At 48.1% G+C, this 70554-nt stretch overlaps 4 protein-coding genes and 1 long non-coding RNA gene across 10 annotated transcripts in view; 1 reads left to right on the top strand and 4 right to left on the bottom strand.

Moving 5' to 3' along the window:
• The window catches only part of cckbra (cholecystokinin B receptor a), an 18057-nt gene extending 17359 nt beyond the window's left edge, over nt 1-698 (top strand). For all 3 annotated transcript variants that reach the window (XM_069712722.1, XM_069712720.1, XM_069712721.1), the window contains one exon: nt 1-698. This exon is cut by the window's left edge and continues 714 nt beyond it. The gene's annotated coding sequence lies outside the window, so the exon portion shown is untranslated.
• Nucleotides 699-22475: 21777 nt separating this feature from the next.
• Nucleotides 22476-44185, bottom strand: nalf1a (NALCN channel auxiliary factor 1a). The gene is made up of 3 exons (XM_069712868.1): nt 42648-44185; nt 25695-25866; nt 22476-22782 (listed from the first exon to the last, which is right to left on the bottom strand). The coding sequence occupies exons 1-3, from the start codon at nt 43332-43334 to the stop codon at nt 22484-22486; spliced, it is 1158 nt and encodes a 385-aa protein (XP_069568969.1). The 5' UTR covers nt 43335-44185; the 3' UTR covers nt 22476-22483.
• Nucleotides 44186-46653: 2468 nt separating this feature from the next.
• lig4 (ligase IV, DNA, ATP-dependent) lies at nt 46654-50862 on the bottom strand. Of its 3 annotated transcripts, none has more exons than XM_069712867.1 (3): nt 48429-50862; nt 47523-48111; nt 46654-46725 (listed from the first exon to the last, which is right to left on the bottom strand). In XM_069712867.1, exons 1-3 carry the CDS (start codon nt 50489-50491, stop codon nt 46717-46719), a joined length of 2661 nt encoding a protein of 886 aa, XP_069568968.1. In that variant the 5' UTR covers nt 50492-50862; the 3' UTR covers nt 46654-46716. The 3 variants fall into 3 exon arrangements, 2 of the variants coding, with proteins under 2 accessions (XP_069568968.1, XP_069568967.1); XR_011311532.1 differs by having other exon boundaries at nt 46708-46725; nt 46824-48111; nt 48429-50860; XM_069712866.1 differs by lacking the exon at nt 46654-46725 and having other exon boundaries at nt 46732-48111; nt 48429-50860.
• Nucleotides 50863-52416: 1554 nt separating this feature from the next.
• LOC138629215 (uncharacterized) lies at nt 52417-52909 on the bottom strand. The gene is made up of 2 exons (XR_011311525.1): nt 52868-52909; nt 52417-52507 (listed from the first exon to the last, which is right to left on the bottom strand). It is a non-coding gene; the product is annotated as an uncharacterized lncRNA (long non-coding RNA).
• A 16877-nt stretch (nt 52910-69786) lies between these two features.
• The window catches only part of LOC138629197 (insulin receptor substrate 2-like), an 11047-nt gene continuing 10279 nt past the window's right edge, over nt 69787-70554 (bottom strand). For both annotated transcript variants that reach the window (XM_069712717.1, XM_069712716.1), the window contains exon 3: nt 69787-70554. This exon is cut by the window's right edge and continues 319 nt beyond it. The gene's annotated coding sequence lies outside the window, so the exon portion shown is untranslated.

Raw genomic sequence — 70554 nt, forward strand, 5'->3', positions numbered from 1 at the left:
GCCCTCGTTTACGAGGCCTTCTTTGAAAGGTCTCTTTCAAATTCTGTGTGCACGGTTGCAGAATGCGAGGCGGAGTTTAAAAAAAAAACAAAAAACAAAAAAAAACTTTGGCAGCGTTTTTGCTTTGTCGCATTCCTGACGAAAAACATCAAGTGCCTGTGCTCTTCGTGTGGCTTTGTTTGTTATTAAAGTTTGCTCACTGGCTGGGGTGGACGTTTTAGTGAAAAACTAGGTTGGGATTATGAATCCCGTGTACGTATAAATAACTGTCCTTTTCTTCTCGGTGTGCCGAAGGTCAATGTTTTGAGAAATACACGGCTCATAAATAAGGGCTCATCGACTGGATGGGTATTACCTCGAGTTTGAGTTGAATTTGGCGCCCCGAACTTTACTGGAGCTGCACTGGACTTAAAAGCCTCACTGGGAAAATGTCAAACCCGGTAATAGCAAGCGAGAAAGCTGCAAGACAACGGTTTAATGCTAATTGTCTGGTTTGTCCGGGATATGTATTTGAATGGAGAAGGAGGGAGGTGACTCTGAGGATATGAAACACTCGGGAAATGTGTGTACGTGTCAGAATTGCTCTAGACGACTGTTTGTTCAGTGTTGTATTGTACGTGTGCTCGCGCTGTTGTGTCCACAGCTGGAAATTCAATAAAAATTGAATTAAAAAACAAACCAAAAAAAAAGAAAACAAATGCCCACAACCTCAAGAGTCCGGCATATTTCTTTCTTACCGTTCGAACCCTTTTTCACTGCTGCAACGAGACTAGAAAAAAAACGGTGACGTCCGATTAGCGATGTCGCGATTCTAGAAATTTGCCGGTCGGTACGAAAATCGAGGAAATTGCACATTTTGATGAATCCATCAGATCCACGGCGGGTACGTGCCGCGACCGGATTCATTTGGGGGAGGGATGGGGGGGGGGGGGGGGGGCACCTCTCCCAACTCGGTCCAATCAGGGTATTTCTCTCCGCTCTTGTCTGGATGAAAACAGAAGTAACCTTTAAATAAAACAAACGCTGGTACGTCACGTGACGTCGTGCCGCCCTGGGAGCTTTAGCCTCCGATTGGCCGAACGCGGCGGCCCGCCCGGCGTCGCCGCGGAGACGATCCTCGAATTCGTCCGTTCGTTCCGTCGATTGCGCCAAAAGAGCGGACACGAGGGTTAAAAGTGGAGAATTCGTCGCCGCGCCGGGATGATGAGTCGTTTCCGAACGGTATCGGTCGGCCTCGACGGCACAGAAAACACTGGATTTGTGTCGAGCGGTGATGTAATACTTTTGTCCTACGTGCGGCGCGCGTTGACAGCTTGGCGCTGTCACATCCTGTCACTTTCAAGTTTGCTCTTTTCCTCCTCCTCCTCCTCCGTGTCCTCCGTGTCCTCCCATTGCTCAGCACTCCTTGTCCCCTCCACCCGGTTTCTTTTCTTTTTTTTTTTTTATCCCTCTCGGTGCAGAGGCGTATGAATACATGAATGACAATAGCTCGTGGGCGACAGCTGAGATTTGCATGGGGCGAGCGCTTGTCCATAAGCAGTATACAGGCGGTGGCGGCGGGTTCGGCTGGCAGACCGACAACTGGCAACCCCCCCCCCCCACCCCCCCGACGGGGTGTAGTGGTAAACACTCTGTCTGGCGGGTCTCTCCTCTCTGTGTGCCTTTGTAATTAAGGCAGGAGCCGATGAGTGATTTCCATATACACTCGAAAAACCTGGTGGATTTACTTCACCGTCTGCACACTCTTTCACCTGCCAGTGAATTTATATTCATCTGGCTGTTTTACGGGGCGACGGTTTGAGCCCGCGGTATAAATCCAAAGAGTGATGTATTTTAAATGGCCGTAGATAATATGGAGAGCGGGGAAAAAAAAAAAAAAAAAGGCCTCTGCATTGAGGCGTGACTTTTTTTTTGGTACTCTACGGCCTTTACTATTTACGACACGGTGAAATGAATCTCAAGTCTCTGGTCATCTCAATAATGAACGAACACTGAAAAAGCTCCTGGTTTCCCTTTATCCCTAGACCGTTACGGTAAAAGCCTCCCGGAGAGAGTTTCTCTCACGGGATCGGCTCTTGAAAATGGACCACTTTTTTTTTTTTAAATAAATTACATTTTTAACAATTTGCTATTTACCGCGGCAGGCCAGACATACAGTCTGGTGGGAAAAAAAAACAAGCACAAGTCGAACACCAGCGCAAGAAAAAGTTGCTTTTTTTTTCTCTCCGATCGTATATTCAACAAAAATATCGACAGATGCAATATTGGTCTGTGAAAAAAGAAACTACACCGTTGGCCTTAGAAGCTCTCATTGCCAACTGTGTTTCGCCTCGCAGTCCAGCAGCCACGTGCACTGGCTTGTCCAAATCTTTAAGAACCCTCCCGTGCAAAAATTCCTTCTCTCGCGAGACGTTCGAGGGGTTTCTTGCCCGTTCTGGTAATCTAGATAACCCGTCATGACTTAATTCCTAGAATATCCAACCGACCGTTCCTTGAAAGCCTCCGCTCCGCAAGTGTGAATGTCTGGGCAGTGGGACCCCACGACACGGACCCCTTTGGTGAAACAAGGTAAAAAAACGCCCCTGCGGGGGTGAGAAATCCAATTCTGACTTTGTCCCCGGAACGATGCCCGATGCAAATTGAAACCGAAATGAGACCGAGGCGCGGGACGGCGCGGCGCGGTCGGTTTCTCTCTCATCCCCACGTCCCTCAGCAAGAATCCCATTAGGTGCTCCGGGATGGAAAGGAACGACGACAACAACAACAACAACAAAAAAAGCAGGAAAAAGCTCATCCGCGTCTTTTAATTCCGCCCGCAACCCGCGGAGGATATACTGAAACGGTGTCGGGACACGAAAGGAGCGACGGCGAAAAACGCACACGGCGGTGTCATCTTCCGTCAATGTCCCTCGGCCCGGCGGTTTTACAGGAACCTCCTCTCATAATTAGTGACGAGTCATTTGTGCTTTCTTTCAAAACAAAACAAAAAACGCAGACGTGTCACTTGTGTCACAAACCATTTAGTACTTTCTAAAAGCACCGCAAACAAATGAAGTCGACTGATAATTCGGTTTTTGTTTAAGCCGCTCTAAATGATTTTGCCCTCGGTTAACTTTGAATTTCAAGTTTAATTTTCCAGTTGTTTTTTTGTTTTGTTTTTTACTGTAAATTGCGGGATTACTTCCTCGGAGGAAACTCGGCACACCTTGACGCTCGCTTCGACGCGCCGCAAAGAGAGCGGAAAGATTACAGGATTCTCAGCCAGCAGCAAACACTGGCAAAGCAGCCTTAAGTCAATCAGAAGAAGTGGTTTCTCTTATTATTTATAATGGCTTCCTGGAGTAAAATGTGCCTGTGCCAGATTTTTGTTTTTTTTTGTTCCTTTTCCAGAATAATTCACAATTCCAAAGACGGATTTGTGCGTTTTTCCGCCTCCGGCAAAGGATGAGATATTTTGTTTTGGCCTACGTGTCCTGCAGCCGAGTGTTAATGCGAGTTGTCAAAGAATCTGCTCTGGTCTGTTTCGTTTCACGTTTCGCAATCTGTTTCTGCTCAGCCTCCTACTTTTTATGAGACTGCAGTTCCTTCTCAAAGGCCGAGTTGTTCACTCTTGGCGTGAACGTCCTTCCCCTGGTTTTTTTTTCGGCTCACGAGTGGTCAGCTCCGAGTACAGCTGGACGCACCCGGGACACTTTGAGAGGACACACTGGGATCCAATCTGCTCAGAACACATTCAGGGGTGGTCCCGGACACGTTTGACCCCATTTCATTTTCTTTTTTCTTTTTTTTTTTTTAGCAGCAAATGCATCCTGGACCACATTTAAGGACTTTCAACCCAACTGAAGTCCTCTGAATAAAAATTACAAATACTAAATGCAACTCTCAGTGCCACGTCACTTTTCAGCAAGTCGGTTCGTTTTGGCTGTTTTCTTTTCCTTAAGATGTCTGCCCGCTCTTCATTTATTTATTTTTGCAACCGCAAAACATCTCCTGTATGATTCTGCTGTACTGAACAGGAAGCAGGAGAGATTCTGCTGTTTCGCGATTCTAAAACGAGCTGCTGCGTGACGCTCGTTTCTCCGAAGCCTCCTCCGGGTTTACATTTTTTTTCCCCTCCCTTTTTTTTAGTTCAGCTCGTCTCGTTTTTGACACGCGTCGGACGCGCGGACCCCTCGAGCGGGCTGGTTCATGTACCGCGGCGCGGAGCCGGGCCCTCTCGAACCCGCTGGAATAACGAAACGATCTGAACCCGAAGACGGGGTCCAGTCCCGAAATTGACGGCGCAGGTTAACAATAACAAACTTTAGAGGCCGGACGTTGGAAAAACAGTCATAAATATATAATCGACACCGGGGAGCGGGGATGTCACTGCGTTCAATGCCTGTTGCGTCAATCCTGATTTCATTTTAATTGTCCCGTGGTCACTGGAGGCGCATGAAATGCCAGGTGGGAGCCGTCGTACTCGTTAGAGCTGTCCGTTTGTGATCGGCTCCCCCGGGACGAGTCGCGCCGGGTGGGAACGACGAGATGCTTCTTGACACCTTCTTTAGAAATCACTTCTTAAATAAGCTTCGGCGGAAGGTACAAAAAAACAACAACAACCCCGCAAGTAAACAGACAGAAATGGAATAGGACCACGCTCCCGTTTGTGAGATGTGCTTTAACTTTAACTGCTGGTGATCGCCGTATCTCCAGTATGATTTTATTTATAATGCTGCCGTCTTCGTTTTCAAGCCCGATTTTCACAACGTGCGTAAATATGACGGATGATTGGTACGTCTTCCTGGTTTTAAATCCACTCAGCAAATGCTTTCGAATCAGTCACTCCACGCCCGAGTTCGACACACTTTTGTCATCTCGGGCACGGGAGAGCCGGGCTGCGAAGAAATATTCAGCGCTCCAAACATGAAAACAAGTACGATCAATGATAAAACGCCAACGAGCAGCGGTCCCCCGGCGAACACACTCGGGGATGAGTCAAAGTCTGCAGGGGATGAGAAGCCCTCAGGAAGATCAAACTCGCATTTCACGGAGCGGGATGAAGGAAGAGGCTGAATGCTCTGGAGTCATCGCCGTGGCAACGCGCCCGGCCACTACTTTAATCTGTCGTCGGAGCGGAAAACCGAGAAAAATACACTTTCCTTTTCCCCCCCCGAGTTATTCTTCAGAGAGGTGGCTCTTGCCCTGCGCAAAAACAGAAACGCATTTGTGTTTTTCTCAGGCAGAGCAGAGGTCCGTGTAGGCTTTTTAAATATTTTACACAGTCGGAGCGCGCGGCAAAATATTCACATTTTTCTGAATATTAACGAGAGCCGTGGTGTTGACTAGTGTAATCTGTTAAAGGCTGTAATATGTATGAGGAATTATAAACCTTACATTAAAGCAGAGACTATTCATTTGTGTCTTCTTTCCTTCACATGTTAGTTTCTGCTATTTTTAAGAATGTCGTTTTATTAAAGACGGAAATATTCAAACGTGAAACCGGGAGACCCGCGAATATTGCCGAGACGCATTTGCTAAACTATGTCACGCTCGGGTTAAGGTTTTACAAGAAGCGGAATTACTGACCGATTCTGGTGCTCCACGGTGCACCGTAGTGTCTTTCAGCTCGTTGTTTTGGATTTGTGGCCTCAAACTTTACTGGTTCACTCTCGTCACTCTGGTTTTACAGAAGGCCCAGGACCGTTAAGTGTCGTTTTCTGGGAAAATAATGCGAATAAACCAACCGTAATGCACCTGCCCAGCGTCGACCAACCTGAAGAGCGTGTTAGCGGCTAGTCGGTGAACATACTGCCGTATTTAACAGTTAAAGAGGCAGATTTTTACCTCGGGAGTTGGTGGACGCCGTCGACTGCGTAAGAGAATGGATGGAGTCTCCGGGTCTGAAAAGAGAAGCGGATTCAAACGTGATTTAAAGTGCAATCCCACCGAGGGCCACTAGGGGCTGGCTACTAAAAAAAAACAAAAAAAAAACACCTGGCTCCAATAGACTTGTTCCCGCAGTCCTCATTCCTTTGTCCCCCTTCAGCAAAGCCACAAGCTAGACGGTTTGGACTCCTCATAGTGACTTTTTTTGGTCCGTCTAAAACAGCGTCCTGACTACAAAGTGGGGTTCGCGCTCTTATTGATCGCGGGCCAGCGACGGTGCACGGACGACGCATCCTAATAGGCTTCGTGCTTCCCGGAGTTGCTCGGCCGTGCGACACCTGTCAGGCTGCGCGGCTCCGCGCCGCCGGGGACTCGTCTGTAATTCCGGCCCGGCGACGTGTTGGAGGACCCGCGAGCCGCAGGCGCCCACGCCTTGTTCCATTAGCCAGTCCATTTCACACTATTTGTCATGGCTGTCTTCCGCCACGGGGTTCAGTAATGGAGGTCACCGGCGGCGCGTCGAGCGAACGGACGCGGCTTCTCTTATGCACCCCCCCCCTCCACCGCCAACCGAGCGAGCAGACGGCTCATTTATCTTGTTTCCACCCCTCTGCCAGGTATTCCTAATGACCTGTACGCACCTCTGGCGTTTTCTCCATCTCCCATAATCCTCCTCTTCCTTCATCTTAGCGTGTTGACTCACGACGCGGGCTACGGAAATGACGGCGCGACGGCTTTTGTCATAAAGTCGGCCTGACCGGCTTGTTAAAGCCACGATGTGCCTTTTATCTATCATTCATTCGGCGCCTAAAGGAACTACCGCGTAGCGCTATCGGAGCGGCAGGATCACTGCAAAGCCTGCAGATATATATATAAAAAACATTTCCCTATGCATTGTACAATACAACAAGGTGTTGCTATGGGCATTTATTCATTGCTGCCTCAATACAGTCTTGTTCGAGTCCATACAGGTATTCTAAGTCCAACACTTCGCGCTCTTTCGTAACAAAAGCCAGCGTGAGCGATAAAAGCTTTCAAGCTACGAGTTATTATTGTTTTTTTTCTTTTGTTTCTTTTCAATTCACACATCCTCCGCTGTGGGCAAGGAAGTGCACTCCAAAAGGGCGCTGTGCAACTCACCGTGTCACGGGAAGCTAATTTAGAAGTAACGAGAGCCTTTCGGTTCAGCTGCAGAGAAAGAGCCGAAAGGTGTGGAGGCATTGTGAAAGGTCAAATTCAGAGAGGGAAAGTGTCGAACCTCCAAACCGAGCTGGTAACTATCTACCGCAAGAACACACCTTTTCCCTTTTTCCGGGCTATTGCGTCATTATCGCAGGCCGTATATAAAAGTGTTCGTAGCTTCCGGCTCTGAAAAATGAGGCCGATGCGGAAGCGCCTCGAGCTGCGATGCCACCGAGTGCCGCTAGAGGTCGGATGCAAAAAGCCCCCCCCCCCCCGTAGACTCCCGTTCAACTAACCTCCTGAAATTCTCAGTCGGAAAAAAACAGTCTCCGTGTTGTCAGCTAAAGTCGTTAGCTGTAAGAGATCTTAAAACTTAGTCCGCGGGGGGGAAAGGAAAGACCTCGTCAAACTACTTTCCTTCACCTTGGCTGACTGAAGGAGCTTCCCCATAAAGATGGTGGTGAGGCGACACGCGTCCCGATGAACGGATGTTCGAAGATGCCTAAATTAAGTTCCGACGACCCAGCTGTCATTCCCGTCCCGCGACTCGAAGCTCGGGTGGCTTTAACGACCGATCGGCGAGGAAGGATGCGCCGACGGCGCTTACTGGGCCCGTCGTGGGAGGAAAACCTCGAGGTCGCCACTCCCACCCTGACTGCGTGTCGGCCCGACGGAGACAGATTGATCGCGACAATCGCTGTGATGTCCCTCTCTGTCTTTTGAGATTTTTCTCAGTGCTGAGGGCTCAGGCTTTCTCATTTAGTTGCTAAGTAACCGAAGTGAAAAGAGAACAGTGGCGACGGTAGAAGATCTGACATATTACTTATAAAAACACATGCTGGCTCGGTTTGAGATGTGCGAGGGACGGAGAGGGGGCGGCTGCTTTTCAAGTTTGAAGCACATGGCTCGGAGCGCACGGGAACGAATGCGACGATGCATGTCATTTTTTATACATATATATATATATATATATATATATATATATAGAGCGACGAGCTATTTCATTTCCCATGTCGCCGCTTCAGGACAAGACACAATCTCCAAATACGACAAGCTGTGGGAATCTCCTCGTCCAGATCATTTTCAGTTTGCCGATGGCGTTGGCACGTCGTTGTCAGACGGTGATCGTTTGGCCTGGTTTACGGGAGCCGACGGTGACAGGATTGGACTTCACCGTTTTTCATTCGGCGTTTGTGTTGTGCGTCCAGGCCGTCCCCGAAGCCAGGACCAACAGCTTGCCGCCGCTTGGCAAGTGCTGCGCATTCATTTCCCACACCGGAGGGAAGCGAGAAGAAGTGTCAGTATGACGGGTTTACGCTCTCGGCGTCGGCGCGGCGCCGCTCGTCTCCTCTCCGTCGGTTCAAGATGTCGCGCGTCAAAGAGTCGATTCGAGCCAACCGCGAAAAGACAGTTCGACCTTCGACTGTTTCTCGGGGAAATCGCCCTCTCCGCCGCGTTCGTCGTTAAGACCGTGGCGAGCAGATGGGGAGTGTCCTCCGGAGAAGATCCGAGCGTTTGTTTTTCCTCGCGTGGATATTTTTGCCGTTTCGTAAAAGAAGGACTCGCATGTGTCGCGTCAGTCCGATAGCTGTGGGACAGAAGAAAAGAGCGAGATAAAAAAGAAAATAGTTAACGCGACGAGCTCGTAGGGCGTCTGATGTCCCCCCGCTGTCAGTCTGACTGCCATTAGAAATATCATCACTTTGCTGTCTAATTAAAATTGCACTTTATAGCTAAGCTAAGTGTCTCTCGGCTGATTTTTGGCACATTTATAATCTTTATGAGCAATTAAGAAAAAGCATAGCTTGTTATGGTAATCGGGCGACAATGGAGCCAAAGACGAGGCTGTGTGGTTGATTATGAATGCCTCCAAAATGTTCTGATTATGTTAAGCAGCTGCGCGGCATTAAAACGAGGGCACTAGAAAATGAACAGCAAACACGGAGACGAGCGCGGAAACAATCCGAGGTCGGGTCCTGACGGCGTTTGCATTTGTTTGAATGTCAAAATGTGCCAAAGTCCAAGAAAAATTCCGACCGTTTGACCTCGGGGGGAATCGAAGAAACTATTTGTGCTTCCTGACTTTGCTGCACCTTCTACATTTATTTAACCCCCATTTGTTGGGAGCGTGAACTGCTTCACGTGGGTTTTTAGATAATATAATAGTAAATGCTCGATTGACAGTTACCGAGGTAGCCAGCGACCGAGACCTTTTTTCACTTGAGTTTTTTTAAGAAAGAAACGAAGCCCACTTGTTAGAATAAAATGACAGGATGTCGTAAACGGTTCAAAGAGGCATTTTAGGCTTAAGCTCTAATTTGTTATTGAATTATTAGAAAAGGACAGCGTAGAGATCCATATATATTTGAACATTTGGGAGGGAAAGAGTGAGAGGAAAGAAGCTCGGTGGGTCACTGGAGGTCCTCCGGCGGCCTCGGCCTACAACGGCGTAACCGCGGGATGGTTCGGAGCCACCGGAGCTCATAGGCGTTATGAAAAAGGAAGGTTTTGAGTCTAACCTTGCAGCTAGAGAGGGCTTTCTGCTGGTTCCGCGGCAGAGGAGCCCTGATATGAAATCAGAATACACTACAAAGTCATGTGGCGTATCTCAAACCCTGCTGAAACTGGCTGATGAGAAATCTATCTTGGAGCTCAGATCCAATTTATTTTTCATGTGCGCCACGCTCACCGGGGACGAAGTAAAGCTCAGGCCGTACAGATGAAGTAACGGTGAGAAACCTCTCGCCGTAAACAAGCCGTTAGCAAAAATTCACAAGCGGCAATTAGACGAATCGATGCGTGCGACGGACTGTTGGAAGTATCTAAAAGTAGCACGCGACGCGTTAAGGGATTATTTTCTCCATCGCTGGTAATGAGTGTGATAATCAGGACCTTCGTTAACTTCATCATTACAGCGGCAGTCATTATTGCAGTGACAACAAGGAGCCCGTCAGGGGCCTCGTTTATATCGCAATCTCCTTTTTGATTTGCTCACACGGGTGCACGAGTTTCATGTACGCGGCTCGCGACGTAAAACGTAAGCTTGTCGGCGCCAATCGTGAAATCGGGATTATCCTCCGACGAGGAAAACGCCACTCGATATAACAATTACCGAACAGAGCGAGTTGATTCAATCTGGCCTTATTTTGACGATCGTAATATAAGTAAAGTCATTATTTGGTATCGGGGGCGCAGCTGGATTCTTATCGGCATTTGTCTTAATGCAGTTTTAAAGAACTACATTTCGCATTTTTTTATACGGCGTGTAAAAATGGACGTAGCTTCTGGGTCTGAAAAGTGAAGCCAACGCAGAGTGCAATACCGCAGAGGGCCACTAGGAGCTGGCTCCAACAAACCTCCGGCTCGAATACGATCCCGTTCAAACAGCTTCGACTTCTCTCGTTAGAATACAAAATCATTCTGGTGTCATTAAGATTGTGATGATGTCATTCAAAAAACAAAACAAAACAACAACAAAAATCACTTTTGTAGTGGGCGGTGCTCTCTAAATACATCTGTGATAATCACGCTTCAAAAAATATGCGGTCCTTTGTTAAAAAAAAAACAACAAGTTGAAGGTCCAAGCTTGTGTTCCTACCATTAGGTGCAGTTCCTCTTACTGGTCTTCTAATCCAGAGCAACGACACCCGAGGCTCCTGGGTAGCGTAGTATTTGGACGTGCCTAAATGGAAACGAAATTGAAATAAATTTCACGTATAACAGTCCAGCTAACTACAACAGATGACTTTTTGCACCTTCACAAATGGTCACAACTACTATCAGTATTCTCACACGCGCCTGCTGTCTCCGCGGGAACCGAACGGCGACTCCCCGGCGCCGCATTCATCAACCTAATTCTGTACGTGCAGCACGCGCCTGTGGCTGAAACCCTACGCGGTGACGTTGAGAGACCTCGAAGTGATGAAGAGCGGGCGCACCGGCGCAAACACTTAACGCGGCAACGAGTACAGATTTTTACTGGCCCGCAGCACAAAATTAAACCGTGGTCGAATTTCAGGATGTTGATCAGCGCCGATGAGTCAGTGGGAATCCAATTATTAAGATGTGAGAAATCAGCAGCTCGGGCGGATCCTGGCAGTAATATCCGGGACCGTGGCACTTCCCGCGTCACCGCCGATGTCTCTATTAAACGCGCGACCTCGGAGTCCGGGACCGAGGAGGAGAGCGCTGACGTCATCCGTCCTCCTCGTTGGCACCTCGTTTTGAAAGACGGCGATCCGCGAGGCCGCGCCACATGGCCTCGGCGACGTGACACAGCGCGTCTGTGTGTGTGTGTGTGTGTGTGTGTGTGTGTGTGTGTGTGTGTGTGCGGTGAACAGCCAAACGTAGGAAAAGAAGATCTTACTTTTGTGCTGTAAATCGGGCTGAAATCACATTTATTTTGGCTTCTACCTCACGGCACAAACACATACACGCAGAGGCTGAAAATACCAACTGCAGTGTGACTCGCGCTGCGCCCCCTCTCCCCCCCCCCCCCAAAAAAAAAAAAGATGAACGTGCCCTTCAGTGTGACATCAAAGCAGCAGGATTAGGTGTTGATTAAGCTCGACATGCGCAGAGAAAGAAGCTCGACGCAGCTCAGACTTCAAAGATGAAAACACGGACAACAACGTGTTCATTCATTTTGCACTGCTTGTTATTTTTATAAAATGGTGACGGGTGGGGATCAATAATGTTGAGAAGGGTAGTGAGACCACATCTTCGTTTTTTTTTTTTTTTTTTTTTATCAAAGCAGGCCTACTTTTAAATGAAAAGAAATACACAAAATTAAATCAATAAAAAAAAAAAACCAAACAACACTCTTAAATATTAGCGGCAGCTCAAGCAGCATCCAACCATGACATCACTCGTTTGGTTCAGCATCACACCCATCTACTAATGTCTTAAAAGTGAAAGGAGTGAGGATGAAGTCGGAGGACACCTTGAAAACTTCTTCACTGAAATGTTCCAAAACCGCATTTTATTTTGTTTTAATGATAAATGAATTTTAGACGTACGTACGGGCACGTTGCGGCGCGTTTTTCCGCAAAGAACTTCCACTCCGGTGATCGTTCCCTTTCGCTGTGTCTGCACGAGGAAAATGAAGCCGCATCTTGTTCTGTATTTTTACTCATTGCTCGCTGCTATCAGTAAAATGCACCGTTTCCAACCGAGCAAGTTTGACACTTCTGTCGGAGTGGCACATGAAATACGAAACGTAATTCAACTCCTCTGGGAGAAGCGTTATTCCATTATTCGGTGACAGATCCAGTGGAGAGCTTTTGACTTGAGTTGCCTGGCGGTTGGCGGGGGCGGGGGGGTGGTCCTGTCAATCATCTCGACAGGCATGAGCGGTGGGGTGGGGGGAGGACTCAACATCTTCTCCTTTAGTCTTTTCGGCCCGCCGGTCTCATCCGGTTTCTCTACCGAGCAGCTGGAAAGCGTCGAACGCCCGACCGGTCACATGCCGGAGCTCCTGTTTCACTGTGCAAATGTTTTTAAAGCCGTTTACCTCCGAGGACTCTCACGCCGAAAGGCGAGCCGGGATCGAACAAACATTTGACTTCCGTCACCGCTCAGCGAGCCGCACGCTATCCGTCTTGAGTCAACAGGGCCGGTTTGCTTTGAAGCTTTGCTCTGCACGCCGACGCTCCCGTGCGATCCTTCTTGTTGGCTTTGGCGGAACGTACATCGAGTTCCTTCCTCGCGGACGAAAGCACTTTTAGTGATTGTCGGAGGGGGGATGGGGGGGGGGGGCAAAGCGAGAGCTTTGGAATTGCTTAATTTTCATTCTGTTACCCACTCGGGTCTCGTGCAAACACCGACCTCTCGAACTGCACTTTTTTTCCTCCCCCGCCCGAAGTTGCAGAGTCCAAAACAAGCGCCGAGACCAAAACTCCCGGCGGGGGGGGGGGGGGGGGGGCGCCGCCGCGATCGCCAGCCGCCGCGGCGGCCTCTCCAGTCGAAACTCGAGAGCGCGAGACGACGTCCCAATTTCGCTTCCCGAAACACGAGTCGTTCCTTTCAAGTTTCAAAGGCGATAATTGCCTGAAATTTTCAAAGGGAAGATAATGGTTCCGGATGTTCGCGGAGAAAAAAAAAAAAAAGACATAAACGGGCCGCGCGGGGCTTTTTCGGCGCCTCATCAATGAGCATCCTCAGACGGTCTCGGGATGAGTAGCCTCGGCGCGATTTAAAGCTTTCTGATGCTTTCCGTCTCCATTTGTCTTCCGCCGCTTTATTGTTGGTTCTCCCTCCTTCCCCTCGCGTCTCCGTCGAGCCGCCCCCCCCCCCCCCCCCGACGAGTGTCCTGCAGGATTACTTGAAGTGACACCGTATCCATGGCAACGTTACACTTCCCGTCTCTCGCAAGGACGGACTTTTTCGCACGTCTTTTAAAGACTCTATACTTCACACACACGTTCCCAAAGAGCTGCCAGCTCATGTAATGGCTGTTTTGTGAGGCACCATTTCACCCGATAGTCGTATTTTTTCCGGGGTTTTTTTTTTGGCGAGGCGGGACTTTTCGCCGAAGTAATGAGTCGCGCCGATGTTCTCGGCCGTCCCGTGTCTCGCTCGCGCGGCTCTGACCCCGCTGATAGCCGTTTGTGTTTTCGCGCGTGCCGTCGCAGGTGAGGCATCTTTTGGAAATCGCTGCCGCCGCGGCACGCTCCCGACGAAAGTCCCCGAGGCCTCGGGGAAGGAAGTGGCCCTTCAAAAGAGGGGCTCCCCCCCCCCCCCCCGAACGTGTTTGCGCCGCTCCAACAAGAAAATGAGCTCTTTCCCTCCGTCGCTCCACCCAACCGTGAAATACTGCGGTCGGAGAGCCGAATGAATTATACTCCCGCTCGGAGAAAATACCTTCAACTGAAAGTTTCTTAAGCCTTTGCGACTCTATAAGCTGCGTCCGCCTGTCTAACCGTCCGCCTGTCTAACCGTCCGCCTGTCTAACCGTCCGCCTGCCGGCCTGCGTACGTTCCTGTCGACGGCGGGCGAATAATATTCCATTATTTTCGCGAAACGCGTCCGTTTCGCTGACGCGGGGCGTCGTCCCGTCGTCATCTGGCTCACGCGAGGAGGCTAATTACAATTTATTCATCCTGTAAATTGCCTTTCCGCATTCTCGTTAATCTGTTTTTATGGCCTCGTGTCTCACGTGGCTCTCTGTTTACCAGGAAATGAGGGTCCCTTCCCCTCCGAGGGTTTTTTTTCGTTTTTTTTTCATTCCGTTATTCACAGACGGCTTCAGAAAAAGAGTCGACTCCCAGATGTGCGACTGTTGACTGATGGTTTAATCTCCTTCCTTTTCGTGTCTTTACCCGCTGACTTATTTATGAGAGCTTCTCCGGAGGGACTTCAGATGACACCGGAGTTTTACTGAGCCCGCAGCACCGCCGATGCACCGCCGATCGCCTCCGACCGACCGCCTCCGACCGACCGCCTCCGACCGACCGCCGCGCGGGCAGCGAAGTCGGTCTGGCGTGCTCGTGAGATACAATTAATCCCGAGGTCAACGAGTGCGGCGGGACGGACGGACGGACGGACGGACGGACGCCGCAGAGGCCTTTCGCCCTCAGTCGCATCAAGAGCTTTTGGACCCGAGAGGGCCGGCGGGTTCGTTAAAGAGATGTTTTGAACAACGGGCGCTTGAGCTTTAATTATTGACGGAGGTGATTACCTCGGTTTATCAGGGAGATTAGGAGGGCCGGGAACATCCCGCGCGGTAAAACCACAACCTTTTTTTTTTTTTTACATTCTTTTTGATATCGATCAAACAGGATGCGATCAGTTAATTACGAAGGGCAATTAAAATCAGAAACTCACTCTGCTGGAGTGGGGAAGTCACACAAAACCACGTTCAACTCGGGTGCTGATGTGCGTTTTTTTGTTGTTGTTGTTTTTGCTCGACCGGTCCGAACACCAAAGTTCAGACTGAACCACTTCAGCTACGACGGTTAAATACTCTTAATGCACACTCGACAGTATTGCCGTTATCAAAGCCAATATACAAGCCATTTAACAGGGCCACAAAAAAAGGGTGCAGCGGTTATTAAGTAGTTTAAATCCAATCTCCTCCATCTGCCTCGGGGCCGAAAGGGTTCGTGACCGATTCAGATCTGAATCCATTTTCGCCGCGGGAATGAAAGTTCAAATTACTTCACGATTTATTGGTTCTTCGCCACGAGCAGTTATCTGGAGAAGATGTCAGGGTCGCGGAGAGAGCGGCTGAAGGATTAAAGTAAATGCGTACGCACACTCTTAGTTAAACTCCCACTACACACCACACACACACACACACACACACACACACACACACACACACACACCGAGGCTGTGATTCACAAGAGCTATTTGACTCACAGATCCGCAGAGATGCTTTGTTTCTACATGCAGTCTGGGGCTTTTGTTCTCGTCTCTCCACAACAAACACTTCCCTCCGCGCTCCGGCGCCTCCCTGATTATAATCAAATGTGCGGGTGTCCGTCCGTCTGTCCGTCCGTCCCCCGTCCCAGGTAATCAAGCAGCTGCCCGGCGCGTCTCGACGCCGTCACGCTCGCCGTGTGGGAGGAACGTATTGATTTTTGGGGAAAGTGTGTGTTTGCGTTGATGCCGTTCTGTGCCGCAATCACAGAAAAGCCCTCAATCACGTACCGCGAGCAAATTGCGGGAGACAATTAATACACCGCCCTTAAGCTCCCGCTGAGGATCCTGCGCGAAGATAATTGATCCCGAATGCGAACGCTTCAACCTGAAGCCGTCACCCTCGATTTCCCCTCCCGCCTGAAATCGATGCGGGTCACGGAGGCCGAGGACGTGCGGTTTCGAACCATTTAACACCGGTCGCCGCCGCCGCGCGCGCTACGGATAAAAGCAAACGTCGCGCTTGAAAGTCTTCACCAGAACGAGTGAAGAGCAGCTTGTCATTTCCGACTCACACCTGGTTCTGCTTCTCTAACCTCCGGTCCAATTATAAACAGCCACACCGACGATCAACCCGTTCCCTCTTGGGAATGGTCCAGGCCGACACTTCATTCTTCACCGGAGCATAAATTCACCCGTCCCTTCCAGACAAAAATGACTTCAAGCACGAGCCTGAAACACGACGGGCGATCTGGTTTTCGATCTGAAGTCAATCCAGGCCGCGAGACTCAAACCTAAAAATGAAGGAAGCCAAAAGGTGCCATATTTAAAAACCCCCATAATGTTTTGTTGCATTTAAAAATCTCCTCTTCGATTAGAAATGTACGTCTAACGTGGCTGTTGTTTTTTTTTCTTCCCGACATTCATTTACCCCGTTCAAAATGAACATTTGACCTGCTCCTATACTACGACTACCACTTTTAGCATCTTTCAGCTCGTTGTTTCTGTTTTCTCTTAGTTTGGTGGACGAACTTGACGGGAAACTCGGCTGCTGAAGAGCGAGATATTGTTCTTGGGAAACCTGTTGCGGAACAATTCAAACGTCCGTCTTGTTTGCGTTTCATAATGAACTTCCTCACAAGATTATTTGGCTTTTATTTGCTTCCGTACTGTTTCTCCCTTTCGGATACACGAGCACGTGGTCTCTCCGTACGAGTGAAAAGGAAGAATCGCGTATTTGGATTTACTCGTTGGTGTTTTTGTTTTTGTTTTTGAACCTCATATCCGTGCGAGCGTTCAACTTTAGTGCATCCGGGGAGTCGAGATGACATTTCAAAGTGCGCCAGCTCCAAGTGGTTGTTAATAGAAATTCGAAATTGAAATGTCACTTCAATTGTACAAAAAAAATATATATATATTGTTGTAACAACTCTTCCGTCCGCGTACATCACCGCTGAATAATATCCTGTTTTAAAAGCGGCCGAGCTGCTCGGCTGGCCATCAATAATACAGGAAGGAAAGATGAAGACAAAATAAATAAATGCATCGACACAACTTCATCCATCACCTATTTCAAAACGGGGAAAAACACTAAAGGGAACCACGAGCACAGATACTGCTGCTAATACTTCTGTATGATAGAGAGAGAGTCCAGACGAACGTGGTATACAGTATAGCTGCAGTAATTATATGACTTCAGGCTCGCAGCCCGTTGAATCGCATACAAAAAGAAATAAAGAAGAAGCGCACAATCTGGACTTTCCTGGTTTTCTAACAAGACTTCAGAGTTCAAGTCTCTCCTCCTTCTATCACTTCCTGCACAAACGTCTAACAGCAGGGGCAGTGAAAAAAAATAAAAAAGAAATAAATAAAATAAATAGAAAGGACCCCTGAGAAGGCGAAATGTCAGTTCTGTTGATATGCGGTTCAGAGAGGGAGAGAGAGGAAAGGAAGTGGGAGTTGTTTGAGCTGTGCTGTGGGAGACTGCGTGAAATGGCAAAGGAACAGAGAGGAAAGCTGCCAGACCCTCCAATGATACTAAATTTATCCCATTTACAGTCATTCAATTTGTTTTTAGAGCACATGCACCATGTAAACACCGTCTGTGGGCCTTTCGATGCTTCTAATTTGACAGTCTCACACTCCTCTTTGCAAAATTGAGATACTGTATAAACAGATATATATATATATATATATTTTAAACCTATTATATATTTTGCGTCAGTAAAGTCGCCAGTAAATTTAAATTCTCCTATCCAGCGTAATTGCCTCCAGAGTGGGCGAAAATCCACGTGGCGGGCGCAGCTGCACGTTGTTGGGCTCCAATCTGGTCCTACTGCGCCCCCTGGTGTCCAAAAACGAGACCACGCATGCGTCGTGTAAAGAGCCACAGCAGTTTTCCTCGCAGAACCAAATTGTAGTCGTGCATGAAATGCGCAATACATTTTTCTTTTCTTTTTTTTTTTAAAATAGACTTTACCTTTTTTCCACCGGTGGCGACGGGAGGCGACCGTCTTCTTCCTGCCGGTGCCGGTAGCCGCCGGTAGCCATTTTCGACTCTCTTCCGCGCTTGTTTTGTGCGGAAGTCACCTGTGACCTTTGACCTGGCTTGAACTTTTTTTTTATTTTATTATTTTTATTTTTATTTATAGTTGTGGACATGCAGGTCATTTGTCACCCGCCTACTGCCCTTTTATATACAGTTTATTTCTTTGGACAGAAGTGGTAGAGATCTTCACATCTATAATAAGAAAGAGAATAAGCTTCTTTTTTTTTTTTTTTTTCCTGAAAGTCAATTCAAATTAATTGAATCTATAATAATACATGTCGATGTTTTAATCACGTTGTTTCCCGTGCGGAAGACCGAAAATGATCCGTTCAAATTGAAAGCTCATTTTCATCGAGGCAAGTGGAGATGAAGCGTGACGTGACGGGGGGGGGGGGGGGGGGGGGGGGTGAGCTCTCACAAATGACGCGATACTGCACCCTGCTGGTCAACACGAGGAACTACACTGGATATTTGCTCGACGAAGCCTCCCGAGTGTTGCGTCTTTATGATCACATGAATTCGTTGTGCACACGTAAATGCAAACAAAAAGTTGAATATAATAATAAGTCATGTTACTTTAAATATTTGTATTACATAATGCCACTTTTTTTTTTTTTTTTGCAACAGCTTTGTTATCACTGCCTCCCCGCCCCCTCATTCATATACACTCCTTGCTGCTTAAACAAACAGACGTGTATTTGAAATGATAAATATTTATACTGCGATAAATATCCAATAAAACTCTGTTATTATTATTATAAAATTGAACTATTCTTCGTAATAATTTCTGTCACATATATTGGCATTGTGTGACAGAAGTAAATTCATATGATTCCTTATTGATTCGAATATTGAACACTTCGGGGCTTCACAATTCTCAATGTTCAAGACACTGAATGAATCACAAACACCAGTAATGTTTAACATAATTTATATTTATTTTCTTTTGAACAAAATGTTAATAAATGTATTTGTTTTACGTCCAAAAAAGATCATGACTCGTGGGACGTATTTTATAAATAATTTCATCCAAGTCCTTTGTAGAAAAAAAAGAAAGTAAATTAGCAAACTAAAGCATCTCTAGTATGACAATATGACAACTTTATCATAATTTTTTTTTTCTCTATATTTGAACCCTTTCTTCAATTCAAGCTTCATATTATGGTTGGTTTTTTTTGTCGATTTTTCTTAAGACCTCTTTATCTCGTCTTTTTAACATCCAACTTAGTCCTACTCATCAACTCACACCACTGCTTTTAGACAACAGAAAAATGCGGCAAAAATCTCCAAAAACAGACGAAAACCAAGGAGGCGAACAGAAAACACAGTGACATTCCAACAGTGGGGGGGTAAAGGTGGAGGGGGGGCGGGGGTGGTGGTGGTGGTGGTGGTGGTGGGGCGGGGGAGCAGCACTTTTGGGATCCCACATCCTCAGGACATATTTACAACAGAAAGGACAAAGGGGGCGCACGGGAGGGGGTGTCTGTGTTGATGGGTGGGGTGGGTGGGGTGGGTGGGGTTTGTTTGGGGTTCATCTGCATAGATCCACAGGACTCATATCGCGAAAGAGCTGGAGGGAGCGCGAGGTTGTGGGCCTGTTACATCCGCTGCTGTCTTCGGGGGAATGTCGTTCTCGTCAACAGAGTTAGTCGAGGAAATTAAAAAAAAATTAAAAAAATGTTTCGATTTTATTTTATTTTTTTCAAAATTTAAAAAAAAAAAAATAACACGTCACACGAGAATAATCAAGCAAAAAAAACGGGGGATCCGAGAGCAAACCGGGCGGGTTTGGGGGGGGGCGAGGGGAGTGGTGGTGGGGCGGGGTGGGGGGGGGGGGGCTAAAGTCTACGCACTGCATCTTGAAAATCCGGAGTCAAATGTGGACCTTTAATGTGACACCCCCACTCATGATGTTGTTGTGTGAGTGATGGTCGTTGCGTGAGGTTAGGACAGGTAAGGTCAGGCTGTTAACGGGGGGGGGGGGGGAGGGAGGGGGGGGGGCTGGTACCATGTTTTCACCGCCAAGCCAATTTGGAGGCAAAGTTGAAACTTCAATCCGTCTTTCAGCTGATCGTTAGAGGCGACCGGGACGGGCGGACAAATAAGCTGCTTCGTTAGTGAGATTCATCGTCCTACATTTCTTTTTGTTGTTGTTGTTGTTGTTTTTTTTTTTTTGGTATGCTCAAGTTTTGGCTTTGGACAAATCTCTTCTTCTGTCCAACCTCTGGCTAAAAGTTACGCGAAGTTAAACCTCTCCTTCATCCCTGCGTGACCCGTCCTCGCCGCGTCAATGTGCGCTTTCCCGGGCAGCGGCCGTGCGAAAAGAAATAAAGGGTAAACAAAACAAAACACAGCGCAAAGAAGAAAAATGCGATGAGATCAGCCCTTAAAAACTCCTCACACTCCTCGCACGCTGACACCAACACAGCCCTTTGCTAGTCTGCGAAAGATAGCGGTTGATCAGCTCGTCTAAGGGTGATTTAAGAGTCAACGTTTTGATTGATTGATTGGTTGATTGATTGATTGGCGACTGGGATACCGAGCCATCGGTACTGAAGATGCCACTTTTGTGTGTGTGTGTGTGTGTGTGTGTGTGTGTGTGTGTGTGTGTGTGTGTATTGCTCCGTTGACGGCGTCTGCCTCAGCGGGTTTACGCAGCAGAGAGGCACTCAAAGATCCGGGGCCTCATTTATCCAGCGAGAAGGTGCGTTCGAGAACGTCCGCGGGAAGCCGCTGCGCGGCGAGACGGGTCCTCTGAGGTCGTAGCGGTTGGTTGGCTGGACGCCTCGGGTCGGTGTCGCCGTCACCCGATCGGCGGCGACCGGTGGAAACCTTTCATGAGGGGCGGGGTCTCCGGAACGTCACCGCGGCAAAGCCGACTCGTGAGGACGCTGCCGATTGGTCGGGTTCGCTCCATTTCATTTTAAAAGCTGCAACTGCAAACGTTTTTTTTGTTTTTGTTTTGTCTCGGCCGACGGTAATCAGGATGGAGCGGTTCAGGAGATCTTACGAGCGGCAGACTCGCCATAACGGCTTCGATGTCCTTTTTCTTTTTTCTTTCGCAGACGACATCGAGCAGGAACCTGAGACCGTTGAAGGGTTCGCCGACTCGCGCTTCAATTTTCCCGAATTACGCGCCAATTTGAACACGTCGGCATTATCACACTTCGCTCAAATGAAACTGCGCACTTGCGGTAGCCGCGACGACGCGAGGGAAATGCGGCCCGGCGACCCCCTCCGGCAAAATTGCGTCGAGGGGTCGGTCGAGCCGCGGACGCGCGTCTTACAAGACCGAACGCGGTGAATCCGATTGGGTCTGCGAGAACTCGGCGGATAAACGAGGCCCCCGGCGTTTTGGCTTCACGCGACGGTCCTCTCGTGTCCCTGGGTTGACCCCCGCACTCCCACGTACGAACAAGTCTGAATACTGGCCGCGGCGCTAAAGGCGAGCCGCCGAGCTCCGCCGCCGCCGTCGTGAGGTAAACTGAACGCTCCGGAAAACCGGAGAACGCCGCGAGCCGAACCGTCACCACCCTTCGCCGCCTCGCGCCCCCTCCTTAACTCGCTTTCAATTGGCCTCGACGAGTCAGAAGAGCCAAGCGAGCCGGTCTCAGAGCACTTGAGGTCCTAAAACGTGTAGGCATGTACCGTCGTTAGGGGGGGGAGGGGGGGGTCGAGAGGGGGAAAAAAATAAAAAATAAAAAAAGGTCCGGTGGGATAAAATTACGAGCTTGAAACATCAGAAGAGTCACGTACGTTTTTTTTGTTGTTTTGCAGAGAAACAAAAGAGCGACGTGAGTGATGGATGAGCTGGTCCTGGCGGGGCCCTCGGGCAACATCTCGGACGAGGGAGCAGGAGACGAGGCCTCCGAGGTGGCGGAGAGTAGGAAGTGGAACACAGTTGATATGTCAAAAAAAAAAACAACGAAAACATTCTGGCACCTGAACAAAAAGTGCAGCGAAAAAAAAAAAACAACCCCAAAAAAAACAATCTAAAGGTAACGATGAGCGAGAGCGCACACTTCATCGATGTCCGTTTTTGTTCCTCCGACGTGCCATACACACACACACACACACACACACACACACACACACACACACACTGAGAGGGAAGGAAGGAAGGAAGGAAGGAAGGAAGGAAGGGAAGGAGAGAAGGAGGAGGGACAATATGCTTAGAAAACATTTGGATGGAATAGAAACAATGAGCAGGTTTCAAGTGGCAAGAGGTCAGTTCATTCCAGGGGAGGCGGTTCGGTCCGATGTCCAATCCCAGCAGCCTCGGCTCCAGTTACACCCCCCCTCTTCTCTCCCCCCTCCCTCCCTCCCTGTGGTTGACGGTTCATCGGCGGGCGGATTTCGTAGAGGCATTTCCAGCACGTCTCGCCAGTCGTGTCCCTGGCAGCCATGACACTGTAAAAAGCCGTAACCCCTCCCCCAATATCCCACCCCACCCCCCCACCCCTCCCATCGCCCCATTGCAGGCTCCAGCCTTGATTCAACCCCCCCCCCCCCCCTCCCCGAGGTTCACTCCTCACTCGACGCGCTCTCCTCCGGTGAGAAAATGGCAGCCGCGCCCACCGACGTGGAGTTGTGGGAGGCTGAAATGATGATGACAGTGTGTAGGAGGACGAGGGCCAGCAGGCAGATCTTCAGCCGCCCGCTGCACAGTCTCGGGGTGGCGGCGGAGGTGACCGAGGCCCCCTCGGGCTGGCACGAAGAAGCCGTCCTTTTTAGCGTGCCGCCCGAAGGGCTGTCCATTTTGGCGTCCCACCGGACGTCGCAGCACACCGCCTCCCCGTCTGACGGATGATCTCCCAGGAGCCCTGCGGAGAGACGCCACACACCACGTGAGAAGGCGGACTCCGGCCCGCCCCGGTGCCCGTTCGGCGATTTGGCGTTTCGGACGGCGGACGCCGGTCAAAAATGAATTTGCTCCGCGTTTATAACGATCGGGTAATAAATGGGCACTCGTATTCTGCAGCTTTCGTTCTCTTCAAATACAGATTCGATTTGACTTTCTGTTGAGCCCAAAAGCCTTTGAGCCAGCAGAATTTCAATCTTTAAGATCTCCAACGACAGGATGAACGGTATATTTATTTTTTTTGTCACTTTTTGAGAAGTTTTTCCCGAATAAAACTTAACTCTGACCCACTTTTAACAGGTTCAGGGGTTTTGCCGCTCCAGCCCTTTTTTTTTAATCTGACAGCACCAGCGGTTTACGTCACCTAACATCAGCAAACTTTAGCTTACAGTTCGGATACAGTTTGCTCACCTTTGCTTGTGTTACTTTTTTACACGTCTTGTTTTTTTTTTTTTTTTTTTCTCCAAAACATTGTTGAAATTGTTTGTTAAGTCTTTAGCTGGAAAAAAAACCGGGGAAAGTCACATTTGATTTTGTCATTCCGTTCAGATGGTGCTAATATCTGATTGGTCCTCAGGAGTACGTGACATCACCTTTTGTCCAATAAGAAACCAGCAAAATCTCTGGCGTGAAATCACTGAATATTTTCGGTGCACGTGGGACCCTGAGAAAAAAAAAAAAAAAAATGTTTTCATTGAAGTACCAAGAAGCAAAACATCTTTTTGAGTGGGAAGGAGTTCATAATAAAAGATTAGCTCAACAGATTCTTTTCTAATTGCAGAGAGAGACCTTGGCGTGTTTGGCAAGAAATGTCCTCCAGACGTGTCCTAGATTCTTCTTCGGAATTTACCTGAACAGGACAGCAGCGATTTAAAGCAGCTCGTCTGCGGCGATTGAAAGGAAGAAGGGCATCTGATTGAAGCCTCGGTTCAGTTTTAAAAACAACAAAAAACAAAAAACAACAACAAAAAACATCTGTTAATGACAACAACCTCATTTGCGTCGAGGGCTTTTATCTGGAGCTACTTCATTCAGCTACTTAGATGCAACCCGAGCCCAGCCTACGTTTGTTTACATTTTTGGCAATTGGTGCAATCAAAGCGTGGCCGAATTAGCCATTCGATGCACAGGATTGTGGATGATTCTCATTATCATCATAATTATCGTTTCATTCTGGGAAAAACAAAAAAAAAACAACAACAACAACAACAACAAAAAAACGTACAAATCCATTTATTTTCAGGCAACTTCTGCTCCGTACTGTCGCACGTACTTCAGAGATAATGGCATGCTCGGAAAGTGCAAGTCACGGCCAATGTAAAAAAAAATAAATAAATATGCGTATCGCGTCCGTGCGCTCAGATTTGATTGAGCTGTGGCTCAGAGAAGGAGGGCTAATTCTGACGCCCAATGGGGCTTTCAGGCAGTGAGGACTTAAAGTAGCTTAACTGCAGATAGTGCTGCTGCTGCTGGAACTGCTGACCGCGTTCGGGGGGGGGGGGGGGGGGGGGGGGGGGGGGGAGTGGGCCAAAAAACCAGCGGCCAAACTTTTCCTGTTGATCTGAGAACAGCTGCGTGCACCTGCCCCCCCCACCCCTCCACCCCCTTCCACCTCACGCCTGTAGCCTGGTCTCACGTCTCCGGTGTCGTCCGTTTCAAACATCATTAACGTCCCCCGTTCAACATCAAATTACACTGCGAAAAATACTCCAGTGCAGCCAAATAATCCCGGTTGTTCTAAATTTTAACTGCTTCAGATGCCTATTTTAGGTTTCATCTACGGCCACCGTGTGTTTACAGCGTCCCGTGGGGAAACCCGGTGTCACTAAAGTGTCAACAAGCTCAGAAAAACAATCCCGTGTTCCGCTTTGAGACGTCTTCCAGTGAATCCTAGAGGTTTTTTGTTTGTTTGTTTGTTTGTTTGTTTTAAAACGTTGTTTACCGGATGAAGAAGGAGAACTTTCTGAACACGTGATGGGACGTTCAATTCTTCAGTTTATTAGAGAAGAATTGGAACTTAAAGTCACTGTGTCTGCAAAGTGCAACATTTCCCTCTGAGACGCGGTGAACTCGAAGCGTAAAGTCAAGTCAAATGGACATTTTGGACTCAAGTTAAACGTTCTTAGTTTCGTTCCACCGCCTTGATATATTAGCGGGACAGTTTTCACTTCCGCCGCAAACATTTGGAGAGAAATGTCCAAATGTCCAACATTAAATATTCCAAAAGATACTAAATACGACAATATCCACTTAGCTGATCTTTTGCGGCTGTTAAATCCTACTTTTTTCCTTTGTCTTATTATTTATCTTGCAAGGAAGGGCTGACATTTAAATTAGAGGGTGAGTAAAAATCGTCCCAGTATCAACCTGCGCCGAGGTCACGTCAGCCGCGACAACAAACGGCACAAACGGGTCTTTAGGTCGCTTGCCGTTACGCGTCTCATTCCCCCCCCCCCCCCGCCTTCCCCGGATCACTTGTGCTTTGGCGTCCCGCCAGCGTCCGGTCCTCTGAGGCTGAGTCCTTGGTGATTACTACTGAATAAACTGCAGTAAATATTGAGAGACAGGCCAAATTCAATTTATCAATGCATTGTTAAAACGTCCTTGTGTGAAGCGCCGCGGCGCCCGCGCCCGCCACTAGATGTCATCAGAAAGCCTTCAGAAAGAAAGCTCTCTTTGTTTTCCTGGAGGGGCAACCATCCAGTCCATACGGAGGCGCACGTTCGGGACGAAAAGACGCTATTGACGAGAATAGACCGGGAGTTGTTGCCCCCCCCCCATCCTCACCCCCTTCCCCCGCCCTCCGAGGAGCGTGCGAGGCCGCTCGAACGTCCGGGGGAGGGATACGGGAAGAGTCGGCGAGAAGATGCTCACCTGTGCAGATGAAGCTGGGGCTGCCGCCGTGGATCAGGTCGTCGTTGTCGGGCAGGATGAACGGGCAGCTCTGCTGGACCTCCAGGCAGTACTGGTGGCACGGGACCTTCTTCTGACAGGACTGCTGGGTGGTGGGGAAATACTGCGCACACAGCCAGGGCTTGTAGGCCGTCTGAGGAGGAAGGAGAAAAGACGACGAAGAGAAAACGACGTTAACTGGATGTTATTTGGCTCTGCAATTACCTGGATAGTTAAACCGCTGAGCATCAGATACAGATGTTTTCACGACCAGGATTCGAGGCATGAATGGAAAGCGAAGCCGCTGGATCAATCTTGATGCAGAGCAGCCAACCAGAAGTAAACTGTTCCAAATGCACTGCACTGATTTGCTTATTTATGGCATATAAATTATGAGGCTGCAGCAGCAGTTAGATCCCCCCCCGCCCCCTAAAGAAATCACGTTAAAGGCACTTTTAACGTCACACTAGGGCAGCACCTAATAATTCTTTTTTTTTAAATTATCAATCAATCTGCCAATTATATTCTTGAGTAATCCATTTTTGTCTGTTCTATAAGCTGTCACAAAATAGCGATAACCGTTTTAAATTGCTTTATTTTGTCCCACCGGCAAGCCCGAAGCCAAATATATTTAATTTACCATCATAAAAGACAAAAAGAAATGCAAATGTGCTTGAAAAACTACTAAACAATTCAGCTCTACTCCACACAGCGAGGGAGCGTTGTGTTGTTGTTGTTGTTGTTGTTGTTGTTATTTTAATCTGGTGTCCAACGCAATTGAAAACCAAACGGCACCGAATAAGCTCACCGAATTAAAGCCCGCGTCTTCTTCCAAGTTCGGTTCGCCGCAGTTCGCCGTGAGGCGGCGTGTAATACAAAATGCACAGACTTATGTGTATAAGGAGACAGATGGTGACATGTAATAGCCAAAGCCTGAGGCTTGGAAAGCTTTGCAAAACAAAATGAACCAAGGGCAAACCACAGTCTGGATTCTTTCTCTCTCTCTCTCTCTGTCTCTCTTATTTATTTAATTTTTTTTTCTTTGCTATTTATTCACGTGCTTTTTACTTTGATTAAGACGGGAGGGGACAAATTACAGCAAAGAGCACAGAGCACTGTCACGTAGCGACTGCGACCGGGTTCGGACCGGCCCAAACAAGACAGCGGCGGTTCAGTCGCTGCGTTTTAAACAGCCGCGAACAACTTTCACGCGCCGCTAAACCACAACGCAGGACACTGTTTAGTACTGTGGCACTGACACGCGTTTTGTTTTGGTTGATATTGTTGCTCGATTTACAGTTACAAAAAAAAGGCTCTTATTTATCTAAAACTGGCCACTCGCGCGGTCTCACGCGCGTCCACGCGTTTTTCAGGTCCGAATCTGACGCCGAAGACGCAAGTGGACAAATGTAAACAACCCACCGGCGACGTTAGCAACACGAAAAGGGCTTAGATAAGTATTTCTTGGTAAATGAATTGTAAATCAGTTAAGATTGTGGGAAGAAGAAGAAGAAGAAAAAGAAGTTTATTTGCACTCAAAACCAAACCGGCAACCTCGGCTAACAAAAATGTCGATTTCGGACACGCGCGCCATCACCTGTTTTCAACTGAGCTCCGCCCATTTTAAAATAAATAAATAAAAGCAAGAACAACAGCACAAACGCTGATATCTTGCGAGCGAAGCGTTCAAACGTCGTCTAAAAACGTTGTAATCACGCAGAGCCTCCATGTTAATATTTGAAAGAACATTTAACGCAAAAAAAAAAAAAAAAAAAGCGACATTTCAGGGCCCTTTAAAGTGATTGTACGAGAATTTATCACGCGAGTGGGGTTTTTTTTTTTGTGGTTGTTTTTTTTTTTTTTTGGTCTTTGAAAAATATTAGTTGGAATATTTCCCGTTTGCTGCTCGAATACTGCAGAGACGTCGTCACAAACCCAAAACCCAAGGAGAAACGCTGCCGCACGCCGTTAATTACCCCCCCCCCCCCCCCCCCCGTGTGATTTAACCACAGAGGAGCGCGGGGAGCTCGTAGGTGGGACCGTCATTGCGGGGTTTTAAGTAGACTCCTCGTGGCTTGGATGTTTGGTTAAATTACACCCAGGTAAATCATCAGCCCTTCCACACACCCCGCCCACGTGGGAGTCTGATTTGTTTCCTGTTTATGCCAACATACTAAGATAACAAACGCTGCACAGGCAATTATAATAATTATAATAATCTGATTATGGTGACGGGAATGATAATGACGAGAGCGGCGCGCTTTGCGAAATCGAATATATTCCAGACGCGTACGACTTCATCCTTAATGCATCTGGAATGCGCCGGACCGTCGAGGTTAAAAATCCCCCCCCCCACCCTCCTACCCCGACCACATTTTGCAGGAAACGACGCTCGTCCTTCAAAATAAAAGAGGGAGAGAGAGAAAAAAAAAAAAAAGGTCAACAGTGCAGTTTTAGCACCTTGACGTCAAGATCTGCCTTCACGCCGGAGGGAGCAGCGGTGACAAATGCTCTGCTTGCGGATGTTCGGCCACGATAAACATGTTCATTCAAACCGAAGCCGCTGCACCTCTTTGTATGTGCGAGGGTAATTTGGAGAGATCACACCGACAGTTTAATTCCCGTGATCCTCTGCTTTTGGCAGCCGTGGAGGGGTTCGACAGCTGAATGCACAGAGGAGAAACGGGCTCGGGGCCAAGATGAAATCACTCAGATCAATGATTGCTGTTTGCCTTTTGAGATTTTGGGGTGTTTTCTTTTTTTTTGGTCCGCGACAGAATTTTTTTTTATTGTTTTTTTTTTGTTTGTTTGTTTTTTTTTGTCTAAGCGCGGCGGCTTCCCGTCTGCGCAAACGGCTGCCGTTTGATTTGCGATGATTTTGCATAAATTCTTGCAGCGGTGAGATAATCCGTCCTAGGGATGCCGCGTCTGTCGAGAGGACCAAAACAATGCGGCCGCAGCGAGACAGGAGATCTGGGTCCTCCTGAAGAGATGTACGCCGGCAGTTGCCAAGGTAACGGCTCGTTCTGCTTTTCATCAAGAGCTCGACGGGTGCTGCCCCGGCCTCTCCGTCGGGTTTCTGTTTCGCGTGCACGTTGTTTGCGCGTGCGCTCGGCGTGAAAAGGGAAGCGTACGAGAGCAAATCGAGTTAGTCGGGAAGCAGGCCCGGGGTCTGATTCGATCAGTCTAATGTGTGATCAGTGTGAATGGGAACCTGGCGCTCGAAAAAGCCTCCGTGGCCACGCGGCTTTAGTCTGCTTCCGGCAACGCACCGGAGCCCGGAGGCGCGGACGGCGGAAGACGCCGGGCGTCTCGGCGTCTTCCGCGCGTCAAATCTTCACCTCCGGGACGACGTCGAGGAAAACGTCGCCTTCGCCTTTCGCGCATTTAAAACGTCAACAAAGATGTGAAATGTGCCAGCGAGATGTTTTCTCCCAGTGCTTACAAGCAAATCTCTCTCAAGCCTAAAAATAACATCTCAGAATTAAGATTCAAAACGCTGACGCTCTGGCAGATAAGTGTCAGCGGCGCTGGCATTTGAATTTCACCATAGTGATTACGATTATATAAGAAGCAGACTGTAGCAACAAGTCATGCTTCTTATTTTCTCTGGTACATATTCCTCTTCGGGGGGGGGGGGGGGGGGGGGGGGGCGAATTGGGACACAGCTTCGGTCTGCTGTCCAGGGCTTCGCTAACTACCAGGTAGTCAGCTGCACTAGTCATGAAATTTTGAGTTGATAAAACTGTCATAAATATCGCTGCCATCGACGTCGGGGTGACTTTTGCGGATAAATCCGTCGTGTTTAAGTCGCTAGTCGCGCGCTGAAACGTTGTCGGTTGAAGATCGTCGATTCTCCGCTCGCGCGCGCCTTAAAGCAACAGAAGAAGAAGAAGAAAAAAAAAAAAAGGCTGCGAAATGAGATGACGTCATAAAAAAACGATGACGACTGCGCTCAAATAATTGCAATCGGGTCGATTATGTAACGCGACGGGCCTGGGTGGCCGACTTCCTGTTAAATTGAGGTCGTGGCGCCGTGAGACTTTTTTTTTTTTTTTTTTTTTTTTTTTGTACATCTCGGTGCGATGCACACGCCCGGCGAATTTCGTGGACGCGGGTGATGAAACCGGGCGTAGGGGGGCGGCGCCGGCGAACCGTTTGGCCACGCCCACTCGCGAAACCACTTCCAAATACGGCACTTTTTTTTTTTTTTTTTTTTTTAGGTGTTGGCCTGTAAAGTACTGTTAAATGTCAAACGAGCTTGTCATTTCAAACCAAAAATGTGCCTTTTGCGTTGCACTCTTCAAGGGGACGCAACAGTGTGCGGGTCTGGATTTTGAGTACAGGTTTATGCGCCTGCATGTATACGAATACATATTTTAGTACGCGATCAATTAGGGGTTAGAAAACCCCAAAATACATTGAGCGCAGTTCCCAAAATGTCAATCAAATTCAGTCTGAAGACCAAGTGTGCGGATTTTGTGTCCCCTCCCCCCCTTTTCCCCCCGAGAGCGTCTGTATTATTAATTTATCGTATCATAAACAGGAGCCATAAAACTGTCATTTGAGCCAATAGGAGTGCATCCCTGAGCTCTACCTCACAAATCAAGCGCCAAGTCAACCGTACTGATGTTGGCGTAAGCTCCCGGGTGTAGAAAAAACTTTTAAGTCTGTGAAGTATCAACACTCTGTTTCTTCCCCGGCAGGACGGTGTTGTCGCGCGCACACGCACACGCACACGCACACACACACACACACACAGAGGTACAGACACACGCGGCGGCGGCTATAAAGTGGAATGACAGAGGCGGCTATAAAAAGCATATGAGTCAGCTGCAGAGTGAGATCCCAGTTAGAAGCTGAATGACACAGATCATTACCACTCACACAAATCACGGCGGCGGCGGAGCAGCTACCTGCGCTATTTCCAGTTTCTTTCGTTTGATGGGAGGCTTTTTTTTTTTCTTTTTTTTCCCTGAGTGTGCAAAAAAATATCAATCCCGAGACACGAGATGTTTTTTGAAGTGGAAATCAAGAGGGGAGGGGGGGGGGGTCACGGGAATTCGTACGAGACTAGGTGGTCCCAAAGAAAGAAAAACAACTGGAGTAATATTTTCACATCACATCCCACCACAACATCAAAGACACGCAGTCGATCCGGACAAAATGTTGTCGACGGGACTTTGATGCACTCGCAACTCAAATCTCAGCGGCCGCCTCGGGTCGCTGACGCAACCCTCGGATAATCCGGCAGGACAGGGGGAACATACGGGTGTCTGTCTCCCCCGCATTGGTGTCCGCGCTTCTTACGTCCCGCTCCCCGGTGATGTAACGAACCGTGTGCGCTCCTGCAAAATGACACGTCGGAGGCAGAGCGTTCTCCTCCAATGAGATGGCTCGCAATTTCGGTGCAACCTTTGTCGCTTATAAAAAAAAAAAAAAAAAAAAGGTGAAGGGGGGGGGGGCAAAAAGAAGAGGGTCCACTTTTGAGTTTAAAAACGGAGTATCGGTCATTTAAGCCAAATAGAATAGCAATTAAGTGCGGGGGAAGGGGAGGGGGAGGTCAGAAGATTAAAACACCCCCCCCAAAAAAAAGCCCGACACATACAAACGGCATAAAGCCTCAGGATCAATACGCATTTTTACAAACCCGTCAATTAAGCGACACTTTAGTTTATAAACCGCCGGTTTATCTGAACTGCTTTGTTGTGCGAAGCGTAAACGCCGACCAAGTGCAAACGAGGTCATTTTCTGAGAAGCAAACAAGTCTGAAAGAGAAGTGTTTCAAAAAAAAAAAGGCGAAAGCGGTAAACGGGGGCCTTGATTAACGACCCGTCATCGATCGTATGGACGGGTTTCCCAGAAAGCCCGGACCCTTTTCGCCGGAAATGCCCCGCGGAGCGCACGGCGTCGTGGGACGTCGGAGCCCTCGGCGTCTGACTGACACGGTCCGGGGACATTTCTCTGATCTGGGTGGGCCGTGTCAGCTCCTGATTGGTGGATCCGCTCCTGCGCGACTGGGTCCGCCAATCGGGACGCGGAGCCAAACGGCGGCGCCCGTCCTCCCCCCCCCCCCCCCCGAAGCGTCTTCTGTGGATTAACGACGGGACTATTTTCAGATGGACCGCCAAGAAAACCGATAAGAAGGAGCGACTTTAGCGAACGACGCCGACACCGGCTTCAGAATTTCACGGGACTGGTTGAATGGGAGTCTGCGGAGCCGACCTCTAGTGGCGCTCGGTGGTATTGCACGCTACAGACCCGGCAAGCTACGTCCGCTTTTAAATGCAGCCGAGCAACACGCTCCCAACGGACTGCTCCACCGGGCCGACGGAGTCAACTTCCATCGCGGGGCGGGGGGACACCCGGTCCTGCCCGACCAATCACAACCCTCGCCTCGAAGTTTGGACTAAAACACGCGCGCTCGCTCCGTAGTCCTCCAGTAGCTCGTACCCGCCACTGAAGCTGCATGTGTCTGATTAATCGGGCCTCGAAGAACAAAATGGAAATTAGACAGCCAAGAGGCCTCCAGCCCGCCCACACCGGGATCCCGACACCCCCTCCTCCCGCCGTCTCCGCAGTCAACACCGCGGCCTTGACAACCAAACCGCCGGCGTCGCCGCGCGGGCAAATTCTTCGCCGATATCTCCGGGACGTATTACAATCGCGGCGGGGGGGTGAATCTATTAGAAAATGAGACAGAGCCGAGGAGCGAGAGTTCCCCTTCGGCAGCTGTTGTCCCTCGCGAGCCGAGCGCCCGGCCGCGGGAGCCGGGAGAGGCGGCTCTCCACTCAGGTGGCCACTTGGCAGAATCGGACGAGGCGAGGATTTGGAGGGGAGGTCAACGCGGGAACCGTGGGTGTACCGGGCGGCTCCGGTAACGGTTCGACATTCTGTCAGCAAACATATTGGAACATTTCTCCAAAAAAAAAAAAAAATCTGGAACACCTTAAAAAAAAACACACAAAAAACACCGTTTTTACAGCCTTTTGCCAACGTTTTAACTTTCATTAATATCAGCGCGTGGCCACTGTGGTAAAGTTAGAAGTGGAAAAATGATCAGATATGATTACTGAAAGATAGTAGATCCAATTAATAAAGATGCTCTCATTTATGACTATTTTCCATCCTATTATTGCTTCTTTTTTTTTTCTCTCTACAAAAAAACGACTCAAACTAAACAACAAGTCACATTTAAGAGCTACAAAATATGATGAAAGGTATTCAATTTTTTTTTTTAAATTGTATATTATCTATAATACGAAGCATCTTCCTTTGCAGAAAAAAAAAAAAAACAACCCACGAGTTTCCCCGTGTTTTCCACATATACGACATGCACGTGTTCGCACATTACTGCACGGGAATGTTTCCAATGAGCCAAATGCCGGTTTCGCGTGAGTTTTGGCACATGTGAAATACGTGTGTTAGATACTTCCTCTGACTTACTGTGCAGCAGCGTTCGCGCAAAAAAAAAAAAAAAAGCACCGACAGCGACATTTATTCTGGTTTGAAACGGTTTCTCTACTTCCAGTCTCACATTGAAGCCTCAGTTCCCTTCGAGCAGAAGGAAAGAACAACAAGCGTTACATCACAATGTTATTGACTGACTAGAATGAATCTGATCTCGACATGTTTCTTTGAGATATACTTCGATGCCCTCGGTTTTTTTGGGGGTTTTTTTTTTGTTGCTTTTTCCGTTTTCTACGTTCGGCGATGGAAAATGAAGCTGAACTGAAACGCCGTGTCGCTGTCCGACTGGCTGATGAGTTTATTACTGTATTTAATTAAGAAGAAGAAGAAGAAGAAGAAGAAAGACCCCAGTTATTAGTGGGAAAGTCACACGGTTAATTGCTTTAGTGTCAGCCAGGATACGCAGCAGGTCAAAGGTCAGCGTACTTCTGAAACACCAACAAGAGGCTTCTGCTTTCATCACTGACGTGGCGCCAACATGTTCTCGAGCTGACGGTCAAAAAAAAAAAAAAAAAACGCTTCGAATGAGCCGCACCGTTGCTTTGGCTGACGTGTGTCGTAAGATTAGTCGTCAGAGCGTCAAAGTACAAAAGGACAGCAAACAACCAAGAACTCACGAGTATCACAAACAGTCCAAACTGTGTTTATTTACCTTTTTGCCAGATCGACTCGTTTTTACGAGTTTACCTTCAGAAAGTGCTGGTCGTAATGCCACAATAAAAATAATGATTAATTCCTTTTTTTTCTCCACTCAAATGAAAAAGTGCAGCAGCTGAACACGACAGCACGGCGACGCCGGACGCACGCCGTCGACAAACCGGCCGTCGTCAAGGACGGAAGTGCGTCACGCAGGGCCCGTTTCAAATTACAACGTGAATGCCAAAATCAAACCGGATCAAACGTGTGCCGAAAAGAAAAAAAAAAAAAAGTGAAACCTGGGTTCAACTGCTTCCTCTCCTCTCCTCTCCTCTCCTCTCCTCTCCTCTCCTCTCCTCTCCTCTCCTCTCCTCTCCTCTCCTCTCCTCTCCTCTCCTCTCCTCTCCTCTCCTCTCCTCGGCCCTGCCTGCTGCCTTGTTTATCAAGCAGAAGACGTTTCAGAGCAGAGAAGGAAGATGATGTAATATCACCTCTGCCGGGGGTGGGGGTGGGGGGGGGGGGGGGAATTGTGAATGAAGCTGCTGCTTTTCTCCACCACGGTCTGTTTAACAATGCGAGTTAATTTGGCTTCACGGCATCCTTCTGGGATGCGTTTTAATGCACTAAAACCATTACACAATCCCATAAATCGCCAGCGCACTCTGTCACACCGCAAATCAACTTATTGCATAAGACGGCTGCATACGTCCCCGCACAGAGAAATTGAACGGGAGATAACTGGAAGTGTAGAAAAAAAACAACAACAAAAAAACAAAACAAAAACAAACAAAAAAACACGTCCTAAACAAAACTCACGTCCGGTGGCCGACAATTCATTCACGGGGACGAACATCATCCCCCAATCGTCATTGAGCTTACCACACAATGTCAAACGTCACCTTTTACCCGGTGCGCCAGTAGGAACGCGGCTGGGAGAAGGCTCTTAAGGAGGGCGACGAGACGGAGAGGTACCTTGCTGGGGAACGAAAGGAGGGAAGTCGGATAATCCCATTTGTGCCGAGAGGCGGGGAATTTAGATGTGATCGCGCGAAGGCAGAAACCGAGTCGTTTTTTTTGTTTGTTTTTCTTTACGTCGGACGCCGCCGGCGACGGAAAACGGTATTTCCTGTAAGGTATTTCCTGGCGCTGTAATGCAACACGGCACAAACCGACCGGGATACGCATTCGGGGTTACGTCTGCCTTATGCCTCCCCGTCCCTCCACCCACCTGCAAAAAAAAAAAAAAAAAAAAATAATCCACTTCAATACCGATGCAGACAACAGGAGCGTTAGACTAATTGATGATGGAGTTATTAGTCTGACCCTTAGGTGTTGCACAGAAAAAGAACATCCTGCTTGAAACATCTTCATTTTCCTCCACAATTACGAAGCCCTCAAAACTGATGAATGTTTTTACTATAATTACATCGGCGCCTTCATTTATTGCTTGAACAGGAGAACAGCTTGGCAGCAAAAATGCAATTCATCTCCAGGGAGGGTTGTATAAGGAAGTATCGTGATGACACATCTGTCTGGGTTTTCCTTTGGTACAACATTTGTTGTTTTTTTAAAAAAAATCTTGAAACAGGAAAAAGAAGACAACATTGAAATGTCTTGTTATCAAAAATACAGTCATTTAATTTTGTCATTTATAGACACGAAAGGAAACTCGGGTCTTTTTTAACCCGGACTTTATTTTTCCATCATCGAAGCGACTAAAGGGGACAACGATGTTTTAAATTGGTTCGGTATTGAGTGAGGCCTCTTCATGCGGCTCAGGTTCCTAATATATCTGTCTGACAAACGTTATGAAGAAAGATCCCAAACCCGGAAACAGAAGTTTGTCTCTGAAATCTCACGAAAGGAAGACAACGGTGGCGAATGGAAGCGTTCAAGTAAAAAAAAAAAAAAAGATGCGGCGAAGTGTCAGCTGAAGGAAAAACTAAATAGTTGTTGGAGTTCGTGCAGTTTCGAAACTTTATTTGACCCTTTACAGACCAGTTCGGCGACACAAACGTTGCGTGCACTGCAGTAGGAATTTAGGGGAACATCTGTGTAATGACAGGTCGAGAAAAAAAAATCCAGACTTTGTATTTAATGAGAGAAGTTGACTTTTTTTGGGGGGGGGAATGGGAGTCTTTAGGAGCCGGAGATGTTTTTTCCCCCCCGAGTGGCCCTTAGTGGTATTGCACTTTAGGGCACTTCTGCATTGGCTCTAGTTTTCAAACCAAACAACAAGATGTGGGGCAGCCGGCTTTTCTTACTCTAAATTTGAAATTCATTTGAAGAAGTTTCTAAAAATGAAAAGCATGAATTTTACATTTTAAAATGATTTTGGCTTCCAGCACGACATCCGGGAGGAAGCGCCCAACAAAGGACAGCTGGACTGCAACTGTGCCTGAGATGTATCCCATTCTAATATTTTGTGCGCTTAATGATTAAAAAAAAAACAAAAAACAAAAAGATTTTTCTTCCTCGGCTTCCAGCAGAAACAGGTTCAATTTCCCTTTTTTAAAAAAAAAAAAATGATATTCCCATCCGAACGGTTTGAGAAGTCTTACTGGTTTCTGGAGATACTTTCCAACGACTTTAAGCGTTACGAAATGACATTCTGTTTTGTTTTTTGTTTTTCTTTCAAACGTCGGCGGCCAATTGACTCGTACAGAAATCGATAATGACCTCTGTGACCCGCACGCGTGCTAATCGGGGTGCAAACAGGGGCTAAAAACAAACCCTCACGGCTCCTCGGAGATCTGGTGTTGGAGTGAACTCGGAGCTTCCTAAAGTCAAAGCGATGATTGCTGTTCGTCTTCGCCTTTGATTGGCGGCGTCGTCGCCGTACGTCGGAGAAACGGCTCCTTAACGTCGTCCGTCATTGAAATGCCGCAGAGGTTAGGCGAGGGCCGTTGATTGGGTAACCCGCGGTAACCCGTTTCCCTCCCCTCGCCATCTCTCCTGTGATCCGACCGGCTCCCCGGACAATCCTTCACAGTTACAAAAACAATATGGAAGCGCTGCCGTGCACTGCAGCAGCTATAACCCCCCCCCCCCTCCTCCCCCGCTCTCTCTCTCTCTCTCTCTCTCTCCTCCTCCTCCTCCTCCTCCCTCATTAGCATTCAGCTCAGGGATCTGCCCATTCATAAAAGGGGGCTGTCGTGGAGTGGGCCAGGCATCTTGAAGGGACAGAAAAAAAAAAGAAAGAAAAAAAACAAAAAAACCCTCTCCAAGGTCAGCGTTCACCGCCGCCGCAGGAAGGCACAATGGCGGAAATCACACGTGAGCTCGGGCGGCTCTCGTGCGAACCCGAGACGGGGCGAACAATGCAACGCACTGCAACAGTCCGTCGTTTCATTAAAGAGCAGGAGGCTCTGTGAGACCGGAGCAGACACACACACACACACACACACACGCACACACGCACACAGCTGATATGAATAATAAATAAAAGGCTAACAAAGGCAGCAATTACAAAACAAAAAACAACAACAACAACAACAACAAAAAAATGGAATAAATAAAAGCCCGGGTGATCAGAAGATGCTCATGCAGATGAGATGAAGCACATTAACACCGGAGCAGAAGTGATAGATTGGTACATGAGAGAGAGTCTGTATCCATGTCTCGTTGTCAAGTAGGAGGCACTGTGGGATGAGCGAATCAAAGCAGCAGCAGCATGTGAGCCACTTCCACTCCGTGAGTCGTCATAATCACTGCCGGTTTTTGATGTGCGCGCACACAAAGTCACCGCAACGCAAAGAAACACATCTGGAAGAGAAGAGACAAAGTAAAAAAAAAAAAAAAAAATAACAAATAAATTTAAATTAAAAAAAAAACGACCCGCACGGCTGACGAAAGCGTCTGCGGCCCGCTCGATAGACGACTTGTCGTCTCGAGTCCGCACGCTGAACTCATTCGTCGTTTCTGACTCGACGACAGCGCAGAAAGGAAAAAGGGGAGCGTCGCAAATATGCCGCAACTGTCGTGTGTTTGTCGAGACATGCCGCGTGAAAATAGTTCAAACGATCATCGACGACCGAACGACGCTCCGCCGCTAAAACGCCGCCCGTCCTTTTCGATCCGCTCCCGTTTGCCCTGTTGAAGTTACGACGTCGCCCTCGACACTTCCCGTCTCGGTTTCAAACTAAAAGCCCCCGTCACGTTTCGGCGGATGGAGACGCGTATCTTCAAGCTTTTATTGTGAAACATTTGCAGGAACGTCTTGCGACTGGAATCGGACGACGCTTACAGATGTCTAATTAGCTCCCTCATTACGACAATCTGGTCTCGAGAGCGACTCTCTGAAGATTTTCGATGACATTTTGTAGAAATAACCGATTTTTTTTTTTTCCCCTCGATTAACCGATTTTGTTTTGTTTTGTTTTGCCTCCAAACTCAGACGCTCAAACCTTTCCCCGAACCCAACGGGGTAAAAACATGACATCTGGGTTTAGATGTCGTTTCAGGACCCCCCCCGCCTGACAGCTGATATCTTTGTTGTTACACATCATTTGCCGCACGATTGCATCGCTGTCCGTATTGCAGGAAGAGGAATAACAGATGAAACGCTGGTGTCTTTCTAAACTGTACATCCCCTCCTCTAACACACACACACACACACACACACACACACACACACACACTTGCTCCCAGGTCGTGCGGCGCGATCAGACAGGCTCCGATAGTGACATGATGTCTTCACCGAGCTCAGCTCTGCCCTATTTCGGTCGGAGGAGCTGCCCACTATCAAATGAAGGACGAGCGAACACGGAGCGCTCAGAGCAAATCAATAGGGATCAACCTCTCGGTATCGCTGCCGCCCGTCTCTCGGGCTCAAAAAAAAAAAAAAAAAAAAAGGAGCCGAGATCAATGCAGATGTGTGCGGTTGACAAGGATCTAAAAGAGGGGAGGATGCTGCGGCCGCTGTCCTCCTTTCCACTCGCGCACAACACCGGCTAAGATTAGACTTTCAATCGGACCTGAAGGGGGTGGGGACGGGATTTGTGCAAAGACGGGGATTGTGTTTTGGAAATGATTTCGCATTAAAGTAGCGACGTGGTAAAAGCAGGAGAAGCCGTATCTGCTCCCCCCCCACCCCCAAAAAAAAAAAAAAAAGACGGCGCAATAACAGAAAGTCGGAGCAGATAAGAAGTTCCTCAGACGCGGTGATTAGTCGGCCGTTCGCAGGCGGGTGCCATTCAAAACTCACAAATGAGGGAAATTACCGGGGAGGAAAGAAGTGGGCCGACACCTGCGCCGCCGCTTCGTTATTCCTGTCGAGCAATTTTCACTTGTGGGAAAGATTGCAGGTATTTTCGGTCTCGTGCTGCGATCACGTTGGGGAGGAGCTGAGAGAGGTCCAGAACCAAGACGAGGTTTTGGCCGTCTCCCGCCGCCGAAATTGGAACCAAAAACAAATTCATACTCACGACCGGACCGTCATAATCATTACAAGTACGACATCTGCATAAAAAAGAACAACAACACGTGCTGTTGTTTGAACGGCACTTTTGAGTTGCTGCAGTTGATTTACACGAGTTTCTCTGACGGGATTTTCCGGCTCGATTGCATTTCCGCATCGAAGACGTCGCGACACGCCGTCGACCGGAAACTAGATTGGTCTCGGATTAGTTTGTGGTAAATTAATAAAACTTATTTGGGGATCTGCAACATTTAAGCACCAGAAAAACTGAAAAGCTTTAAAAAACAACAACAACAAAAAAAACTGCTTTTAGTTGAACAAACAAATTGCGACAAACAATCAGCCGGGGGCTCCTGAGGGAGTTACCCACTTTTGAAAAACGAATCCCGTCGCCACCGAAAGGGGTGAAACGGCAGCGTTCTCAAACAAATACCGAAACAAAGTATTCGTTTAACATTCGAGTCATTTTTAAGCAAAGACTCGCTGCTTATGAGAGGCCACTCGAGGCTTCAAAAGTGAGTGAAGAGCCCGACTTCACTGCAGATGCAAAGCCGTGCCGATACAGATTCTGTCGGCCCGCCTCTTTGCCCATATTTGGATCAGAGGGCAGCGGGGCGGAGTCCGGCGCTGCCGCCCACACCGAGCTTTGAAACCGCTCCACGGGTGACGCCGCGGAAGCTTCCGCCCATATTTTATTCCCGTCTACGTTTCACGTGAACGGGCCCTAAAAATAGCCCTCGAGCATCGCGGGCAGGAAACGCGTGAAATAACGTGACCAAGCAATCGGTCATCGTGCTGCCAAGTATTCGAGGAGCTTTGTTGTTTCCCTGGGAACATCTGACATTCTGGATATATATAAAAAAAAAAAAATGTTTTTAAATGCTGCCGCTCATTAGTGCGCCGGTCCCCCCGTTTCAGTGTTTTTCGACCGCGGCCCCGCTGTCAAGATGAATGGTGGGTTCTCACCGCGTCAGATGATGGGAGGATCCCATTGTGAGGAGCGGGCACGCCCGGCACGTGTCCGCCGCGCGATGTCTCGCCTCGGGATCGAAGCACCACGCGCGGACAAGGAGCGCGGGCAAACGTCCTCACTCCGAAAATGTCAGAGGTCGTCCCCGTCGGCGAACGCTGGCCGTCCCCACCTCCGCGGCGCGCCGAGACGAGCGAGGCAGGGGTCTCATTTATTTGTTTAACGTTGCCACACTTTACCGACCCAGCGTGCGCCGTAATCTCGCCGTATTTACGGAGGGAACGCACACGCGCGCGCGCGTCTGAGCCGGCGGCGCAACTCGTGCACCGCTCCGGCTTCTCCGAGGCAGGTAGCCATTAACTCAACGAGGGCTCCGCATTATCGTTTGAGTCACGCTGCTCTTTGAGCTCGAGCAAACCTATAATCAAGAAGGTGACATAGAGGGGGTCATTGTTCTAGAAATTAACAGCTTGACTAAATCACTGTTTTCCCCACAAATGCCAAGAGGTGCGCTCGGAGACCGGGACCGAAAACTAGGCGGCGGATAAAAAAAAAAAAAAAAAGTGGAATCGCGCGCGGGGCTTCGGTTCGGGAAAGGAAAACCAGAGAGGCCGGAGCGTGGCGCAACATCTGGGGCATCTTCAGCTGCCGTCAACGGGACTGCTCCTCAAATGATATTCGCTGGCAAGGTCGGTGGTGCCGGCTTAGCCGTTTCTTTATTTTCCCGTGCAGCTGGACGGCACACTTTTTGTCCCTCACTAACCGCTCGGCCTACAGTACGTCAAGTCCGCTAAACCCGAGGTGGCAGCAAATAATCCAGCGTTTCCTGGCGGGTTTTTTTTGGGGGCGGGGGGGGATTCAAAAATCGACTGCAACCACGACTTAAAAACAACCGCAGGTCGGTTCAATCGACTCGTCGTTTCAGCTGTATCCGGGTCGGACGAATAATTTCACCGCGTCACCTGGCTTTGAACTGCGATAGCACAATTAAAAGACCCGGACGTGTAAAAACCTCCTTCCGTGTTTGTGCCGAAGATAAATTGAAGTGCAGCAGCCTCCAGCTCCTTTGTGTTCTCACCGAATGTGTGTGAATGATGTTGCCTAAAAAGCCGGTGTTGTCTTTACCCCGATTGAGACATTCGACAGGGAATAAGGGTATAAAAGAAAGCTGTCGGATGAATTCACACAAAAAGGCGGTTCAGTTCAGTTTTTTTATATATATATATTTTTTTATTTTTTTTGCTTGTCTAAACAGAAGCTAGTTTTCCAAACTAGGCCCAGCTCCTGTGCGTGTCGGTCTAATCTAAATGTATTAGGTTTGTATAAACAGCGCAGATGGCCTGATTAGATCCGGTTTGGTGTTTTTTTTTAATTTTTTTTTTTTTTATGCTTATCCTTGTGTCTCTGCTGCTGTTTGGGTGAATGGAAGCCATCTGGGATTGGCCAGGGCTTCTGTGAATGGAGCTGGGGAGCACCATTCAGCGCCGCGGACAGCCCCGCACGGCCGCGGAGTTGTGGAGCTGTCCCTGGTGCTGAAACGCAGCGCGACGGTCCCGTGGAAGCTGGGCTTCTACGGAGCTGTCCGCGGTGCTGAAACCCGCTTGACCCACCGCGCTCGGTTCAGGAGCTGGTAAACAGTCGCAGCTCGGGGCCTGTAGCCGAAACGCGGCCTGCGTGCGGGCCTAGTAACCAGCAAACGAAGCGGACAAAGACTTCCGGCACATTAGGCAGGGAAACCACCTCTTGACTTTAATGAAACGCTCTCGATATGGAGTGGGGCGGCCATGATGAACACCTGGCGGACTGCGACAGCGCACACGGCGCGCGCACACACACACACACACACACACACACACACACACACACACACACACACACACACACACACACACACACACACTCCAGGAGTTGTTTGCATAAGCCATCAGCCTCCTTCCGGCTCATTAAAATGTGATAAACGCAAAAGGCTATAAAAAAAAAAAAACCTGAAGGCCCCGTCGATGGCGAATTATGGGCTAAAGAAGTGCCGTCAATGTCAAAGAACAGAGACTGGAAGAGGGAGAGAAATGTCTCTGGGTGCTGGAGGGGTGAGGGGTGTGGGGGAGAGGGGGGAGAGAAAGAAACACACACTATAGCAGGGCCTCCATCTGCACATTAGCATGGGGCCTAAACACAATGAGGAGATGAATGAACATGAGGCCCGGAGCCGGGAGTCTCCTTGAATCTGTCATCCGTCTCCATGGTGACAGGAGGAGGAGGAGGAGGAGGACCAAAACTGGCATCTATCCGGGCCCAAATCAACAGATGGCCACCACGTCAACCCCCCCCACCCCCACACCTCCACCTCCACCCCCTCCCCCCAAAGCCCCCAACACCACCACCACCACTCCACCCCCTTTTTTTTTTTTTTTTTTTTTCTTTTCTTCCCTTGCAAGCCTACCTTGCACTGCTCCATGCACGTCCTCACTGAATAAGCCCCCGGCTCGTATTTCTGAGTCAGGAGCTCAAAGTCCTCGTATTTCTCCTGGGCGTGCTGGTCGTAGCGCTGGTACGCCTGGACGCACAGGCTGCATCTGGCCGTGTCGCCACCGCCGAGCACGTCGAAGCTGCAGTTCAAATTGTCCGGACTTGTCGAGCCGTAGAACAAATCCAGCAGGGAGTAGGAGTTACAAAAGGAAAGGTACAAATCGCTCATATTTACAGCCCGCGTCCCCTCTCGGTCGGAAAGGCCCTTGCACAAATCGTCGGCATCTGCGAAAGTAAAGCAGTCTTGAGATAAACTGTCCTGGTGGCAAGTTTCAAGGCGCCACAAATGTTTGGTAGAGTTTCCTATAAAAATATCATCTGGGTTTCCTCTGAGGCTGCTGTGTGCTGAGTGGGTCCGGGGTGAGAGGAGGTGGGAGGAGGCAACTTTGTCCCAGGTCCGGGGCAGTTTGGCCTCGGCGCAGAACCACAGGTGATCAGAGAGGAGGATGGTTAAGAACAGGAGGGATGCCAAGGACAGTCGCCATCTCTGCGCCCTCTCTGAGTCGGTGAATGGCTTTTGGTTGTCGCGGGGGGGCTCTAGCCAGATTTGGAAGCCGTCGTCATCTTCTTGCTGCCAACACGTCCCAGCACCCCTGGTCATATTTTGGGAACCGGCCGACTCCACCGTGGGGGCTCCTCTGCCGCAACAGTCATTGACGTCGGGTCCGCTTCGCGTTTTCCTCCCCTCAAGTGTCGGGCGGTGGGTTGTCCCGGCTTGCCTTTGCGATCAGCGGTAATTCCCATTAAAATAAGCGTGGGCCGGATGGGAAATCAGACGCTGGCGACCACGGGCCGCATCCTCCATGGCTGAGCGGTGAAGCCGCCGTCCTCCCGTCCGCCCTGAGCTCCGCTCCGCGCCGCGCCGCTCCGCTCCGCTCCTCTGCGTAGCCTCGACTCCGTTTTTAGAAACACTCACCGACGCGTTTACGTTTTCCCCGGCCTCGGTCGAGCAGGGACAAGGGCGCTATCCTCTTCCAACATGGCGAAGCTGTGTGCCTTTGTGTCGGCGGATGGCCCCGCAGCCCGGAGCAGACCTCTTTTCTTTTTCAAGCCCTCGCCGTCTTCATCTCGCTGCCGTTGTCAAGTTGCCGCCATGTTCGCCAAGAGACGGTGTGTGTTTGCGGGAAGCGGAGTGAAGTCGGCGACGATAGCACGCGGCGTTTCCGGTCATTACTTTCAAAATAAAGGTCTCGAACTGATTTGTTGGGAGTTGCTTTGTGCGATACCTCAGCGGTTTGCATATATTTAGACCCCGTAAGTAAACCCAGAACTGAACCACTGAGTCCTCATCACAGATTACAAGTAGCTGAACCAAATAAAAAAAGTTAAAAAAAAAAAGTTTCTCCTGCGGATTGTTTTAAGTTATTTAGAAAGCTTTTAAAAGTAAAAAAAAAAAACACACAAAAAAACGTAAACATACTAACATAAACGAGCTAACAACAACAGTCAACATTAGAGATGAATGGGTTGCAACCGGTGGGGGAGAGCGGTGCGTAAAAAAAATAAACATTTGTTTAAAACATAATTTATCACTCGACTGTCATTTTAAAGTTCCCTTCCTCTCGTAAACATCGTCGTTCCTGCAGTTGAATGTTTGCGCTTCACTGTGCGGAGAAATGAATGAGCGGAAAACTAGAAGGCTCTGGACTTGTTTTTTTTTTTTTTAGTGGGAAACCATATCGGACAGAAAATGATCATTCAAAGTATTTCACATACATCTTAAAACATATCCGGAGGAGGACCTTTAGCTACTTGGTCAGAAATTACATTTACGGAGGTGCATTGTTGAGCTCAATAAATCAAAGGAAAAATTATGTTTTAGTTTTGAAGCGGAACCAGATCAGATTTCATATTAATCATACACCGTTGGCAGAAGCTAAAACAATGTTCAGTAGTGCATTTTATTTTGAAAGTGATATCGCCCAACATCCGGTGCTGCGCTACTTAATCTCACACACTTGGTAAAACGTCTCCATCTCTGACGTTGTGCGCGCGCACCGCAGTCGCCGCATCTCTCGGCAACAAGGGCGCATCAAGTCAGAGAGCTCGTGCTGACATCTCACCAGAAATGTTGCAACTTAGACTTCAAAATTAAAGCTTATGATGTCAGGCTTTTTTTTTTTAACTTTTTTTTTTTTTTTTTTTAATTTTTTTTAAATAAACATACTTTCTGCTGTCGAGATGCAAAGGACAAGAAACACAGAGAACAAAAAAAAACAAAAAAAAAAAAAATCACCTCTTCAGATAAAACCAAGCGGGTGGAGGGATGATACCGAACAGCAAAACGTGCCGACATGCTGATGAGGACTTTACGACACGTGTTTTATTTTGTAATTTCCCACCAGCAGACTCACTACAGCCTCCCTTGTGGTTGACTTGATGCTGGACCAATCAGACAAGTTGTTGCTCACCTGGTTTCAGCTTCTGGCAAGATGCTTTCATCCAGTGTTTTCTCTTTAAAAGGACAACACCAGCACTTTTCTCTGTTGTTCAGTGCGCTTCATAATAAAGCCACCGGTTTTCAAGATCGCGAGGCTCGTTAAAATGTCTCGTAAATTGGCTTGAATTTGCAGCAGCCCACAATTTATAGCATTTATTTTTTTCGTTTAGATTAAAGTATCAGTTACAAAGACGTCATATTTAAAACCGGTGGGCCTAAACATAGGGTTCGGGGCACCCAAAGGGGTCAGAAGATAAATCTGAGGGGCGCGAAAGAGGTCCCTCTGCAGCTGCGTGTTTCTCATCTCCTGTCTGTAACGCTTGAAAGTCTTCCTGTATGCGTGTAAATAAATACATACATACATAAATAAACAAATATCAAACTCTGCAGGGGAAAAAAATAAAATAAAACAAATTCCCCCACAAAAAGTTTTGATCGTCTTTAAAATGGGGAAAAAAAAAAGAAAAAAAAATCAACCCACTTTGTTACTTTACGTATATTCTTATTCCTTCTAGACTTCAAGAGCTTGGCGTCTACCTGCTCTCAGTTAAATGTCATATATTTAAGAGGCCCTGAAAAGAGCTCGACTTGCTGTTGTTTTTCCACTGAGTGTCTTCAGCGGAGGCGGGCCGGGCTAATTGCTGCAGACAAACGTCCCCCCGCGGGCCCGAGGCTCGAGTCCTCCCTCCTCCGGAGCCGCTTTATCTCCGCCCAGCGCTCGTAGCCGCTGGTCGTCCGGGGGCCGCCTGCGAAAGCGTTTTGTTTTGTCGCTCGGCCGCCGCCGCCGCCGCCGCGCCGGCTCTCCGGTAGCCGCGGCCCAACTAATGAGAGCATTTATCCCGTTAGGGCGTGGTGTTCCCGCGACGCTAGCCGTGCGGCGGCCGCTCGGGCTTTTTTTTTTTTTTTTTTGCCAAGACTTCACACTCACAACGCCACGCAGGAATAATCACCGGTTGAGTACCTCTAATTAAAGCCTGTCACTCAGACGCTCACTCTGCATCACCTGGAAATAGTCCGGAGTGGGCGACGGGTTCCAGAGCGCTTACTGAGGCACGTCACGTCACTTTTTTTTAAACTATTAAAAGATAAAGATCGTGTTTCTCTCGTGCTTTTGACCAAAGCGGTACAGCATTCAAAAAAAATAATTTGGATTCATTTGTTGACGTGAAAACGGCAGAAAAAGTGAAACGCCCCAACCCAAACGGGGAGCTCTACGACGTGTCGACGAGAGGCGCCCTTCGTCACGGGTCGTCAGGAGCAGGTACCTCATCGCTTTTACTTTGAAAACGTATCCATGCGGCATTTGCACCGAACAACGCCCGGGGACGCCGCGGGCAGCTTACCTGCACCCTGGAGACGACGGCAATGAAGGTTATAACATATCAGCGACTCCCGAGACACACCGCTGACATTTCTGGAGACAGGAAAACACGGCGGCGTCCTCGCTGGAGGGGCCTGGAGCCGAACCGGTTTTAACGTGCCCCCGTGGTGTCCCTGGGAACCCTCTCCGTCGGCCGTCGCCTCACACAGATCGCTCTCGTGTCTAAAACCACTGCAAGACATTTATTAGAGTTTCGTTTGTGATGACATAAAAGCACAAAAAAGGATGGACAAATGCTCAAGACACACTTTGTTTGTTTGTTTTCTCACATTAAAGGGCCATGCTGTCGTTTTTTTTTTATTATTATATGATGTCATCTGTGTCTGTGGAGGGAAAAAGCGGGTTTTTAGGGAGCAAGGCAGGTCCAATGAAAGGTGGTGTCCCGTTGCATTATGGGAAACGTAGGCCACAGTCTCTGCTGCTTTGATTTTTACCATTATCTTCTAAATCTGATTCTTACAAGTGCCCCAACTTTACTAAAAGTGTACTACTAGATTACTACAGTGCCCCTTTACAATAGACAAGAGCACTATGCTGGAACTTTGCCTGGTTGGTGCCCACTAATGTGGATTATTCACCGAAATATTATTATAAAAAAAAGATTGTTCGAATTAAATCATCCAATTATTTCACAAATATTTTAATATCTGCTCAGCTAAAAGTTTAGACGAGGAAAAACAACACCTTTCAATTCAAATTCAAACTTTCAAAGCTAAAAAAAACAAAAAAAACAATCATTGCCTTCGTGACTTACACAGCTCATTTAAAATTAATAACAAGAAGCCAAACGATAAAACCCTGAGAAGTAACGTTTCTACTTTAATTTAATCTCCTTTATATTTGATTAAAATGTTAAAATCAGTTTTTTTCCCCCACTTAAATCACCATCAGACTCTTCAAACCGAGTAGTCGGTGTCATTCGTCACATACCCTGCCTCGATTGAATCAGTCACCCACGAGTCTCTTACAATCTTAAATTTCTTCCTGAAGCGGCGCCTCACAGTCCTCAAATCCCGGAGTCTCGTTTCCTCGGCGACGACGACGTGCGAGACTCCTTCCTCCAACTTCTGCGCCACCGTTCCTCCGTGGTAGAGAAACTCCTGCGCCCTGATTTCCAGGCAGGAAGCGGCGGCGGCGGCGGCGCTCTCGGGGTCTCCGACGTCGGCGTCCATGTACGCCGTGAAGGGTCTGAACATGCTGGTGGGGAGGTCGTCCCAGCCGCAGCGCTCCTCCACCCGCCCGGCGTCCACGCCCGAGGCGGCGCCGATCCGGCCGAACACCTCCCGCAGCTGCCGCTCGTCCGTGTCCACGAAGTAGCTGTCGCCGTAGCCGTCGTACTCCTTGGCGAAGTGCTCCCTGGTGGAGGGCGACATGTGGATCATGTGGCGCGGTTGCCAGGGAACCACCTCCTTCAGGTCCAGGCACTCCAGCAGCCAGGCGGCCCGGACCACGTCGTGCTGGTTGGCGGCGATCAGGTTCTTCACGCGCATGTTCTCCACGCCGGCGATCACGCAGTAGGAGTCCTTGCCCGGGTTCTGGACCACGATACCGCCGCACCTAAACGCGGAAATGACATCACTCATTTGTAAACCTTAAAACACATCGACTGTATGAGACTTCACTCAATTCAGCTTTACTTGGTCTGGTATGACCAGTAGATTATCTAATATGATCTAATATTAGCAAAATCTCTGGATAAATTATATTACTGAATCAGAAGTACTGAAGTTCAGTACTCTGCCCTTTAGTTCCTTTAGTCCCTTTAGTACCTTTAGTCCCTTTAGTTCCTTTAGTCCCTTTAGTTCCTTTAGCTCCTTTAGTCCCTTTAGTTCCTTTAGTTCAACGACAGCCACTGTTGTTGTTTTTTTTGTTACCTGGCAACGCCCTTCTCCAGCTCGGACTTGGGATGATCCTCGGTGCCGTTCAGGATGCAGAACTCCACGTCCTCAAACATGTCCGTCTCCTTGGTAACCCCGGACAGGTCCTGGGGCTTGAAGTGGTCGACGACGCCGAACGCCTTCTTGTTCTTGGCCGGCAGCTTGCGCTTCTTCTTCTGCGGTTCGTCGGCGTCGATGCAAAGGTGCCGCGACGCGAGCTTCCCGGATGCCTTGCTGCGGAACTGATCCAGCTCCGCCAGGGTCGTGCACTGGTGCCACTCCTTGTCCTCGCGGATCTTCTCGATCCGGGGAAAGCGCAGGGTGCAGTTGGTTTTGTACATGTCGCTACCGACGATCTCGGTCGCCTTCACCTGGAGGATGACGGAGTTGCGCGGCTCGATGTAGACTTCGGGTTTCTCCGTTCCGCACAGGAGGGACGCCGGCGGGTCGTTTTTGCGGTAGACCTTCCAGTGCTCGGCGAGCTTCAAGCCGAGGTCGTACAGCTCTTTCATGGTGTAGCCGGAGCCGATGCGGCAGAAGGTGTGGAAAACCGACGGTTTCTCGCCGGGCTTCGGAGCTTCGGCGACCGCGCACAGGAAGTGCGACATCATCCCGCCTCGCCTCCCTTTGCCCCAGTAGCCGCCGACGATCAGCAGGTCCAGCTCGTCCATCAAGCCGTCCACGTACTCCGGCTTTATCTTCAGCCATCCTTCGCCCCGCTTGTCGGGCTTGTAGACGGACAGAGGATCCTTCACCATGATCCCTTCCTCTCTGCTGTCGATGGCGTCGTTGAGAGCGTCCACCACCTCCCGCACGGTCCTGCCGTCGGTCTTCGGCACCACTTGTATCCTCCCCTTGACCGGGGCGAAAACCGTCTGAAGGGTCTCGTGGCGTTTCCTCAGCGTCTCCTTGCCGAGCTTCCGGTCGTTGACCATCAGCACGTCGAACACGCAGAAGCACGTCTGCAACTCGGAGTCGTCCGTCAGCCTCTTGATGTCGAACTTGTTCCCTTTCTGCATGAAGGTGTCCGCCGTCGGGTTGTACGCCATCATCTCGCCGTCCAGGATGCAGTTCACCACGTGGCTTTTGAAGACGTTGTGGACGTACGGCGTCAGCGATCCCTCCAGCGGCGACCCTCCGAACTGCTGCGTGTAGTCGAAGGCGTTTCGGCTGAAGTACTTGTACACGTCGCCGTCTTTGTGCAGCTGAATGCGCTCCCCGTCCAGCTTGGTCTCGATGAAGAAAGGACTGTTGCCCATCTGCTTCTCCACGTTGCGGATGTTCGCCACGCCGGCCAACATGGGCTTGAAGGCGGAGAACAGCCCGATGGAGACTTCGCTCAGGGACACGGAGGGGTCGTGGAGCTGCTGGCACACCTTGTTCAAGTCGGTGTTGACGTTGTAGAGGTCGGCAGCGTCGGCGTGGAAGACTTGCAGGACGGTTTCCTTGCTGACGCCGAGCTTCATGTCCTTCAGGATCATCCTGATGAGCCACTTCTGCTCGAGCGCCGAGCTCTGGGTGATGAGGTGCAGCAGGCTCTTCTTCACCCGGTCTTTCTTCTTGCTGGCGTTGTTGATGGCCACCGAGTCCAGAAAGTCGTTGACCTCCTTGATGCTGAGGTTTCCTTGGCCGCTGCATCGTTTCTTCAGCACGAAATACGCCATGCCGGCGAAGTCCCCGGCTTCTCCCTGGGACGTGGTCGGCGCGCGGTAGTTCAACAGCTTGTGGGCTTCCGGGCCGTTCTTCGGGAGGCCCAACACGTCGATGTAGAGTTTCGCCAGCATGTTCTCTTTGATGCCGTAAGCCATTCGCTCTCGTTCAAAAGACGGCACCGTGAGGCGCATGGCGGGGTAGAAGGAGTCCGTGGTTTTGGGCTCGTCTTTGTGGAGGGCCGAATGAAACTTCCGCCACGACTCGATGAAATCCCCGAGGATCTTCGACTTATCCGGCCGGAGTTTAGACTTCTGGATTTTCTCTAAGGTGTTGCACAAGTCGAGGAAAGGAACCTGAGCGGCGACAGACGGCGGCGCCGCAGCGGCGCTCTTGGACGTTCCCTCCATGGTGGAAATCTGCAACACGCGTCAAAGGCAAAACATCAGATGAGTCGTTTGTTTTTCTGGCTAAATCATCAACTGGTTCGCCCACCAGAGATGATGAATCGCTGTCAGAAAAACACTCTCAACTACTCTGATAATAAATCAACCAATAATCCAGGTGGATGAAAGCAAACACTAAAACGGCTACGACAGTCTGGTAAATCCAGAAACCAACGCTGCTTTTGAAACCAGGAGAAGACTCTGAAGAGCTCGTTTAAGGACGACAGTTACTAGTTCTGGTGAGTTGAGTCTTATTTTCAAGCAGCAGCTTTATCGGTCCGCGCAGATCAAACACGTCCGGACACGTCGCTGACTCGGCGGGACCAGTTTAATCAAACCGGCCGCTCACAGACTCACACAACCAAACCATCTCAATATCACGACGAATATTTATCCATTGCTTTAAATTCACCTGAGCTACAAACGTGCGTTTCGATATATTTCTCCCCCCCCCCCCTCCCTAAGCAGCCAACGCCGGTTAATTTTCAAAATAAAAGTATCTGTTGTCAAATGACGTAGGGGGACACCTACAAGTTACAAACATTTACCGACACAACGTCGACTATTCAAGAGTCATTTTGAGAGTTTAATGGCACCGTGTGACTTTTAAATGCGTTATTGTGCCCCCCCCCCCCCCACCCCTCCCCACCCCTTCCCTCCCACCACACACACACGACAAACAGCGCGGATATGAATTAAGCGTGTTTTCCTTCCGTTTAGTCTGAGACAGTAACGGAGCATATTAGTAAAAAAAAAAATTATATAAAAAAAATAAAAGCTGTAACGGTTACCGTGTGTGCTGTTTGTGCTCCCCAAAGAAAAGGAAACGAATTCAGACTTCGCTCCCACTCGGCTGCATCTTGACACTTCCTTAAACTTCGTGTAGGGGACCTACGAGGTAAACGTCCCCCACCCCCGGAAACAACAACCGAACCTTAGTTCCCATGCCGTGGTTTTACAAAAACCGGCCACCACAAAGACGTAGCACTTTGTACATTTGATCATAATTATGTTATAAGGGTGTAACTTACGTCTCATTTAATTCGCTCAGGTAGAGAAGCGCAAGTTGTGATTTTATGTGAGATTAAAACATAATATTAATAATGTAAACTCCATGTCGATATAATGTTGTTATTTGTATATTGACCAGCAGATGGCAGCAGTGAGGTTGTTTACCATCCTCGGCCTGGAGCCCGCAGATTCAGTAGTAAGCTGCTGGTGAAAGATAAGACTGCACTGGCCACAGGAAGGCATTTCTCTACACTATAATGATCATGTAAGACATTTGTGGATCAGAGTCTGCCAGTATGACATGACAGCGAAGCCAGGCTCAATTCCTAGAGTTGATCGAGTTTACTCGGTTTCCCCCCCGTCCAACCTGAGAAAGAAAACCATAAATCAGAATCAAAGAGCTCCAGGAGACACTTTCATGACCATGCAATCATTTTAAGTTTACAAAACAAGTACTGTCATTTGTGATCCATTCGCTCATTTAAGGCCTTACAAACTACTTGTTGCCGGCTCCTGTCTTAAACAACAGCTTTACTACGTTTTAACCTTTCACTTTGTTTCCATTACAAACTTGTTTTGTCTCTCGCTCCCTCGCAGCTGGTGCATTTCCAAGCGCACGCTGTTACATGTAAAGCACTGCAGAATAATTGCCAGTCAGATCTTTCTCTCCGATCAAAAGTATCCGAGGCAGCTTGAGCGTCAGTGAAACTCCTCCGAGGCTCGCAGGCGATGTTCGGCCAGTGACGGTTACGACCTCTGACCTGTGTGTGTTATTGGTGCAGAGGAGTTATTTCCCCACAGGGATCGACAAAAAAAAAAAAAAATCACACTGGAAATTGGTTTAAATCTTAAAATGGACAAAACACACACAAACAATATGAAAAGCAGCACTTTATGTTTGATTTATATGGGCATTGGGCCACATTTACATATTAGTTGTCACATTTTTGACCTTGGAGAACACGCGCCCTAAATAAAACACACAAAAAATATACAAAATTATAAAAAATATAACCATAACATCATAGAAAGAAGTTATATAAAGGTGAGAGCTAACTTATTTGATGCTGCTGTGTGACAATTAAGAATAATATTGGATGTGAAATTCATTCATACGTTGATAAACACTTTAAAATGTCCTTCACAGCAGTTATAAATCATTATTTTGAACGCTGATAAATGCTAAATATGGAAGGACTGCAGGTGAAAGGTTACCCGTGATAAAAAAACAGTCATAAATAAGTGTCACAGCCAATAATAATAAAGATAAGAAGAGCACTATGTACAGAAGTACTTGATACAATCTGTATTGGAAAAACAACAACATACCGGAAGCAGAAGAAGAAGAAAAAAAAAAGGAATTATATTTTTAAAAAAGTTAAATGAATTGAGCTTTTTTTGCCTACTGCTTTCATCACAAACATAAATTAAGTAAAACAAGTACGTAAATTAAAGTAAGAACAGTCCACCTGTTATGAGCTGACAAACCACAACAGCCCATATTTGGTCTTGTCCGTTGCTTCCTGCTTCCTGAAGGGGGCGCCGTGAGTCTGCGCAGTGGGCGCCGGGCGGCCGTGATCCCTGACTCACACGCCAGCCGGGCTTGTTTACCTCCCCGCTGCTGTGGAGGACCCTGGGATATGTGCGGGGAAGGAGGGAGGTCCGTTTGGTGCTCACTGTGTGCTCCGACAGTGTTGTTGCTTTGTTTTACTCCACGCACACGATGCGGTGCAGCGGAGGGTGAAGCGCTGCGTGTGCCACACACTCTGCGTGCATGCACCTGCGCTTTATGTGTGTGTGTGTGTGTGTATGGATGGATGGGGGGGGGGTGGTCTGGGGGGTGATGTCGTGCCGGCTGCAGCACCACCTCACACACGCACGCACTCTGCAGTAAACGGCCTGTCATGCTGTCATGCAGCAAGGCAGGGGAGTTACATAAGCCCTGCTGGATGTGCTGCTGCACTGCAACGAGGCGACCTACAAGACAGTAAACAAGTGACGTCACTGCTTCCGTGGCATGCATCAGCTCGTATTGAATGGGGCTGAAGGGGAGGAGGAGGAGGAGGAGTGCGCCGGTGTAGGACTGAGTGAGATTTTGGCATGGAGGCACGGAGGGACAGCGAGAGAATTGGGCAGAGTAATGGAGCTAAAAATCCCCCCCCCCCCTCCCTCCCCACCCCCGTCGATAAGGCCGATGATTAAGCAGTGAGTTTAGTCTGCTCGGTCAGAGGCAGAAAAAAACAACTTGTTTACACCGACTGTAGGCTCTCTGCATGATGAAGGCGGTGGGAGGGTTTCCAGGTGAAAGGCAATATCGACTCTCCTCACTCACAAGGCAGAACATGGAGATGACTAGAAATAGAGAGGGACTTTTAAAGTAGAGGGGGCGGTCAGCAGCGGGGTTCATCCACGAGGAGGATCCGTTCACCGGGCAAGATGGACTGTGATGTTTCCTGTCACTCTGCTGGGAGCCTTTTTTTTTTTTTTTTTTAAGTCTGAGGCGATGACAACAATGATGTCATTGGGGTTCTTTCAGATTGGGCTTTAAACTTCAAATTTATATCTATATATATATATATATATGAAAAAACAGTTATTGCTGCTCTGCTGTCACCTTTCAGCATCACCAGTGTTTCTGTTTTTTCCATCACATAGAGATTTATTACAGATAGAGCTACGAATAGATCCATATGCATTTTTGAACCGTAGAAAACAGTCTGACTGTCACTGTTGTGGTTGTTTTTTTTTTTACATGCCGTGATTATTATCTATATTTTTTTTTCTCGCAATAATAACACATTTCTTTGGCGTTATGTTTTTTTTCACGGTAAGAGATGACGTCAACCGAGTTTCCCTCCCGGCGCTCCAGAAAGACGACTGACTTATTTATTAGGCTGTTTAGTAAACTCACTGCTGTTTCCTGCTCTGTTAAATGAACAGTGTGTTGTTGTTGTTGTTGTTGTTGTTGTTTTTGGAGTGACCCAATTAGAACCCACAAGCTGCAGCCGGCAGCCCAGAGGCAAACGCTGATATACATCACAGGGCGCGTGAGAGTGTGTTTCGGTACAGTATGTACCCACACGTACAGCTCACCGTGCGCGTTCCCAGCAGTTGTTTAGTAAACAGAGTGAGGAGGAGGAGGAGGAAGAAGAGGAAGAAGAAAAGAGAAAGAATGCAGACACTTGCCAAAGCCGCTTTTGAAGCGCTGCCGCCTCGAGGCAACGATTGAACTCCTCACCACATAATCTTACACAAATGTCAGGGAAGATGAGGGCAGGGAGGGAGATTAATTAGATCGGCTTCACACAGCCCCCGAGAATCCAGCCATCCTCTTTTTGCTTTCATTACCTGTTCAATATCTGCGTGTCCCCCTCCCGGTCTGTCGGTCACAATAAGCATGCTGTGTCATAACAGCCCCCCCATAACCCCCCCCACCCTCCCCTCTGTTGTTATGAAATGACTTTCAGATAAAATCCCTGACTGGACAGCCGGCTGACCTGTGCGGCGGTCCTCGATCGGTTACATCATGTGGCATAATAGCGGAGGAGGAGAGAGAGAGGGGTCGCCATGGCAGCCCTTTCGATGACCCCCATTCAGGCCTACGTTTTTTCTGGGCTTAAAGCATGAGATAACAGCTTCGGTAGAGATAAAGTGGAGCACAAAGGTGACCAGGGCTGAATTATGAGCATTTAATTAAAAAAAACAACTTAAAAAAGCATTTTTTCCTGCTCCTTCTATCTGCTACTGTGCTCCAACGAGGAATAAATACACTTTTGTTTTTTTTTAATTATATATTTATAGATTAGTTCCAATCTAGGAAGACCCAGGTGTCGTTTAGACCATTCATAAAAGGCCGTGGGTAAAGCGAGGTGTCAGCTTAATGCCAAACCCTCTGACCCCCGCTGCTTTGGCCGGACACCGAAGCCCATCCGGACGGGCACTCGGCCATCACGTCGCTGCTTTTTGACACCGCCGATCACGGCACCGTAAGTCGTTCCTGAAAGCCCCCCGAGCTCGACGCACCAGGATCTGAATCCGACAAAAACGCGCAGTCCTTTACGAACGAGTTTACGATCGCAGGGGAGAAAAAAAAAAAAAAAACTTGCAGAAGCCGCCTCGAGGCGACGATTGAACTCCTCACCGCATAATCTTACACAAAACGTCAGGAGAGACGAGCACACGGAGATCCAGTTCGAGCCAGCTGCAGAACACCAAATCATGCAGCTGGCAGGGGAAACTATATTTCTTCTCGTGTTGTGAGATGCGGCGTGCCTCGGGGCTCCAATATTTTATTTTCTTATCGACAACCATGGCTTATTTTCTACGTAGATGATACACCGCTTTTTACCGGGTTTTTTTTTTCCCCAGCCTTATTTTGTAAATACATTTATTGTTATTCGACTCGTAAATCATCCAACAGTTTAAATAAACGGTGATTCATTTATGGCATTTTCTTAGTTTGGACAAAGATATTTGAGTTTAGACTGCAAACATGTAATGAGTACTATATTTACTGTTTTCTTACGTTTAAAAAAAAAACCTTTTAAACATTTAAAAAAATACAATAATTAATCAATTGTAGTCCTAAAAACACGCCTCTTTGAGAACCAGTTTGCTGGAACACTTATTATTAAACTTCACGTTCTCACGCCTCTGCTTCAAGTTCCCATTTTGCAATTACGCAGATGTCACTTCAATGACGGACGAATCGTACGAACCGGACGTACCTGGCAGCTAAAACAAACACGGGCGTGCTAACGTGTACATAGTACGTATTTGTAGTGAGACTGGCTGAACCGGGAAGGATGTAATGGATGATCCTTTTAGACCTCATTCTTTTTTAATGTTTTGTTCTATCTTTGTCTTTCGATTAAACTTTAAAGAGCCCCATTGGAATCAAAGAAGAATGAAATGTAATTCAGAAACACTACGTGACGTGAGATGTGAGATGTATTACAGCGAAATACCCTTTTTATCCAAAACAACAGACCATAATTAGTGGTTATTGGAATAGTAAATTATATTTTTTTTCAGCGTTAATGCATTTCACATCCACATATTTTTGTGATTCGAACCTTATCATTTTCAACTTTAAAGAATCAGAAATCACATGGGGAGCAGGAAGTGACCATATTTGGACGAGCTGGGGGATCTGACTGATCTGATTGGAAAGCCGCCGATAGTACCGTAACCCACCGATAGCCGTAACCTGACTGCACCACAGGCCTGTCAATCAAACAGACACGCCCCCCCGCCCCCCAAAAAAGGTCTTTTTAAACCTTATTTTCTAATCAATGATGGGATTATTTTCAGATGGACCGCTAGAAAACGAACGAGAAGGAGCGACTTTAGCGAACGACACCAACGACCCCCCCTCCCCCCCCCCCCCCCGTGTTCTCATATAAAAGGTCCCTGAAACACACACTTGCAGTGTTGGCATTTACATTAGCGGGCTTCTCTCCTCCACCAAGGTCATGTTATTGATCGCACAGAGCATTTTCAACATTGGGCTTGCTGTAATGGTGACCCGCTGCAGCCTCATTATCCCCGTGTTTTCTTCCAACCCGGCGACCGACAGAGCTGGTTCCCCGAGCGAGAACCGCTCCCGTCCCGACCTTCGGCCCAAACGCGGTCGCATCAGAGGCTGATACCGCGAACCGGTGTCAGCCCCCGACGGAGAAACACAGCGAGACTATCTGATGCGTCTTATGCAACCTTATGCTATCACCGGGGCCGCTTTAAGATACAGAGCTCTGGACAAAAACAACTCCTTACGTAACGTTAGACTTAACGGCATCGCTGTGTTCTGGGAGAGCGGGACATTTCGTTGGAAACGAGGGTCAAACTTTCAAACCAGGAAACGGTGCCAAGACAGTAAATCTGTGACGATTGATCTTATATCGTTAAAGCGGGCGTGAGCCTAAAACCGGCTTATTAAGTATGCTGCATTACTGCCGGGTTGTTTCCCTTTTAAAATCTTTTTATTGTGTCTATTCTCTCACAGCGCGACATATAACCCCGCTGAGGTTTTTATCACCAACGCATCAGTTCAGATCATTTACACTCCTGTGAAATGTTAACGGCAGGGCAGGATTGATTTCTTTAACGGAGCGTTTGACGGGACCGTCAATAAATTACGCGTACGCTCTTGTTTACTGCCCGGGATGTTTTTGTTTTCTTCAGGCCGGGGACTCTGGCCCTCCTCCCCCCGGTGCGCGATGCCAATCCGAGACACTTGGCAGGGGCCGTAATCCAATGAGCAAATGGAGCAACTACAATCTGGCCATTTGTAAACAAACATTTGCTCGCAGGCTGTCCGCGCGGCCCGGAGCAGCGGCCGCGCTGAGTGCGGGACGGTGCACGTCCAGGTCTGCGCAGAGCCGGCGCCAGCCCGTATAATTACAGCTTCATGAAGCGGTTAATAAAAGCCATTCACAAAACTTGATGTTTTTTTTTCTTCCTTCATATTAATAAAGGTTCAGGTGTTCTTGGCGCGGCAGGTCTGCTGACCTTCGTAAGTTACGGTACAGCAAAAAAAAAAAAAAAAAACAACTCATCGTTACGTCATTGTCGCATTCATCGTAATCCTTATTTATCTTGTGAGAGTACAAAAATACGTCAGCCAAACATCAAAAGGTCAGCCCGAGAAACCATTTTCAACCGACTCTCTGAGATGCCGCCGGCTTAGTTATCTGTCCTTTCAGTTTCAAGTGATAAGTGAGTAATCAAATTCACCACTGTCATCATTGTAACCTGCATGTGCTACAGCGCAAATAGTGTAGTAGCAATAGTGACTAAAAGGGGGCGGGGTTTAACAAATAGTTAATTGTGGGGCCAATAATGTCATTAAACTACCATATCTGCAGTTGTAAATGTTAGCGAGTCGGTGATAAGATGTTTTTTTGCGAAATCTAAGTCAAAGTCAACTTTACTGTCAATTCAGACAGATATGTACGAGACCGTACAGAGAGACCGAAACCTTATAAGGTCATATACCTTATCCCGCCATGTGCAAAAATAAAAAGCGAACGCAAGAAAAGTATAAATACGTATCAATAAAAACAGGTCGTTAAGAAAGCAGTTAGGATCCGAATGATCTTCACCTCGGCAGCGAGGCTCCAATCAGCTGTTTTGATAGCAATCAGCTGACTGAAGTCCTCCTCCCACCTCTGACTCTCTCCGCCGGGACAAAAAAACAAGTGTCAAGTCCATGTTTTGTTGAAAACCACTTTGGAAGCCGACTGCAAAAACAACTCCGCTCACAGCACCTGTGGGTCTTATTTAGTCGTGTAAGCGTGTGGCGCAAAATCAGAGGTCGGGCTCTATTTACGGCTCACTTTCCATCCGCGCCAAGATAATCTAATAAATGCTTTATTTGGTTTGTTCCACACGCTGTTTGTCTTCCTTTCAACATTTCTGCACCTGCTGTTGATGTCGGATGACTTCGCGCCGGCGTCAGTTTGCTGGATTCGGACGGGAAAAGGGTTTTGGGCGCAGCACCTTTGCGTGCCGCCGCCCTCCGTTAAGCCCCTCCGAATGTGTGTCTCCGTCCGACTCGACCCCGTTCTCTAAGCTTTAGCCTTGCGGCTGGCATGTTCGACGGGTGATTTATTTGGCTTCCGTGCATGCAAACATGCCCCCGGTGTGACCTCGGTTCAGCGGGTGCTGTCGTGCCGCTGACTAAGACTACTATCTAACTACTAACCCGTCCCGACTCACGGGATTGCTTCCAATCCCCATGGGACATATGGGAGGCGGAGCCCCGGCTACCAGGAAGTGGGTGACCCCAAGCTTTACTAGATGAACTTACTTCCAGAGAAGAATATAACAGCTTCAGCAGCTCGTATCCGATTTTGCAACGTCTGACGTGACAAAAAAAAAAAAAAAAAAAAAAAGAACGTTTCCCACGTCATTATCTAACTCAAATATACCATTATGTAGTGTGCTGTACTGGGCCGTGCACACAAAGCAAAAAAAAACAAAAAAACCGGTTGCGACACGTCTTTTATTGCGTTGACAATGGATCCGGCCACATATTTGTCGGACGTGTACTTCCTGCCGCGGGGACGTCCGGATTTACATTCGGTAAACTGATTATGTGTTCATGCGGGAGCCGAATAAACCGAAGGGACATTGATACCTGACTTTCTGAGGGTGTTTGTAACCCAGTCCCAACAGCAGCGCGGGGGGGGCGCGCGCGCGCGCGCACACACACACACACACACACACACACACACACACACACACACAAATCTTTGGAAAGAAATATTGATCTCGTCCGCACGTCGATAGCACGCCAACATCTAACGGAAACATGTCAGCGGAGCATTTTCGGCAAACATGAGGGGGAAATTTCCATAGAAGGGGCAGACTATAACGGCAACACACTCGGACTGGTTAACAGCGCCCGAGGTGTGTGTGTGTGTGTGTGTGTGTGTGTGTGTGTGTGTGTGTGTGTGTGTGTGTGTGTGTGTGTGTGTATTCAGCATGCGTAAGCTGAGTGGGCCTTTATCTTTGTTGTGTGACCGTAAAAGCCGGGTTATTGGTCATGAAAGTGCACGCGTCAGGACACCAGGCTCAGACAGTGTGTAAGACCCTGTGTGTGTGTGTGTGTGTGTGTGTGTGTGTGTGTGTGTGTGTGTGTGTGTGTGTGTGTGTGTGTGTGTGGACACGAGGCTACGTTTCTTTATTTGATATCATTAAGCTGTTTGTCCGCGCGGCGGTCAGTGTGTGTCGCCCCGTGGCCCAGGTAACAGAGGGACGTGTACTTTCTGATAGATTAAAGCCTTACATAACGCCACATTCCACTCAGCAGGTAAACAAGCGGCCGGGACTAAGGTCAGGAACAGCGAGGGACCGGCTCGGCTGCCCGAGCCAGACGCCGGAGCCCGAAGCTGATCCCAGCCTCGCTGACCCACATGCTCGCAAACCCAAGCTGTCATTAAAATCTGTATGGCTCAGAAAGCTCAGCAATCAACGTGAACTGGAAGCATCCATTTGCGAAGTCGGTTTAATTGCCACCGTAGTACAGTGGCGAGTCTCCTCTGGAGGTCGAGGAGCGCTGGAAGAATGTTTTGGGAGACGGAAATATGCCGCGGACATGCCAGGAAGCCCGGTGCGGTCTTTTATTTTAGTAGAAATACTTGGATTCGTACAAGAAAATGCTGAGGGGGTGGGGTGTTAAATGTCGGCAATCGATGTCAGACTTTAAGGCACTGGGTTTAGACACGTTTCGTCTTTTGGCGACGCAAAGATTTCAGAGCACAGCTTATAAAACTACGGGCTTCAAGAGGAATTTGAACAATGCACGTGAAGCTTGCGTAACATTATTCCCGTCGTCAGCGAGATAAGAACGACTTCCTCGTACCCGGAGGGGGGCGACGATGGCTCAAAATTGGCCTCGACAAGACGCAGGCGGGTTTACGTTACAGGACAGCAAAGTTAATTACATTCATATTAAATATTAAATACACAGTGTTAAGGCTTCAATGCATACTGACGCGTTGTGGCGGTTTAACCAACAGCAGAGGCTGAGAAAAGGCTCAGAGGCACCTGCAGTGCTGGTTTCACACCTTCCTGTACAGATGCATTAAGAGTATCATACACTTCTAATGGGAATAAACCATTTTAAATACATAAATTGTTTGAAAATGGTTTGATTTGGGACGGGAAAATTGATTGATCAAATGGTGTCGGAGCTCTGCAGATCATTATTAAGAATAAATTGAATATTAGCACTAGTTTCACTGAAAGAAATCTTGGTAAAAGTTGTCATCACCAAAAAGAAACTCTTTAAAATGTACAAAATGTACTTACTTGGTACTGTAACTTACCTGGTGCTTATATATGTGTGTGAAATATAGTTTACTAAACAGGGATCTGAGAGTCTTGTATAGAGCACGCAACAAGCTGAAATAGCTGCACTGGTAATTATGGTATTATGTTTAGTTATTGTTAGTTAAGTTACTGGTCATCCATATTTCACCATTTGAACTCAAGTTGGAAAAAATATCAAAAAGAGTTTTCGAATTCACAAAAGCTGCTGTGTCCTGAGGCTGATACGCGAAGCTAAAACTAAAACACACTCGTGCACGTGGAATCAAAATTTGATTCTGCAGCGAACAGTCCAGAGGATGCATCAGGTAAACAACGGAGCTGAATGCGTGTTTTGGAGCTTTTAGGTCACCGGCAGTATCATCCCAAATCCGGCGAGTCAGATTGGTGTGTGCCGAGGGGCTGCCCTCAATGTTAAACTGCCATGCTCGGCATTATAGGCTTAAGCTAATGCCTCATTAGCATCAGTGTCTCACTGGCGCCGCTCTGAAACAGCATCCTCCTCCTCCTCCTCTTCTTCCTCCTCCGCCGCCGCCGCCAAACCGCGCAGAGCCGGCGGGGAAACAGAAAGCATGTGACGCGCGACAAAGAAAAGGAAAGCCAGGTGACCCGGTTGTTCACAACAAGAATTTATCTGTTTACCGTGAAGAACTGCACACACTTGTGCGTTAGTCACGTGTGCAATTTTCGAGATCACCGGAGCATCTCAAGAGGGTGTGTTCACGTCAAAAGTTGTTTGATGCGGTTTGCTCTGATTATCCCCCCCCCCTCCCTCCCTCCCTCCCCGAGCCGTTCCCTTCAACGCGCCCGAAAAGCAGCAGGCGACGAATTACCGCACACCTGCAGCACCAAACCACCAAAATGCACGCTTTCATGAGCCGGTGCGGTTTTCTTTTTTTGTTGTTGTTGTTGTTGGGTTTTTTTGTTTACGAGGCCCTTAAGAGCACGAACTGTCATCTCCCACAGTCAGGAGTCTTCTGTAAAGTATGTGAGAAAACGCTCTTGAAGAAGCTCTTTGCGGCTCCGTGCGTCTTTAATTTTGGTTTGCTCTCGGGCAGGAAAGGGCAGAGACACAGATGGAAAACACGGATAAGCCCTCAGGATTTATCCGCATGATTGTATGCGCGCATCAAAGTCACCATAACTCCTAATCTCGCCTCGCGTGTTGCGTTTTTTTTGTTTTTGTTTTGATTGTGACGGAGAATGCCGTGCTTAAAACTGGGATGTCATGCAGGGCCCGGGTTTTCCTGACACGTTGGGATTAAATGTCAGAGTGTGTGGCGGATTTTCCGCGTTTTTCACTGTACGCCGTTTGTTTCTGGGAATTTAAAGAGATTTGTGTAATTACAGCGAATGCAGCAACGCTGCTTTTCATGATAAATAACGGATTAAGTGACATAAAACCAACGCTCGGCCCTTTTCAGCCACCCGTGTGATGTGACACTAAAGACGGCAATGTGTCAGTTGGTCTGCAAACTACTCGACAACCGCTCCACGGATTGCCAGGGTGCTTAAGCGCTGATATTCGCGAGCCCTTCAATTTTCAGCTGGTTAACAGAGTTTTGACTTTAGTTAAATGTCACAACAAATACTGGATTGTTTGGTGGGAAATTTTGGTGGTCTCGTGGTCTTAACTTCACTATAATGGGGGACTACAGGAACAAGAAGACTTTATGGTACTATACGTAGTTCACAAGTGGACAATCTGGATGGATGGATGGATGGATGGATGGATGGATGTTTTTTTTTAATGCACTGCAGAAGTATTTATGCATCCTGATTAAAAGAAAAAAGGCCTCAGGGACTCTTTTGAAACGGCCCGACGCTGTAAAGTAAACTGCTCGAACACGTCATCCGCTCAACATTTAAAGGTCGCACAAACTCTACACATGCAAAGCAGCGTAAAGGTGACACTGTTATTGTCAGAGTGCAGATTTGCATATTAGTTATAAGCGAGCATCTCATTGGTATGTGTGTGTTTTAGGGTGTGTGTGTTTTAGGGTGTGTGTGTTTGAGGGTGTGTGTGTGTGTGTGTGTGTGTGTGTGTGTGTGTGTGTGTGTGTGTGTGTGTGTGTGTGCGACCGGTGCGTGTTCACCTGTTCAGCCCGAGGCCTCGCAGCGACTCATGTCACGCTTCAAGTCAGAGGATCCAAAAACCTTCTCCGGGTTGTTTTGTTCATCTAAAGAACATCTGGAGGAAAAACATGACATGGACCGGAGGTCAGATTTTTTTTTTAAAGTGACACTCGTGAGGAATGTTTAAACAATCACGAGGTGTAAAAATGTTTACGCAGGTGGGCAAAGTATGCAGACAAACACATCTTGGATTGCCGCTGTGGCCCAAGTGCCTTATGCTGGAGTCTATCGGACAAATACCGGCCGTCGTCTCCGGGGCCGAGAAGCGGTCGACAGGCGGTTGGTTTCGTCTCGCGGCGCTGCAGCACCGAAGAGTTCAGGAGAACATTAGCTCCTGTAACACCTCAGCAACCTGAGCTGCTGTTTTGTGATGCCTTTGTACCATCTACCGACTGGTTCATCCTTTCTGTCTTTTGCCCCGACTCTTATTGTTATTTTATGGGATAAAACCCCGTTTAAACTCCAGAGTCTGAAAAGACAGGACAGGATTTTGAGGTCTTGGTCAGAGTCATGAATCCATTTTCAGGGTGGACATTTGACTCATTACAACGCCATATCTTTTGTTTATATAAGAATAGAAATCTCAAATCAAGGAAACGACCATTTAACTGAACCCCGCGTGAATAAATTTGGCGGCAAAATAACAGCCAGTGAAGGCTGCATTAGTGATGCTTTTTAGTTTCCTGGACCGAATTTGTCACTTCCTTTGTTGCATAGTTTCCTACCTTTTTGGCTCATCCCTATGAGTGTCAGGAGTTCAGTTTTGTCCTCCGTTTTGCCCCCGATCACCTCTCCTCCTGTGTCCCCTTGTCTTTGCCTGTGGCCACGCCACTCACCTCCCGTGGCCACGCCCCTCACCGGTCCCAGCAGATGCAGCCACTCACCCCTGATCACCACCTGCAGGTGTGCCGCATCTCCCTGATCACCTCCCCGGACTATATGTACCCTGCCCCTGCACAACTCTGGTTGTCGGTGCATTTTTGTTAGCCACCCGTCCGTCCTCCGTCTGCTCTCCGTCCGTCTTCCGTCTGCTCTCCGTCAGCTCTCCGTCAGTCCTGTTCCCGTTCCTCCGGCCTCTGTGTCTCCTGCGGATATCCCCGTCAAAATCACCAGTCGGTCGAGTTGCCCTCCCGACAGGACGTAAAGTGGACACGCTCGGTGCCACCTTTTGGTTTGTAGTTTTTTTGTTTGTTTTTTGGACAATAAAGACAGTATTTTTGGAACTTGAAACCTCGAGTCTGTGAGCTTGCATTTGGGTCCTGGAAAAACACCCACCACATAACAATGAGTTGTGGGATTAACTCTTCCTCCAGACCTGTGTTGCCTCTGGGGAGGACAAAGTTTCCAGCCCTGGAAGAAGTTTCCACAATGACGTCAGTAGGTACAGGTCATGTAGTTTTGCACATGGGAGAAAAAAAACAACAACAACCTGCACGCCAAGTAAGGTCGCGCAGACCGTGATCTGCTTTCGCCGCATCCAAACTTAGTCAACAGACACATCATGCTGCCTGTATCGCTTTCTTTCGGCCCACCGGCTATTAGATGAGCTCATCAGAGGCACCCAAATATGAGGCGACTTATCCTCGGCTCTTTTACAACAGTGTTTTCTCGGAGAATTTATTTCCTCTGCAAAACATGTTTACGAGCTGTGAGCGAGTGTCGGTTGATAAGGCGACATGTGGAGTCTTCCACTCCGCTGCCAGCGTGGTAAACAGCAGGAGTGTGTGGTGTGTGTGTGTGTGTGTGTGTGTGTGTGTGTGTGTGTGTGCGTGGACTCCGCATGCTGTCCGAACACGTGGAGTCTGAATGAACCCAGGCGACGCAGAGACCGCAGCTTTCCATTCTCTCTCGCGCGCACTCTCACGCACGGACTCTTTTCAGCAATTTGACTCCCACAAATCCAAAGACATTATTCGAGTTTTGAGAACTACACATGGGTGCGTTCACGAGCCACCGGGGGAAAAAGGGAAAGTTTACGAGCTTCGAGTGGGAAAATACAGTCGAACTGGGAACACAGCCCTCTTGGGAAGTGGGAGGATTTGGAAAGCTGTAGGTTTGCGAGCTGTGTTTAGAGCTTGAGGTGTCTTTGTTTGCGTGACATGATCGATACATCCCGATTCGGTGTGGTGTTTCTGAACATCTATGTCAGTGTGTTATGTTTTCATGTGGGCTCAGCACTAACGGTTGTGCGCGTCTGCCGAGACCTCTGCGAGAGGACCGGGAGCTGGCTACTGGAAGTGGGTCACGGCTCCGCGCTGCCGCCGCCGCCGCCGCCGAGGAGTTCGGCTGAAACCCTCCTTTAGGCTGATTCAGGGAGAAATAATGGGGCCAGCGGCTTTTCCAATCCCCCGTCGAGAGCCGCACGCCAGCGAGCAGGCGGGGAGGCCCCGGTGGAGCGCCGGGGGTTGGAGGAGGCTGCCGAAGGAGCGGCTCCGAGAACCGCTCACATGCTCGTAATCCACAGCGCATACCACACATACTGATCTAACTCGCAGGGCAGCGGGTGCATCGAGTCCGTCCCGCGCCTGTGAGGAGGGATATCCGTTTCATGTACAAGTTGATCGCGATTACGTCCAGTTCGGGTGCGTTCTGCAGACAGGTTGCGGGTTTAATTCCTACATGACCCGTTTGCAAGCAATTCACCGTGAAGGACACGCGTCTAACCTAGCCGTTGTCCAAACACGTCTCCTATAATTCACGCAATGAAAGTCCTCTTCTCTAAAACGGTTCAAATGGCCCGTCGAACGAAATATGCAGGAAAATATCAGCCGTCACATGCGCATGCTTTTTGAGGGGGCAATGCTTTGCAAGAATGTTTGCACGTGTGTAATCAAATGAACAAATCCACTTCCTGCTGCTTTATTTAGTGAACATGTGTGGAGCTGTCTTCACGTGATCTTCGAGGACGCCGGGTGTCAACATTTCACATCACATGGTGATGACGAAGGGTGAAAAACACAGATTTCACGAGTGCGGCCTCAACAGATAACGATGATTTCTGTCCTGTTTTTTGCGTGTTTTGTGCCAGCACGTGATTGTGAACGTGATTCTAACTTTGGGGAATAAATTGAGGGCATCCGGGAAGAGACGAGATAGACACACAATTACTTCAAAGCAGCATCCTGTGAATTGTATTTTAGGAAGCCGAGCTGTACAGGCCCGAGGATTTCACTTCCCCCCCGGGACTTTATTTAGCGGTCCTGTTTAGCAGTTTTTGTTTGTTTGTTGAGGAGCGTCCAGCTACAGTAAAACACTTCTGCTTTCGTGTCCTTCTCCTGCGGTTTGCAGTCAAAAGCAGAAATGCATGGGCCCAGAATTTTTTTTTTTTTTTTTTTTTTTTCCCCTACTTCTTCTTTCTTCCTTCTCTTTGCAGACAGATAGTCGGTCGGTTGCAGAGAGAGAGAGAGAGAGAGAGAGCTGGGGAACATTGTGTTCCTGCTGGTGGCTTGGTGGTGGGGTCTTATGTAAGGCTGGTTTCTGCCCGGCAGCAGAGCAGAGCCCTCGATGACAGTGTCATACTGCTAATTAATACACAGCAGCCAGAGGTGTGCCCTCAGTGGCTGCTCGTGTGTGTGTGTGTGTTCGTTTTGAGTCCATACTGGAGAAACTTGTGATGGCCATAAAGAATATTAAAGCGTCACAAGTGCCTTATTATCGCATTTTGAGCGTGGGGGTATTTTTCCTCGTCACAGGGTTCAGTGTATTGAGGGCACACGCTGCGTAAAACACAAGGCGCCTAATTAGAATAGATATGTGTAGAGCTGGAGCGGCCTGAGTGCTGCATTAATTATACTACTACATGCATGCAGATGAGAATGATTAGCAGGTACAATGCTGGTAGCAAAGTCTCACAATCTTTAAAAGAAATCCATCATTTTCTGGATACCAAAATTGAAAAAAAAATGTGTTTGTTTACGACTGACTGACTTCCCGAGGGTCTCAACGCCTTGTTTTAATCAATATGAAGTAAGGAAGGATAAGAAACGTAACCTTGTCGGCGCCGAGGCTGACAAAGAAATGCCCACGAGCGAGTGTGACAGTTGCAGATATCCGCACGTGGGCGCGCGGGAGATGGAGGCAGGTGAAATGGGATGTTTGCTTCAGGATTTGAACCGCCTGACCTCCCAACCTCGACTGCGCAGTCTCTTCTGGAGACGCGTGGCTTGGCAGGAAGTCGTTGGCTCGGTATGAGCTTCCTGCCTGTCTGAAATAAAAAAAAAATAGAAAAACACTTTGCAGGGAGAGAGAGTTTTGGGGCCGCAGAGTTCAGCGCCTCGCTCTCCACAGGACGGAGATCGGATATCCTCCCCTCTTGTCGGGAAGCTATTTGACGCTTGCTGTAAGCTATTGATATTACAGCGTGTGAGGGACAAGACGAGGGGAAATACCGGGATTTGGAGTCTCGTGTTTGGAATGACTGGTTTGGCGAGGGGACTCTTTTAAAAGTGGTTCGTCGACACTTTTAGTCTAAAGGACATCCCGGTTTAGTCACTAACGGAACAAACAAATTAACACGATATGAATTAAACGTTGAAATCATGAGCGACAAAACAATAACTTGCCCGATTTCGAGACGGTCCCGGGTTTTACTTGGTCTGGCATGACTTGATGTTGGATCTTTCTTTATGACAAGCCGGTCAGTCAGTTTATGACTTTATGAAAGAAGCTACGACTACAATTTGACACTTTCCTGCGTTATTTAAAGTGACAGTATAAGTCAGAGCAAAAATTCTTTATGATTGCAAAGAAGCCTTTTCTGAATCTATAAAATACTTGTACTTTATCAAATATGAATCTGTATTGTTATCATTCTTGCATGGCTAGAACAAATATGATATCATATTTTTTAGGTTGTGTGAGATGTAATTTGTGGAAATAATAGAAGTTAAGACAAAGTTGTACCTCTTTAAATAAACTCATTTATTTCTGTTCGGTTGCTATCTATAATTAATACAGACAAAAGCAATACTCAACTACCAGAATTTATAAATCATTATAATCATCTCTTGTGAGCATCACAATAAACAGTATATTGAACTATGTACAATGGAAGACGACGACACATTCAAACTTGAGTCAATCGAAGATCAATCCGTCCGTGGACACAGAAACGGGGGGAAAGCGCTTTTTTTAGACATGTCAAGAAATGAAAGTTCCCAGCGATGGAAAAACAAAAACACTTGGCAGAAAGAGAAATGTATAAGGAGCGAAACAGCTCCTGCTCATCACAAAAAGAAAAAAAAAAATACTAATAAATCAATGCAGTGTTACATTTGGTTCCACAGTTGTAAACTAGATTTTTTTTTTTTTCATGTCACTATTGCATATGCCATTAGGTAAAGTGTGTCGACAAGGCAAAGAGATCTCTATAATAAAATAGACAAAGATACATTTTTTTTTCCATATAGTCACAGAGGCTGTGAGGGAGAAAAGCTTACAATACACTGTACAACCCCAAAGCAAAATAAAAACATTTAAAAGTCGGTAGCCAAAGTCTTTACACGGGAATATCATTGCAACATAGATCAAATCTAAGTACTCTTATGTATATTCAATAGATTGATTTTGTTTTTTTTTAGTTAAACTCTCTCTATGTACACAATATACACATTCAAGACACTGACGATAAATAGATACTCCAATATTACTCAAACTCTTGTCAAAACCATTTGCACATTATTTTCCGCGGTGTTCAGCGATACATTCAAGACTTGGTCAGAAGTGTTACAATCTACCGTACGCTAAAGGGGTTGTGAGCCAGCTGGAGTCGGCACAGTGGACGACACGAGGACCGCAGTCAGGACGCGGATTAAAAAAAAAAGTGCTTTCCGATAATGTCGAGAAAACAAAATACACCGGCGGCCATTTCCGGAGGCTCTCGGGAGGCGGCAGACGATTTAAAAAAAAATTAAAACAAGACTCTGAAGAAGAAAGAAAGTATTCTTTCTGACAAATTTGTCAGAAATATAACACTTTTTTTGTTACCAAGTGTGTCTGCTGACTTCTCTTTCCAGGATCACCCTGTAAGTTAGTCTCGCTTTAACTTGTGACGTTACATAATTCTCTTTTTTTTCATACCGTCTGCCATGTAATGATATGTTCCAGACAGATGAGCCTCCACGATGGTGCCAGATGTGGCTGTGGGCCTCTCTATTATTTCCTTGACTCCGGCGCTCGCTGGCTGACCACAACCCACCCTCCCCCTACCCGCCCCAACCTCGGCAGTTTCTGTTGCCGCCCCACCCCCCCACCCCCTCAACCCCCCTCCCCCCCCCACTCATCCGTTATCACCTCAACTAGACAATTGTACAGTCAAACGATATCACAGCAGGCCGTAGGTTTGAAGGTAGGAGTGTGTGAGGTTTTCAGGCTCAAGTGACTGAGGAACTGCGGGAGGTACAGTGCATTCAGATGCCCGGCTGTTTGTGGGGGGTCTGAGCCGAGTTATAAAAAGACATGCGTAACTCTTAAAAGACATTTAGAGAAATATATTTCCTTTAAGTCCAGCGCTTTTGATTGGACAAAAAAATAAACTAGGTTAGAATGGATAAGAAATTAGTACTTAAGAAAATACTTTAATATCAATACAATAAAATCCGATCTGGAGCAGCCCCACCGTACTGTACATTTTCCGAAATAATATATTTGAATGGTAAACTAGGCATTTTTACTTTCCACGAGAGAATAACAATATAGAGATGTAGGTCCAAACAAACATACCATAATAGAATATTTATCGCTTATTTCATAGAAAACATAAGGACAGTATAGACATTAAGGCATTGGGTAGGTCTTATCAGACATTCATCATCCAAAAATAAATATAATATCTAATCTACATATAGTTAAATATACTCAGTGTACCTTGGTGTCCTCGGACCCCCGGGCCTTTTTCTATAGCAGGTTTCATTGTCCACTGGCAAACCTGTTGGTCGATCTTTGTCTCGGAACACGCAGGCATCCATACAAACTCCCCTCAAGTAAATAAATAGTATCTGGGTGCCATTGCAGCTCTGTTATTGTCTGACTATCTTTGCTTCTGTGCT

The sequence above is a fragment of the Brachyistius frenatus genome, unplaced genomic scaffold, assembly GCF_029030835.1.
Source record: "Brachyistius frenatus isolate BFR_SWC_R1_liver_20210118 unplaced genomic scaffold, ASM2903083v1 Contig_112, whole genome shotgun sequence".
Taxonomy (NCBI): Eukaryota; Metazoa; Chordata; class Actinopteri; family Embiotocidae; genus Brachyistius; species Brachyistius frenatus.

Coding starts and splice junctions, on each gene's coding strand:
- lig4 (XM_069712866.1), bottom strand. CDS start 50,491: ATGGAGGGAACGTCCAAGAGCGCCGCTGCGGCGCCGCCGTCTGTCGCC. Junction 48,112..48,428: donor CTGGAGAAGGGCGTTGCCAG/GTAACAAAAAAA, acceptor TTCCGCGTTTAG/GTGCGGCGGTATCGTGGTCC.
- nalf1a (XM_069712868.1), bottom strand. CDS start 43,334: ATGACCAGGGGTGCTGGGACGTGTTGGCAGCAAGAAGATGACGACGGC. Junction 25,867..42,647: donor CGTGCATGGAGCAGTGCAAG/GTAGGCTTGCAA, acceptor CTTCCTCCTCAG/ACGGCCTACAAGCCCTGGCT. Junction 22,783..25,694: donor CCCCAGCTTCATCTGCACAG/GTGAGCATCTTC, acceptor GTCTCTCCGCAG/GGCTCCTGGGAGATCATCCG.